This window comes from Triticum dicoccoides, chromosome 4B (genome assembly GCF_002162155.2).
Source record: "Triticum dicoccoides isolate Atlit2015 ecotype Zavitan chromosome 4B, WEW_v2.0, whole genome shotgun sequence".
NCBI classification, from domain to species: Eukaryota; Viridiplantae; Streptophyta; class Magnoliopsida; order Poales; family Poaceae; genus Triticum; species Triticum dicoccoides.
Window position 1 is genome coordinate 537318148 of NC_041387.1, and position 71383 is coordinate 537389530.

The following is a 71383-nucleotide window of genomic DNA, read 5'->3' on the forward strand; positions in this document are numbered from 1 at the left end:
AGTATGACAGAAAAAAAAATTTGTTCGGCTCAAAATGTCATGGATGTGTCTTTTTTTTGTAGTGAATAGTTCCGTTAAGGGTTCCTTCCCCTGGGTAAGCATGCATTAATGTGCATGTCCGGACTGTGTTTGAAAAACCACAGCGCACATAACATCTGGGGGTTCATAAAATGACAAGTAAAAGACATCTTTAGTCTGTTTACCGAATATTCCCTTAAGAACGCTAGCTTTCGGCTTCACCCAGTCTGAGGTACACATTCGGATGACCCGGCAGTAACAATCACAGAGGTGCTCCCTTTATGCCCTAGCCGAACTAATGGGAATGTAGGGCATAAGCACAGGAGCCAGGCAACCCAGCTCGACCAAAACTTGAGTCATATCGATGCATATAATGGCGAAGAAAAGGTACATACGTGGAAAAGACACATATGCGGTGAGCTTGATGCTCGAAAAATAATAAGAACTAAACAATGCCCCGCGCGTTGTTGCGGGGTGCTGGTATGGCAAAGAGCTTAAAAGGGAGGATGTCAATGGGGAGATAAAGGAGTAAGAATGTGTTGCTGCGGATTTATTGTCCTGCAGCAAGAGTAGGTATGTAAATGAGTGTTGCATTGAAACATGCGGTGTGACAAATTATAACTTATTAAAACGTATGGGATTTGTTTAATAGAGGAGGTATGCAAAAGAGTGGGCAATATTCAGAAGAAACACCGATTGACAAACTCTCCATATCCTATTTGTGGATGTGTTGACCCAATACATACATTGTTCATTTGCATGGAAGAAAGGCGCTTCGCAAAGAAATGATTGTTTGTAACTAGTTAGAAATTAGTTCGGCAAAGTCTTCCAGCACCCTATTTTGCCTACTAAATTCCTTCATAAGCAAGCATAGTGGTATAATGCATAACTTTAGTTTGCCTACTTAGTTAAAACAGATGATCACTCCTATAGAAAACTTAAGAAAGACAGACCAATATTCGGTAGCACGACATTTGGATTTCCATCGGGGACCATTCAAATAGGAAGATCTCTTATGCTCGTGTCACAAAAGAGTACATCTTCTTACTGTTGATAACCAATTATGTTGCCTTCAAGGCGAACTACTAAAGAAACAATATACATAAAATATTAACATTCGATTGTCCCCAAGAAGATTGATGAGCATATAACATTGTTATCTCATCTAATCACAAATATGATAGCAGACCAATGTTTTGAACGCCTTCAAATGAAACGGTAAATGAGGGTAGACAGAAAAAGATAACATGTCAAAAATTTAACCAGTTAATTCAACTTCGTCTGTAGATATGAGCAATCAAGCATGTGATGTTTTGTTCAATGCAACTCTGTAGCTCACACATGTAGCCATACAAATGTATTGACCGGTTTTCATTTTGGCAAACACTTGATATGTAGAGAAATTAGCAACGGTAGTGCTCCTGAAAAGGCAAAGGATAAAATCATGGATTTCTATCAGTACCAATATTTATTTATTGAACAATGAACGGACCAAAGCTGAAGAAAGCAATTTGTCTGAAGTCAATGCCAGTAGCAAGAAATTGTTTAAGACAACCGCAAAAAAAAATTGTTTAAGAGAATGAATGGCAAGAAATTTTGACCACTAGAGTGCAAATGAGACATACAAAAATGATCCATCTCCATCCATTATTTAATTATAATGGGTTCCATAATACTGTACTTACCAAGGCCACAACGTGAGGACATAATCTGCATGCGTACCACCGCGAATAACAAAGGGTTTGATTAACTGAGACATGGTAGAAGGAACTGAACGGCGACGGCGGGGACTGTGTATGTAGAATTACTAAGCAAGACAGCTATTTTATGACTAATGCAAATTCAGATGTACAACATCGTACTGCCCAGGAGGAAAATAGAGACCGACAATGCAGGTAATGGTTAAGAAACACCCAAGCAATTTCTTATAGCAAAAATCGGATCAGTCCCGATAGAAACAATCTGATTTTCAAGCATTGAAGTCAGACATACACTCTGCACTGTTAAGGTGGAGTTGTGAAAACTAACATCAAATGTAATATCTTAGAAAAAACGACGGCTAATCCGATTCACCTGCTTCTGTAATCTCTATATATGAAGTACTGCATGGCGGAAGATAGGAAGCAGAGACGCATAAGAATCCCTGTCTTGACGCTCTGGGAGCAAACTGGTCCGCAGAGGGGAGGCGACATCCTCATCAAGGGTTGTAGATGTTCCCGCTAACACATATGGCATCAATGGGCGATGAGTGACCACAACGAAGACATCAAATTCGTCCTATTAATGATAATTTTTCGAGGGTGCAACCCGGCTGACACTCGGCCAGGGGCGCTGTGTGGAGAACATGAAGTACTCAGCTCCAACGCTGGCGGAGGAGACCTAAAATACGTCCCTCCTCCTGTATGTCCTGAGATTTAAGGAGATGTAGAGAAGATGCGTTAGTTACCCCTGCATGAGGAGGGATAAGGAAATCGATCGGTTTCTTTGGAAGGAAGTAGTGGAAATTTAAGGAGATGCAGAGGTGAATGTAGAGAGGGGCTGTCGTGTAGAAGACCAACGGGAGAAGCAAATCCGTCAGTGGGGATGTGGTTGTTTCCCCTGTATGACGTGTGGAGAAGACCAACCATTAGCGTTTCCCCTGTCATTCCCCGTCGTACACTTTGTACGCTAGTCACCTTGTAGTTGGTCCCTCCTGTAAGCTCGTGAATGCTGATGTGGCTTAGTTGATGATGTGGATAGGATGCATGTTAAGAGAAATAGGATAGTGAGGATGAGCTATTTAGGTATTATAGATAAGCTTCTGTACAAGAAGCCCTCAGGTATAATTGACATACATATTAAGAATTGTATGCATTTGTAGGTGTACGGTTGAGCCGTACAAGAGCTTTACACCTTAGTAAATAAAAGTGAGAAGAGAGGAAAAGTAAATAAAGGAAAAAGGAGACGAACGAAGAGTCTGGCGCTAGGCATAGAATCTTTGTGAGTCTGGTCGCGTACCATGGGTTTGGCTCCAGGCGGTTGTCTGATGCGTCACGCAGGCGGTACGCTCCTCCGGTGAGAACTTCGTTGATGATGAAGGGACCCTCCCACTTGAACTTGAGTTTGTCCGAATTCTTCTCCGGGAAGCGTAGAACGAGTTCGCCAATGTTATAAGTCTTGGCCCGTACTTCCCTGCTTTGATATCTACGAGCCTGTTGTTGATAAAATGCGGAACGGGCTTTAGCGATGTCGCGCTCCTCCTCCAAGGCATCTAAGTTGTCCTGCCGATCCAGCTCGGCCTCTCTCTCTTCATACATGCGCACTCGAGGTGAGTCATGAATAATGTCGCAGGGTAACACAGCCTCTGCGCCGTACACCATGAAGAAGGGTGTATATCCGGTGGAACGATTGGGCATGGTCTGCAGCCCCTAGAGTACGGAGTCAAGCTCCTCCACCTAGCGTTTGTCTGATTCTTTCAAAGACCGCACTAATCTGGGTTTGATGCCGCTCATAATAAGACCATTAGCTCGTTCGGCTTGACCGTTGGTTTGTGGGTGGTGTACGGAGGCATAATCAAGCTTAATGCCCAAATTAGCACACCGGGCTTTCACCTCATCGGCTATGAAATTGGAGCCGTTGTCAGTGATAATGTTGTGCGGGACACCATAACGGTGCAGAACACCGGATATAAAATCTATCGCTGGCCCGGCTTCGGCCGTTTTGACTGGTTTGGCCTCTATCCACTTAGTGAATTTATCCACCATGACCAACAGATATTTTTTCTTATGGCTCCCTCCTTTAAGGGGTCCACCCATATCCAGTCCCTAGACCACAAAAGGCCAAGTAATGGGGATTATTTGTAGAGCGGTGGGTGGCATGTGGCTTTGATTAGTGAAAAGCTGGCATCCGACGCAATGTTGGACAAGGTCCTGTGTGTCTGCTCGGGCCATTGGCCAGTAAAAACCTGTACGGAAGGCCTTGCTTACAAGAGCCTGGGCTGCGGCGTGGTGACCGCCGAGACCAGCATGAATTTCAGCCAAGAGCTGCCGCCCTTCTTCCTTGGAGATGCATCTTTGAAGTACTCCGGTAGCGCTTTTCTTATAGAGTTCTCCCTCTTGGACCTTGTAGGTTTTAGAGCACTGCACAATGCAGCGTGCCTCGTTCTGATCCTCGGGAAGCTCTCGCCTATTAAGGTAGGCTAAGAAGGGTACGGTCCATGGGGCGATGACTGCCATGATGAGATGGGCCGATGGTGTAATTTCGGTGGCTGAGCCCCCGATGATACAGTGTGTTCGGAATCTGGGGTTGTATTCGGATCCGGATTGGTGTTACCGCTCTCCCCTTGCCACACCACGGATGGCTTAAAAAGCCTTTCCAGAAAGATGTTAGGTGGGACGGGGTCGCGCTTAGCGCTGCTGCGGGCAAGGACATCCGATGCTTGGTTACTTTCTCGAGCCACATGGTGAAACTCGAGCCCCTCGAACCGAGCCGACATTTTGAGAACGACGTTACGATAAGCCTCCATCTTTGGATCTCTGCATCAAAATCTCCATTTATTTGAGATATTGCAAGATTTGAGTCCTCGCGCACTTCCAGGCATTGTATGCCCATGGAGACGGCCATCCGAAGACCATGCAATAAGGCTTCGTATTCGGCTGCATTGTTGGAGTCCGTGAACAATATTTGTAGGACGTACTGAACAGTATCTCCGGTAGGGGATGTTAGGACAACGCCTGCCCCTAGGCCTGCCAGCATTTTAGAGCCGTCGAAGTGCATGATCCAGCTAGAGTATGTGTCGTACTCTTTAGGGAGTTCGGCTTCTGTCCATTCGGTGACAAAGTCAGCCAATACTTGAGATTTAATGGCCCTGCGCAGTTTGTATGATATGTCGAATGGAAGGAGCTCAATGGCCCACTTGGCAATCCGGCCCGTAGCGTCGCGGTTGTTTATTATGTCATTGAGGGGTACTTCAGAGGCCACCGTAATCGGACACTCTTGAAAGTAGTGTCGTAGCTTCCGGGATGCCATAAAAACCGCATATGCTATTTTTGGTAATGAGGGTACCGGGATTTGCATGGTGTGAGGACGGTGGATACGTAGTACACCGGCTTCTAGAGCGGAAATTTGTGTCTGTCCGCCTCTTGTTCAACGACGAGCACCGCGCTCATGACTTGGTGTGTGGTCGATATGTATAATAACATGGGTTCGCCGATGTTTGGTGTGGCCAGGATTGGGTTGCTTGCTAGAAGAGCCTTTATTTCTTCCAATCTGGTTGTTGCCGCGTCCATCCACTCGAAGTGTTCTGTGCGCCGGAGAAGGCGATACAATGACAATGCCTTTTCTCCTAGTCTGGAGATAAAGCGGCTTAAAGCTGCCACACATCCGGATAATTTTTGAACCTGTTTAAGGTCTGTTGGGGTGGCCAACGGTGACAAAGCTCGTATTTTAGCAGGGTTTGCCTCAATTCCTCTATTGGAAACGATGAACCCCAAGAGTTTTCCAGCGGGAACGTCGAAAACACACTTTTACGGATTGAGCTTGATGTCATATGTTCAGAGGTTGTCGAATGTGAGATGCAGATCGTCTATTAAGGATTCGACGTGCCTAGTTTTGATGACTACATCATCCACGTACGCTTCAACTGTCTTGCCGATTTGTTTCTCCAGGCATGTTTGAATCATGCGTTCATAGGTGGCACCGGCGTTTTTGAGCCCGAAAGGCATGGTGTTGAAGTAGAAAGGCCCGTATGGGGTTATGAAGGCTGTTGCGGCCTGGTCAGACTCCTTCATCTTGATTTGATGGTATCCGGAGTATGCGTCAAGGAAACATAGTGAGTCGTGTTGATGATCTGATCTATGCGAGGGAGGGGAAAGGGATCCTTAGGGCAAGCCTTGTTGAAGTCCTTGAAATCGACACATAGGCGCCAGGATTTGTTCTTCTTTGGTACCATCACCAGGTTTGCTAGCCAGTCTGGGTGTTTTATTCTCTAATGAATCCGGCTTTGAGTAACTTGGCTAGCTCTTCTCCCATGGCTTGTCGTTTGGGTTCGGAAAAGCGTCGTAATGTTTGCTTGACCAGTTTATATCCCTTCAGTATGTTTAGGCTATGTTCAGCTAGTCTGCGTGGGTTTCCTGGCATATCAGAAGGGTGCTAGGCAAATATGTCCCAGTTTTCGTGTAAGAACACCCGCAGTGCGGCATCGACCGTGGGGTCCAGCTATGCCCCGATGGATGCTGTCTTCGTGGAGTCCATTAGGTGGACCTGGAATTTGACTATTTAGTCTGCTGGTTTAAAGGAGGTGGATTTGGATCGCTCGTCGAGTATCACGTCGTCCCTATCACTGTGGAGCGCAATGCGGTTAATTCTTCGGCCGCGAGGGCTTCAGACAATGCCTCAAGGGCTAGGGCGGCTGACGGTGTCCTGGACTAGGGGGTACTCACCACGTCGTCCCCCGATTAGTTAGATTGGGCCGAGGACCCCCATGGCCATATACTCATGGGCTAGTTCGGACAGTTGCCGCATACAAGGAAGATTCCACAAGACTTGGTGATCAAGACAAGGATTCCTCCCCCACCGGCGTATTCGGCTAGGACTTTTGTTACCCTAGGCCTATGGTACATTATATAAACCGAGGCCAGGCTAGTTGATAGATTATGACATTACTCATCATACCTTCAGGGTTTAGACCACAACATACGATCTCGTGGTAGATCAACTCTTGTAACACCCATATCATCAATACCAATCAAGTAGGAAGTAGGGTTTTACCTCCGTCGAGAGGGCCCGAACCTGGGTAAACATTGTGTCCCTTGCCTCCTGTTACCATTGATCCTAAGACGCACTGCTTCGGACCCCCTACCCGAGATCTGCCGGTTTTGACACCGACATCGGTGCTTTCATTGAGAGTTCCGCTGTGTGATCGGCGAAAGGATCAATGGCTCGACTGCAGGTCAACTGCGACGTCGGCTTCTTCGTCACCAGCTCGACTGGTCACCTTGGCTTGACCGAGGACTGCACCCTACATCCGATCGTCATGTTCGGATGGGGGCCTTCATCAACACCAACTCTGATCTTTATCAAGATCATGGAGGAGTCATCCATGGAGCTCGGGGGCTCAACGTCAACATTGCCCTCAGGCGACCATGCTGTTTTTCTGGACAACAAATCCGCCGCCACCACCTCCTCGAGTGTCGCCTAAATGATTCCTTCGGTGGAATTATGCGGAATTAAGTCTACAACAACCGTACAAAAATTTCGTCGAGTTCCGATGGAGGAATCTCCGTCAATCTCCGATATACCAGAGCCCTGTTGAATCTGGACGAGAATCCGGACGAGTTTAGAGCGTGGTGTCCAGCATCCAGCTCGGATGTCCTTTGGAAGATCCAACCATTGATTTGCTGTGGAATTCCCATATCTACCACCTGCCAAAAATTCAGCTTGATCCGACCGTCCAAACTCCGGGAAACTTCCAATTAGGGCATCACTTTTTGGATCTGTTTTCTGCGCGAGAACGACTCTGACCCGAATTCATCTTCTTTATGAACGGGATCTCGGACATCCTTTTTGAAGGAAGTTTTCGTATGGGGTGTTGTGTTTTATTCTCAAACACATCCCAGTAGTATTAAAAGTATTCTTGCGATTCGAACTTCACCGTCGCGCCGGTGTCAAACCAGCCCGACAACATCACTCCACGGCGACCGACCTGCGTTAGACACGTCGTCGCTTTGTTGAGCCGAGCTCAATTTCTTCGGATCATCATCTCGGCCAGCCGAACAATAGTTCGGCATCGCGAAGGATAAATCGTCACCAACATCGCCACTCCACGGATTACACGGAGCGGGCACACCGGCATCGTCGCACGGTCACTTCATCAAGCCAGCATTGATCACGTCACAAGCTACGACCTGCATCGGCATGGCCGAACTGTTGCTTTATCGAGCCGATGTCCATCACGCCGAACTACTTCAACACCTCGGCTGACACATCTCCTCACCGACCTGCTCCGTCTCCTCGCCTGGATTGGGGGCTTCGTCATTCCTTCATCAACTTACCTCGGAGACTCTGGCGTCACCGGCCAACCAGCTTCATCACATTAGCTAGACCACGGGCTTTGCCTCGGCGAGCCAGCCTTTGCCAGCATCGTCATGCCTTCGCTTCATCACCCATCAGGCAATGGGTGTGCGGATCGAGTCCCAATTTTGGGAGTAACCTTTCTTCGAACCGCTACAACAAATAAACCAGGTGCTTTTAGTCCCAGCAATTTTTGCTTGTTCGGGTTTATTTTTCCCAAGGAATTATTACTCTGCTTTGTTCCATCATCTATACACAGGCCTATCAAATGGTGGCTGCATTAATGACGGTTGCGAGGTGGTTCGGTCAATTTCCGTGCATAGTTCGGCGAACGCCGTATCCGGAACTCGGACCGACCTGTGAATTCGGGCTTTGTCATGCCTCCATTGCGTCACGCCAACGCCCTGCATCGACGCTGACCTCGATGCTCAGGCCATATCTCTTTCATTATTTACTTCACTTGTATTAAACAAGTAGAAGAATTTTTTACATTATTATCTTTATTTGTCATTTCTTTTGGTTTGCACTATTTTATCTGTGCAGCCAATCGACTCAGACTGAGCCGTGTTGTCGCCTTGGCACGCTGGCCTGCCCATTACCGCGGCTGGACTGGGGGCTTCATCTTCTCGGAGTGCCGGACTCTCTGCTCGGCCACCTTGGGACCAGCTTGGGGGCTGGAACCCTGTCCCACATCAAGCTCGGACCGCGTCATCAATGCTGAACATATCAACCAGCTAAGTTTCTTTCATGCTCAAAAACTTTCAGTTTTAAATTTTGTTCGGTTTGGACAAGCACTTTACCTTTTTGGCAAAAAGTTGCTTGTGAAAAACTTCCCTGTCCAAACTTTGTTTGTGACACACAAATTCAAATACCCCGTTTAATTGGGGGCTCCCTTGATGGAGCTTTTCCTCTTGCATATGATTATACTTGTACGGCTTCGTTCCTTGTTCGTGTATTACGCCATAATATGCACCATGTTGACTTAAGCGACTTGCAAGCTGGGTTGCCTGGCTCCTGTGCTTACCCCTACGTTCCCGATTGTTCGGCTAGGGACTAAAGGGAGCACCTCTGCGATTATCACGATCAGTTCATCCGAGCTGGACCTCAGATTGGGTGAAGCCGAAAGCTAGCTCTCTTATTGTTATTCAATTATGGTCGGCACACAACGGAACTCATGAGTATAAAAAATCTATTGCACAAGTCTCGTATTAACAATGAGCACCGAAGAAAGGTATTGGTGGGGGTACTATTTTCGTCAAAGATGCTTCTTACACTTTGTCAGTAATATAGCATAAGTTCCCTGAGCGCGCTTTGTCTGTTACAGCCTTATGACCTGATTGCCTGGTTATCGGAAACACCGTCGATATTCTCGACAGGTGGAGTACATAACACTTTTTGGTCCTTGGCCGAAGAGGGAGAAGCCGACGGTCGGTTAAGACGCGTTTAAAGTTCGGGTGAACATAGATATGATATAAGTACTTCGGTACATACAGTCATTCTTTTACCCAAGTCACTTGGGGGCTCTTAAATTTATATGAGCTGTTTTATAATAAGTGTTCTTCTTCCTAGTCGTTGCAAAGTTTTTTTCCTATCACTCCTTTTCTCGACGCAAGTGTGTGGTCAATAGCCCGATTTCCCTCTCATCCACCTTTGGGATAGGAGGTTGAAGCTGTAGGCTGACCCGCTTGAAGTCTTGAGATAGGATGTGTCATGTTAAAGCACGACAGAAGCACATTTTTTTCTCTAAGACCAATTTTCGGATTGGCACCAAACACTTGATCTTGTTTGGACGTCAAGCTTTTACTGACGTTTCTTGGTTTTCCAAGTTTATGGCACTTTTAAACTATTTGTGTGTTTTCCGCATAAGTCTCGCAGTGCAATGCCGGACACCTTTAGAGATTCGGCAAAGATTCTCGGATATTGCTATATATGCATGGGTTTCAAATTGTGTCTTCGGTCGATAGTTAGGTTGCCCGGCTCCTGTGCTTGCCTCCTACATTCCGCTTTGTTCGGTTAGGTGTGCAAAAGGAGAACCACTGCGATTGTGCTTCCAGCTCGCATGGTTAAGCACCTCGGTGGAGAAAGCCGAAAACTGACTGTCATAATAAAGCATAAACCGGTCAGCGATCCGATGACTATATTAAATGACGGGCCATTCATAACATTGGCCGAAGTGTTTACGGCTTGACATAGGCTGTCGTCGAACACTAAGCGGGGGGCTACTTGCTGGCCTCCCAACTTTAAGCTCCTATGACTAAGTGAAAGTCATAAAGCCCGCATATCTGATTACCTCGTTTCCGCCAACACAACCGCCTTCGGGCACCGAGACATCGGCTAAGGGTTGTTTTGTTATTTAGGAAACACCCTGCGTAGCATCTACAAGGGGGTAGAAGCCGACAATGGGCCACTTTCAGATTAAAAACGGTCGCAACGGAAGTGAAAATTTGGGTTCATCTAGACCACAGAGTTTGTAAGCTTTTCCTGAACTAAATCCTCGGTATTTTCCTCCCACATTGATTGGAGCCGAGGTTTCATGATCATGCTTAGCATGACAACCCAAAGAAAGGAACCGATAGCGGGACTATTTTCTTTGGACGATGTTTCTTATGTTAAACAATAATATGACATGTCTCTCTGCGTAGCTTTGTTTATAGAACCGTATGGCCGGATTGCCTTCTATGCCGCAAATCTTTGCCCTCATAAAGGCTTTATAAAGTGGGACAAACACTCCCCGGCTACTGGCCGAGGAGGTTGAAGCCGATGGCCGGTCAACAAAGTTTTGTACAATGCGGATCCGAGCATTAATGACATAAAGTACTTGGATACATAGAGTCATTACACATACCTTGTGATTTTACTATGGATATCGATCCTTAATTCGGCCTCCCGTTCCTGCATTAAGGCTCGGGGGCTACTAGGCTTCGGGCTTATTATTTACAAATATTAAAAGGGCATATCGATCCCCTAATCTGGTGTTGCCACCCGACCAGTGTCTCGGGGGCTACTGCATTGGCAATCCAATGCAGAAAATTAAAAGTGCAATATAGTTTTCGAGGAGATTATTATCCTCAGGTTGGTCGGTCACACCCAACCTGAGTTTCGAGGACTTTGCACACCGTGTTTCTATTCCTATGTATGTTGTCGAGCTAGGAGTTGATCCTCAGGCTGATTTTGCGCATCGACCTGAGTCTCAGGGGCTACTAGGATCAGCGGTTTCATCTTTTCCTTCAGGTGCATCCTGGACATAGTCCAGCATTGGAGCTCGGATACAGTCCGGCGTTGGTGCTCGACTACAATAGACACCCCGGAAGCAGTCCGACATAAAGCTCGGACGCTAGTGGCTGGCTCCGTAGAGGGCATTTTCGGTATGAAGCTCGGCTAAACTCCTTCAACTTTTTGAACCAAGATGATCTATGACATCTCGGATATAGTCCGGCGTTGGAGCTCAGACACAATCCGGCGTTAGAGCTTGGATAAATTCCGACGTTGGAGCTCGGAAGCAGTCCGATATTGGTGCTTGGCTGCAAAAGATACCTCGAATGCAATCTGGTGTTGGAGCTCGGATGCAAGAGGACACTACCGCTCAGAATAACTTCAAACATGAGGTGTGGCATAATAATAACAAGGCATTGATAAAAGCCGGAAACTTAAAGGGGCTCCTCGGATACCCGACATCTAAACTTTGCGGATTTACTTCGCGATCCTCAAGATCGAAGATGAGAAGATTTGTTGCACCAGTTTTCAAGACCGACGACCGAAGATGAAGAACAGTTCGGAAGAATCGAGGAGCGTCCCCAACTTGAAGACTGGTTCAGGGGGCTACTGACGGTGTCCTTGTTGGAAATATGCCCTAGAGGCAATAATAAATTGATTATTATTATATTTCCTTGTTCATGATAATCGTTTATTATCCATGCTAGAATTGTATTGATAGGAAACTCAGATACATGTGTGGATACATAGACAACACCATGTCCCTAGTAAGCCTCTAGTTGACTAGCTCGTTAATCAATAGATGGTTACGGTTTCCTGACCATGGACATTGGATGTCGTTGATAACGGGATCACATCATTAGGAGAATGATGTGACGGACAAGACCCAATCCTAAGCCTAGCACAAGATCATGTAGTTCGTATGCTAAAGCTTTTCTAATGTCAAGTATCATTTCCTTAGACCATGAGATTGTGCAACTCCCGGATACCGTAGGAGTGCTTTGGGTGTGCCAAACGTCACAACGTAACTGGGTGGCTATAAAGGTACACTACGGGTATCTCTGAAAGTGTCTATTGGGTTGGCACGAATCGAGATTGGGATTTTGTCACTCCGTGTAAACGGAGAGGTATCTCTGGGCCCACTCGGTAGGACATCATCATAATGTGCACAATGTGACCAAGGGGTTGATCACGTGATGATGTGTTACGGAACGAGTAAAGAGACTTGCCGGTAAGGAGATTGAACAAGGTATCGGTATACCGACGATCGAATCTCGGGCAAGTACCATACCGCTAGACAAAGGGAATTGTATACGGGATCGATTGAGTCCTTGACATCGTGGTTCATCCGATGAGATCATCGTGGAACATGTGGGAGCCAACATGGGTATCCAGATCCCGCTGTTGGTTATTGACCGGAGAACATCTCGGTCATGTCTGCATGTCTCCCGAACCCGTAGGGTCTACACACTTAAGGTTCGATGACGCTAGGGTTATAAAGGAAGCTTGTATGTGGTTACCAAATGTTGTTCGGAGTCCCGGATGAGATCCTGGACGTCACGAGGAGTTCCGGAATGGTCCGGAGGTAAAGATTTATATATAGGAAGTCCTGTTTCGGCCATCGGGACAAGTTTCGGGGTCATCGGTATTGTACCGGGACCACCGGAAGGGTCCCGGGGGCCCACCGGGTGGGGCCACCTGCCCCGGGGGGGGCACATGGGCTATAGGGGGTGCGCCTTGGCCTACATGGGCCAAGGGCACCAGCCCCTAGAGGCCCATGCGCCAAGATATAGGAAAAAGGGGAGAGTCCTAAAGGGGGAAGGCACCTCCGAGGTGCCTTGGGGAGGATGGACTCCTCCCCCCCTCTTAGCCGCACCCCTTCCTTGGAGGAAGGGGCAAGGCTGCGCCTCCCCCCTCTCCCCTGCCCCTATATATAGTGGAGGGGAGGGAGGGCATCCATACCTGAGCCCTTGGCGCCTCCCTCCCTCCCGTGACACCTCCTCCTCTCCCGTAGGTGCTTGGCGAAGCCCTGCAGGATTGCCACGCTCCTCCATCACCACCACGCCATTGTGCTGCTGCTGGATGGAGTCTTCCTCAACCTCTCCCTCTCTCCTTGCTGGATCAAGGCGTGGGAGACATCGTCGAGCTGTACGTGTGTTGAACGCGGAGGTGCTGTCCGTTCGGCACTAGATCATCGGTGATTTGAATCACGACGAGTACGACTCCATCAACCCCGTTCACTTGAACGCTTCCGCTTAGCGATCTACAAGGGTATGTAGATGCACTCTCCTTCTACTCGTAGCTGGTTTCTCCATAGATAGATCTTGGTGATGCGTATTTTGAATTTCTACTACGTTCCCCAACAGTGGCATCATGAGCTAGGTCTATTGCGTAGATTCTTTGCACGAGTAGAACACAAAGTAGTTGTGGGCGTCGATATTGTTCAATATGCTTGCCGTTACTAGTCTTATCTTGATTCGGCGGCATCGTGGGATGAAGCGGCCCGGACCAACCTTACACGTACGCTTACGTGAGACCGGTTCCACCGACAAACATGCACTAGTTGCATAAGGTGGCTGGCGGGTGTCTGTCTCTCCCACTTTAGTCGGATCGGATTCGATGAAAAGGGTCCTTATGAAGGGTAAATAGCAATTGGCATATCACGTTGTGGTTCATGCGTAGGTAAGAAACGTTCTTGCTAGAAACCCATAGCAGCCACGTAAAACATGCAAACAACAATTAGAGGACGTCTAACTTGTTTTTGCAGGGTATGATATATGTGATGTGATATGGCCAAAAAGGATGTGATGAATGATATATGTGATGTATGAGATTGATCATGTTCTTGTAATAGGAATCACGACTTGCATGTCGATGAGTATGACAACCGGCAGGAGCCATAGGAGTTGTCTTTATTTATTTGTGACCTGCGTGTCAACTTAAACGTCATGTAATTACTTTACTTTATTGCTAACCGTTAGCCATAGTAGTAGAAGTAATAGTTGGCGAGGCAACTTCATGAAGACACGATGATGGAGATCATGATGATGGAGATCATGGTGTCATGCCGGTGACGATGATGATCATGGAGCCCCGAAGATGGAGATCAAAAGGAGCAAAGTGATGATGGCCATATCATGTCACTATTTGATTGCATGTGATGTTTATCATGTTTATACATCTTATTTGCTTAGAACGACGGTAGTAAATAAGATGATCCCTTACAACAATTTCAAGAAGTGTTCTCCCCTAACTGTGCACCGTTGCGATAGTTCGCTGTTTCAAAACATCACGTGATGATCAGGTGTTTTATTCAGACGTTCAAATACAACGGGTGTTGACGAGCCTAGCATGTACAGACATGGCCTCGGAACACACGCGAAACACTTAGGGTTAACTTGACGAGCCTAGCATGTACAGACATGGCCTCGGAACACGGAGACCGAAAGGTCGAACATGAGTCGTATAGAAGATACGATCAACATGAAGATGTTCACCAATGATGACTAGTCCGTCTCACGTGATGATCGGACACGGCCTAGTTTGACTCGGATCATGTAATCACTTAGATGACTAGAGGGATGTCTATCTGAGTGGGAGTTCATAAGATGAACTTAATTATCCTGAACATAGTCAAAAGGTTTTTGCAAATTATGTCGTAGCTCACGCTATAGTTCTACTGTTTAGATATGTTCCTAGAGAAAAATTAGTTGAAAGTTGATAGTAGCAATTATGCGGACTAGGTCCGTAAACTGAGGATTGTCCTCATTGCTTCATAGAAGGCTTATGTCCTTAATGCACCGCTCAGTGTGCTGAACCCCAAACGTCGTTTGTGGATGTTGCGAACATCGGACATACACGTTTTGATAACTACGTGATAGTTCAGTTAAACGGTTTAGAGTTGAGGCACTAAAGACGTTTTCGAAACATCGCGGAACATATGAGATGTTTCGAGGGCTAAAATTGGGATTTCAGGCTCGTGCTCACGTCAAGAGGTATAAGACCTCCGACGATTTTCTTAACCTGCAAACTAAGGAGAAAAGCTCAATTGTTGAGCTTGTGCTCAGATTGTCTGAGTACAACAATCATTTGAATCGAGTGGGAGTTGATCTTCCAGATAAGACAGTGATGGTTCTCCAAAGTCATTGCCACCAAGCTGTTAGAGCTTCGTGATGAACTATAACATATCAGGGATAGATATGATGATCCTTGAGGTATTCGCGATGTTTGAGACCGCGAAAGTAGAAATCAAGAAGGAGCATCAATTGTTGATGGTTGGTGAAACCACTAGTTTCAAGAAGGGCAAGGGCATGAAGGGATACTTCATGAAACGGCAAATCAGCTGCTGCTCTAGTGAAGAAACCCAAGGTAAAACCCAAACCCGAGACTAAGTGCTTCTGTAATAAGGGGAACAACCACTAGAGCAGAATTACCCTAGATACTTGGTAGATAAGAAGGCTGGCAAGGTCGATAGAAGTATATTGGATATACATTGTGTTAATGTGTACTTTGCTAGTACTCCTAGTAGCACCAGGGTATTAGATACCGGTTCGGTTGCTAAGTGTTAGTAACTCGAAACAAAAGGCTACGGAATAAACGGAGACTAGCTAAAGGTGAGCTGACGATATGTGTTGGAAGTTTTTCCAAGCTTGATATGATCAAGCATCGCACGCTCCCTCTACCAAAGAGATTGGTGTTAAACCTAAATAATTGATATTTGGTGTTTGCGTTGAGCATAGACATGATTGGATTACGTCTATCGCAATACGGTTATTCATTTAAGGAGAATAATGGTTACTCTGTTTATTTGAATAATACCTTCAATGGTCTTACACCTAAAATGAATGGTTTATTAAATCTCGATCGTAGTGATACACATGTTCATGCCAAAAGATAGTAATGATAGTACCACCTACTTGTGGCACTGCCACGTAAGTCATATCGGTATAAAACGCATGAAGAAGCTCCATATTGATGGATCTTTGGGCTCACTCGTTTTTGAAAAGTTTGAGACATGCGAACCATGTCTATTGGTGTATATGCATGAAGAAACTCCATGCAAATGGACCGTTTTGACTCACTTGATTTTGAATCACTTGGGACATGCAAATCATACCACATGGGCAAGATGACTGAAAAGCCTCATTTTCAGTAAGATGGAACAAGATAACAACTTGTTGGAAGTAACACATTTTGATGTGTGCAGTCCAATGAGTGCTGAGGCATGCAGTGAATATCGTTATGTTATTACTTCACAGATGATTCGAGTAGATGTTGAGAATATTTACTTGATGAAACACAAGTCTGAATTATTGAATGGTTCAAGTAATTTCAGAGTGAAGTAGAAGATCATTGTGACAAGAGGATAAAATGTCTATGATATGATCATAGAGATGAATATCTGAGTTACGAGTTTTGGCACACAATTAAGACATTGTGGAAATTGTTTCGCAACTAATACAGCCTGGAACACCATAGTGTGATGGTGTGTCCGAACATCATAACTGCACCCTATTGGATATGATGCATACCATGATGTCTCTTATCGAGTTACCACTATCGTTCATGGGTTAGGCATTAGAGACAACCACATTCACTTTAAATAGGGCACCACATAATTTCGTTGAGACGACACCGTATGAACTATGGTTTGGAGAAACCTAAGTTGCCGTTTCTTGAAAGTTTGGGGCTGCGACGCTTATGTGAAAAGGTTTCAGGTTGATAAGCTCGAACCCAAAGCAGATAAAATGCATCTTCATAGGACACCCAAAAACAGTTGGGTATACCTCCTAATTCAGATCCGAAAGCAATAGGGATTGTTTCTTGAATCGGGTCCTTTCTCGAGGAAAAGTTTCTCTCGAAAGAATTGAGTGGGAGGATGGTGGAGACTTGATGAGGTTATTGAACCGTCACTTCAACAAGTGTGTAGCAGGGCACAGGAAGTTGTTCCTGTGGCACCTACACCAATTGAAGTGGAAGCTTATGATAGTGATCATGAAGTTTCGGATCAAGTCACTACCGAACCTCGTACAGTGACAAGGATACGTACTACTTCAGAGTGGTACAGTAATCCTATCTTGAAGGTCATGTTGCTAGACAACAATGAACCTACGAGCTATGGAGAAGCGATGATGGGCCCAAATTCCGACAAATGGTTAGAAGCCATAAAACCCGAGAGAGGATCCATGTATGAAAACAAAGTGTAGACTTTGGAAGAACTACTTGATGGTCGTAAGGCTGTTAGGTACATATGGATTTTGAAAGGAAGACAGACAATGATGGTAAGTGTCACCATTGAGAAAGCTCGACTTGTCGTTAAGATGTTTTTTCGACAAGTTTAAGGAGTTGACTACGATGAGACTTTCTCACTCGTAGCGATGCTAAGAGTCTGTTGGAATTATATTAGCAATTACTGCATTATTTATGAAATCTTGCAGATAGGATGTCAAAACATTGTTTCCTCGACGATTCTTGAGGAAAGGTTGTATGTGATACAACCGGAAGGTTTTGTCTATCCTGAAATATGCTAATAAGTATGCAAAGCTCCAGCAATCCTTCTGAGGACTGGAGTGAGCATCTCGGAGTTGGAATGTATGCTTTGATGATGATCAAAGATTTTGGGTGTATACAAAGTTTATGAGAAACTTGTATTTCCAAAGAAGTGAGTGGGAGCACTATAGAATTTCTGATGAGTATATGTTGTTGACATATTAATGATCAGAAATGACGTAGAATTTCTGGAAAGCATATAGGGTTATTTGGAAAGTGTTTTCAATGGAAAACCTGGATTAAGCTACTTGAACATTGAGCATCAAGATCTATAAGGATAGATCAAAACACTTAATAGTACTTTCAAATGAGCACATGCCTTGACGTGATCTTGAAGGTGTTCAAGATGGATCAGTCAAAGAAGGAGTTCTTGCCTGAGTTGTAAGGTATGAAGTTAAGACTTAAAGCTCGACCATGGCAGAATAGAGAGAAAGGAACGAAGGTCGTCCCCTATGCTTAAGACATAGGCTCTACGGTATGCTATGCTGTGTACCGCACCTGAAGTGTGCTTTACCATGAGTCAGTCAAGGGGTACAAGAGTGATCCAAGAATGGATCACAGGACAGCGGTCAAAGTTATCCTTAGTAACTAGTGGACTAAGGAATTTTCTCAATTATGGAGGTGGTAAAAGAGTTCGTCGTAAAGGGTTACGTCGATGCAAGCTTAACACCTATCCGGATAGCTCTGAGTAGAGATACCGGATACGTATAATGGAGCAACAATTTAGAATAGCTCCAAGTAGAACAGTTATTTGGAATAGCTCCAAATAGAACGTGGTAGCTGCATCTAGGAGATGACATAGAGATTTGTAAAGCACACACGGATCTGAAAGGTTCAGACCTGTTGACTATAACCTCTCTCACAAGCAACATGATCAAACCTAAAACTCTTGGGTATTAGTCACATGGCGATGTGACCTGTGAGTGTTAATCACATATCGATGTGAACTAGATTATTGACTCTAGTGCAAGTGGGAGACTGTTGGAAATATGCCCTAGAGACAATAATAAATTGATTATTATTATATTTCCTTGTTCATGATAATCGTTTATTATCCATGCTAGAATTGTATTGATAGGAAACTCAGATACATGTGTGGATACATAGACAACACCATGTCCCTAGTAAGCCTCTAGTTGACTAGCTCGTTAATCAATAGATGGTTACGGTTTCCTGACCATGGACATTGGATGTCGTTGATAACGGGATCACATCATTAGGAGAATGATGTGATGGACAAGACCCAATCCTAAGCCTAGCACAAGATCATGTAGTTCGTATGCTAAAGCTTTTCTAATGTCAAGTATCATTTCCTTAGACCATGAGATTGTGCAACTCCCGGATACCGTAGGAGTGCTTTGGGTGTGCCAAACGTCACAACGTAACTGGGTGGCTATAAAGGTACACTGCGGGTATCTCTGAAAGTGTCTGTTGGGTTGGCACGAATCGAGATTGGGATTTTGTCACTCCGTGTAAACGGAGAGGTATCTCTGGGCCCACTCGGTAGGACATCATCATAATGTGCACAATGTGACCAAGGGGTTGATCACGTGATGATGTGTTACGGAACGAGTAAAGAGACTTGCCGGTAACGAGATTGAACAAGGTATCGGTATACCGACGATCGAATCTCGAGCAAGTACCATACCGCTAGACAAAGGGAATTGTATACGGGATCGATTGAGTCCTTGACATCGTGGTTCATCCAATGAGATCATCGTGGAACATGTGGGAGCCAACATGGGTATCCAGATCCCGCTGTTGGTTATTGACCGGAGAACATCTCGGTCATGTCTGCATGTCTCCCGAACCCGTAGGGTCTACACACTTAAGGTTCGATGACGCTAGGGTTATAAAGGAAGCTTGTATGTGGTTACCGAATGTTGTTCGGAGTCCCGGATGAGATCCCGGACGTCACGAGGAGTTCCGGAATGGTCCGGAGGTAAAGATTTATATATAGGAAGTCCTGTTTCGGCCATCGGGACAAGTTTCGGGGTCATCGGTATTGTACCGGGACCATCGGAAGGGTCCCGGGGGCCCACCGGGTGGGGCCACCTGCCCCGGGGGGCCACATGGGCTATAGGGGGTGCGCCTTGGCCTACATGGGCCAAGGGCACCAGCCCCTAGAGGCCCATGCGCCAAGATATAGGAAAAAGGGGAGAGTCCTAAAGGGGGAAGGCACCTCCGAGGTGCCTTGGGGAGGATGGACTCCTCCCCCCCTCTTAGCCGCACCCCTTCCTTGGAGGAAGGGGCAAGGCTGCGCCTCCCCCCTCTCCCCTGCCCCTATATATAGTGGAGGGGAGGGAGGGCATCCATACCTGAGCCCTTGGCGCCTCCCTCCCTCCCGTGACACCTCCTCCTCTCCCGTAGGTGCTTGGCGAAGCCCTGCAGGATTGCCATGCTCCTCCATCACCACCACGCCGTTGTGCTGCTGCTGGATGGAGTCTTCCTCAACCTCTCCCTCTCTCCTTGCTGGATCAAGGCGTGGGAGACATCATCGAGCTGTACGTGTGTTGAACGCGGAGGTGCTGTCCGTTCAGCACTAGATCATCGGTGATTTGAATCACGACGAGTACGACTCCATCAACCCCGTTCACTTGAATGCTTCCGCTTAGCGATCTACAAGGGTATGTAGATGCACTCTCCTTCTACTCGTAGCTGGTTTCTCCATAGATAGATCTTGGTGATGCGTAGGAAAATTTTGAATTTCTGCTACGTTCCCCAACAGTCCTGGACTAGGGGGTACTCACCACGTCGTCCCCCGATCAGTTAGATTGGGCCGAGGACCCCCATGGCCGTATACTCATGGGCTAGTTCGGACAGTTGCCGCATACAAGGAAGATTCCATAAGACTTGGTGATCAAGACAAGGATTCCTCCCCCACCGGCGTATTCGGCTAGGACTTTTGTTACCCTAGGCCTATGGTACATTATATAAACCAAGGCCAGGCTAGTCGATAGATTATGACATTACTCATCATACCTCCAGGGTTTAGACCACAACATACGATCTCGTGGTAGATCAACTCTTGTAACACCCATATCATCAATATCAATCAAGCAAGAAGTAGGGTTTTACCTCCGTCGAGAGGGCCCGAACCTGGGTAAACATTGTGTCCCTTGCCTCCTGTTACCATTGATCCTAAGATGCACTGCTTGGGACCCCCTACCCGAGATCTGTCGGTTTTGACACCGACAGCGGCAGTTTTGTTTTCGGCGCGGAGTGTTATGTTCGGATCGCTGGTGAGTGTGATGATTCCATTGGGCCCGAGTATCTTGAGCTTCATGTACCCGTAATGGGGTATAGCTTGGAAGCTTGCAAATGCATCTCGCCCTAAAAGGGCGTGATATCCACTGTTAAAAGGGGCCACCTAAAAGGTTATCTCTTCGGACCGATAGTTCTCCGGCGTGCCGAATACCACATCCAGTGTGACTTTTCCCGCACACCGTGCCTCCCGACTGGGAATAATTCCTCGGAAGGTCGTGCTGCTTTGCTCAATGCGGCTCCTATCTATTTCCATTTTGTTGAGAGTTTCCTCATAAATGAGGTTTAGTCTGTCACCGCCGTCCATGAGAACTTTGGTAAGCCGAAAACCGTCCACAATTGGACCGAGGACCAGTGCGGCAGGTGCCCGGACTGTTTTGAATTTTGGTTCGTCACTGGCATTGAAATTTATGGCCGTGTCGTTCCAGGGGTTTATTGCTGCAACTTGGCAGACTTCGTCGAGGCCGCGGAGCGCCCTTTTGCGCCTATTGTTTGAGGCGAAAGTCTCGAAGATTGTCAAGACTGTATGGTTGTTGTCTTCCGTGGGATGTTGCTCTGCGATATTTTTGATGAGGAGATCCTCGCCGCTCTTGGCCACCTGCCGGAGTATCCAACATGCTCTAAGGATGTGGATTGGTATGGTATCCGGTGTTGTGTGTATCTTGCATGGCCTATCGAGCCATCCCTCTAGGATGGTTCCGCGCCCCGTAATGGGCTTTGATTTTTTGGTTACTGGATCAGGCGACCAATGAGGGTGCACCCTTTTTGTCTGGACGAGGGGTTTAGTGGAAACCGGTGGCTCCCATGAGGCTGCCTGAGTTATCCAGGCGCTCTCCATTGCGCAGTACTTCTGTACTATGGTTGCCAGGTCAGCGAAGTGTGGTACGTGATGGCGATTGATTGCATTGAGGATTCCCTCGTCCATGCAGTTTTTGCAGAATAATGAGATTGCGTCTTCATCACGGCAGTCTTCGATCTTGTTCTTGATAAGGAGGAATCTAGCCCAAAAGTGATGGATCGTTTCTCGGGACTGATGTTTGATGTGGGTAAGATCGCCTATATCTGGGTGGGTGGGTGGATTTAAGTCCGAACCTTGACCCAATTTGGGTTCTAGGGCTTGAGAAACTTTCGAGCTTAATAGTTCGGGCTCCGGGATATCAACCAATTTCTCAGGCCCACAGTCTGATTCTAAGTTCGGAGTACGAGGCAGGTCTTCTCGCGAGTGAGTATCCGGCTCTGTGAGCTCAGAGATCCGAACATAGTTCGTCCTCAACATAGGGGAAGAGTCTTCACACTGCTCCTCCAATACCACTATCTAATGGGTGATCGATGGAGATTCAATTTCTATCTGATCGGGTTTAAGCCCAATCCGATCATAGTCCGTAGTGACTCCCAAGGCGGCGATGCGATCTAGGAGTTCGTTTAAAGATGACAAGTCCGTCAGATCCATCTGTTCGGAGTATTCTGAGCTGACGCAGAGGCGATTTTTGATGACACGAGAAGTCATCATCGGCCCGATGGCCGAGCGAGCGACCATGGTAAAGCCGCCCAACCGGAGGGTTTGGCTTGAGGCCAGGGCTCCCCCGGAGGTGATGTTGTCCTTGATAACAAGGTGAGCCATCAAGCCTATCTTCGACGCCACAGCGGAACTCTCAATGAAAGCACCAATGTCGGTGTCAAAACCAGCGGATCTCCGGTAGGGGGTCCTGAACTGTGCGTCTAAGGCTAATGGTAACAGGAGGCGGGGGACATGATGTTTACCCAGGTTCGGGCCCTCTCTATGGAGGTAATACCCTACTTCTTGCTTGATTTATCTTGATGAATATGAGTATTACAAGAGTTGATCTACCACGAGATCGTAATGGCTAAACCCTAGAAGTCTAGCCTATGAGGATATGATTGTCGTCCTACGGACTAAACCCTCCAGTTTATATAGACACCGAAGGGGGGCTAGGGTTACACAAAGTCGGTTACAGAGAAAGGAATATTCACATCCGCATCGCCAAAGCTTTCCTTCCACGCAAAGGAGAGTCCCATCCGGACATGGAACAAAGTCTTCTATCTTGTGTCTTCATAGTCCAACAGTCCGGCCACAGTACATAGTCCGGCTGTCTGAGGACCCCCTAATCCAGGACTCCCTCAACAACCCCCTCTTTCCTTCCCCTAACCCTCTCCTTCCCTCCTCCCTCCACTTGGAATAGGAAAGGGGGGGGGGGCGAATCCTACTAGGTTTGGATTCCTAGTAGGACTCCCCCTCCTTGGTGCGCCTCCCCCTTGGCCGGCCTCCCCCAAGGCACAACAGACAATCTCTTAGTCGTGTGCGGTGCCCCCCTCCACAGTTTAACACCTCAGTCATACCGTCATAGTGCTTAGGCGAAGCCCTGCGCCGGTAACATCATCAACACCGTCACCACGCCGTCGTGCTGACGGAACTATCCCTTGGGGCACCCCAAGAGCTCGAGGGATATCATCGTGCTGAACGTGTGCTGAATACGGAGGTGCCGTACGTTCGGTACTTGGATCGTGAAGACGTTCGACTACATCAACTGCGTTACTAAACGCTTCCACTTTCGGTTTACGAGGGTACATGGACACACTCTCCCGTCTCGTTGCTATGCATCTCCTAGATAGATCTTGCGTGATCGTAGGAATTTTTTTGAATTACTACGTTCCCTAACAGTACCGACGCAGTTTCAAGCGACATCACGCCCCCCCCCCCCACACACACACACACATTTAGGTTATGGCAAAGATAATAAAGGGTCGGCCCGTGGACGCAACGAATGGTCGGTTCTCCGTTATTCCTTGACAATTGCAAAGGTAAAGATGAGAGGAATGTTTTTCGATTCAAGATGAGAGGATATTATTGTCACCTCTTTACCTCCATATCCGTACCTTTACAACGATGGTAATACATTCCATGGCGAAAATGTTGAGTGGGGGCCTTACACAACATTCATGAAGGTTATTACTTCAAACATTTAGACGAGGATTTCATATCCTACCGTTGTTAACACCTGAACATACTAGGGTTCCTCCATATGCCCGAGAACTAGGAATTACTCATACATAGAAACAACTAGCATCGAATGGATAACTGTGGTGATCATGAACAATATATCAAAGTAATACACACAATAATCCACCAGGGTTCAATATTACAAAAAGATGAACATGGGGATGGTGGTGTCGATGGTTGATGTGAGAGTCTCCTTGAATGAAGTGACGGTGTAGCGGAGCCCTTCTTGTCGATTTCCCTTCTGAATCCCTTCTGGAGGCTAGGGTTCTTCGATATGATGGAATTTCTGGCATCACGGTATCTTCTCCTCTCGATGAAGACACAGGGGTAATGTAGTTGACCAGGTGGAGCTACGGCTACTGGTACAAGCGTTCATGCTCGTACGAGACATTGTCTTCTTCTCTAGATCCTCATGTGCGCCGAGTTTTCTTCCTGTTTTAATGATGGCCTCATATGGTAGGTTCCTATCACATAAATTGACGTAATTTTTACCTCATATTCTTGGGCTTTCCTCCTTATGCCTCAAAAATCCTCATGGTTGAGATCCTGGTGAAAATAGACAAAAAGACGTGTGTGGTCGCGGTAAAATTCTGGCAAAACCTTTGATTATGACACAAAACACAAGATAAAATAGTGGTAAGAAACTGGACTCATTAGTTGTCCCTCCCACCATGAGAGCATCACGATCGCCGCTCCCGCTCGATCTCGAGGCATCACATGTCGTCGCTCACAACAACGTTGCCCCCTGTTTGCAACGACAAGGGGCCGAGGTGGTCGCCATTGCAGCACCCAACGACACCCCTTGTCGAATCGACGTGTCTAACGGTAGGCCTTGTAGCACCTCCCAAGCCCATAATTGTTCTTCCAGGACGTAGAACGCTATCCAGGTTCTTGTTCTTGAATCGTGGGGTTGGTAATTCTTCTTCTAAACCAAGTTGGCACTAGAATTTCCCTCTCCTTCTCTTCCACATCAAGAGCGCCACTAAGATTGATGACAATAAATTCTGTTTGTCTCTTGTGCTTCAGAGAGGGAGAAAAATTCCTCCATGAAGGAGAAAGCTTGGCAATGACGCCTCTGGTAATGAACTTGTCCGGCGACATACAATTGGAATGCTCAAGTTACTTAGTGAGTGACTGAATTTCATGAGCCTGCTCAATCACGGAGCGGTCATCCATCATCTTGTTGGTTAGGAGAACGAGAAGACGAGTCATGTTGGTCAAGTTGTCGAAGATTGATGAAGGTGGCATTGGTGACAAACTGAGGACAAAAAGGCGGAGGCCGTAGGCGAGGGGGCAATAGTGCACAGGGACAAGAAGAAGATAACAGTACTTGTGTAGACATGAAGAACAACAAGCTGAAAAATAAGATTGAAGAGAGCTTATATACATGGATTACAGTTTACTATATGTACTCTTTCTTGAACCTTGACGTAGCACTCCGCAAATTCATTGGCCGCGGTAAAGGAAACAGTAAACTGTTGCTTAGTCATCACTCAGAGAAGGAGTCCTATCCTAACTAACAACAGTCCTATTCGGAGGTGAAACCCCGTTTACAAAGGATGTAGATAAACCAATTCTTTTTCCAAATATAACATTATCAAAAAACAAAAGAAAAACAAGGCACCAACCCAACCCCACCCGGCCACGGGATGCCTGATGATTGGTGGACGCCAATAATACCCTGCTCTTTCCCCTCTCTTCTTCCTCCTCCGGCCTCCCTGTCGCTCCGCCCCATCCATCCGCGCCTCCAAATAAAGTAAGCTCGGCCACCCGCACCACCGAATCCTCCTCCGCCTCGCAATCCGCCCTCGCCCTCCCGCCACCGCCTCCGCTCCCCGCGACCATCCATCCCCTTCCTCCTCGCGGAGGAGAGGGAGCACGCCGCGCGCGGCCGCCATGGGGTTCTGGGAGGCCTTCCTCAACTGGCTCCGCAGGTATGGTTCTACAAGCATGCGCCCTGGGCGGGCGGGTTCAGATTATCGAGTTTGACGCGCTGTGCATTGCGGGACGGGCGCGGGGGTCCGCGTGCGGGAGATCTGGGAATTCCGGGTCGGTCTAGGATTAGCATGCCTTGGCTGCTCGCTGGATCGGATGCTTGCTGGGGCAGGTTGAACGATATTCGTGCTACCGTATATTTCGTAGGAAGTTGTTTTTGACGGTTGGCACTTGACAGAAAGCTTTGACCTGTATGAAGGTGATGCTGGTTAGCAGCAGCATGGTGTTATTTGTTTTTCTCCATCTGATAGTGCCGGTAATCATAAGGAAAGTTGGTCCTTATGGTTATTTTACGTGAGCCTAGTTCAGATTATGGAGTCTTGTGGCTTCGAGGCGCTTTGTGGTATCTTTGTATGGCAGAACTTCTCGCCATCGACTACACATGGCGATCGCATTATTGATTGAACACGTCGATCGAACTATTTAATTGTGTATGCCTGCCTATCGATAGGAGAGATGAAGGGACACGAAATTCATTCTTATCATTTCTGTGATGGGGTCAATTTATCCCCTGCTAACATCGCCTAGGGCGAGAAGTCATACGACATTTTCTCATGATAGCTATGGTCAATATTTTTTGTTATCCTGCTTTCTTATGGACTCTTATCTTGTCAAGAGAGAAAAAAAGGCCATTTCCAATATGCATTAATTAATGAACTTCCCTGTTCTGCTCAATGAACTCTTAAGAAATCTGGTTCCACCTGTAAGTGACACGTAGTAAATTCTACTCGTTATGTCGTTATGTTGACTAAGATAGGGCTACCACACATACCACGTAATGTTCATCCTCGTCATAAACTTCCTTAAATGTTTAGTTTGTGATAATTTGTCAATGCATACCATTAAATTTTCCATAGTAGAATTAGCCCAAGGTTAGTAATGCTTCTCTTGGAATCTAATCATTGGAATGAAAATGAGTTGCCAGTGGGCTGTATGCTATGATTTGTTTCATTTCTACCTACCTGCCAGGTAGGCTTTGCTTCTTACACATATATAAACTAGGGGCTTGGGTTAAAGGATCTCTTGCACATGCCATCATTAAGTGGTGGAGCACAGTTTTGACTTGTGTGCCAAGAAAATAAATGCACAGACGTAATTAGTTACTCATATTTTCTTCATTGGAGCTTGATTCAAGTATTTACCCTTTTTTTTGTGCGTCTACAGCCTCTTTTTCAAGCAAGAAATGGAGCTTTCATTGATTGGGCTCCAAAATGCTGGGAAAACTTCGCTTGTGAATGTTATTGCTGTAAGTTTCATGCTTTCTTGTCACTATTCATTTCCTGGAGTTGTGCTGATTTACCATCGACGGCCTATTCTGCAGACAGGAGGTTTTAGCGAAGATATGATTCCCACAGTAGGATTCAATATGAGAAAGGTAACCAAAGGAAATGTCACAATAAAATTGTGGGATCTTGGAGGCCAGCCAAGATTCCGGAGCATGTGGGAGAGATACTGCCGTGCTGTTTCTGCAATTGTGTATGTTTCTGTACTGTCTATTTTTATGAATTTTCATAAAGAAAAGCACTGCTCTTTTACTCACCTGACAAGATTCTTTGCTGTTGGTTGTTGCACATGTCTTTATCTTTTTCACATTTTGTTCGTTTTGTTGTATGCTTAATTATATGCATTGGTTAACACCTATATTGTCCAGATACAGTGATAAGGGTACAGATAGCACAATATGTCAATTTTTCAAAAACACAGATATGGGGATATGTTTGTATATATATAAAATAATAATAACAATAATATATAGGAAATAATTATTATATGAATATATATGTCAGTTTAGGAATACTAATAATATGATAGGAAGATGGAAAATGCACCATAAATATGATCCTAGTTTTCTCCAGCCACTGCAACTTTAATTTGAAGCTGCCGAAGAGTAGGATCAGTCACATTTGGGCACAATCTGATCCCCTTCTCGGATATCTTGAGCAAATGTGCTTGAACTCTGTTGTAGCTTCCTCTGTATTCTTGTGTACAATGCTTACAGTACATCTGAATCGGACATTCCCTCCACCCCATGCATCTGCCTCCATAATGCCTACATGATTCCACAAAGGCCTGTTGCTTAGATCATTTGCCAGCACATCCTAAAATAGTGCGAGGCACATGCAACAGTAGACAATGAGAAAATAATTTTTACAAGCAAGGGCACATAGGATAAAATCTCATACTCACCATGGCTAAGAAAATGTCGTTCAGATTTGGTGAGGTGCAGTGCCGGAGTAGTGGCTGCTAGTCTTCCCTTCTCAAGTGCGGTGCCATAGGGGGAGGGAGCAGTGGATGCTGTCCTCTTCCTTCCTCGTACAGGTGTTGCTCAGGTCAGGGGGAGGGAGCAGGGGTGGAGGCGCTAAGATGCGGGAAGGGATCATGGCGGCTGCGCTCAGACGCAGTCGCCGGATGGTGGTGCTCTAATCCGGGCAGGGAGGTTGCTGTGGTGGCGCTCAGATCTAGGAATGGGAATGACGGAGCAATGCTGGCTGGGTCTCTCCTTCTCTGGTGTGGTGGGCTGGTGGCTGGGTATCTCCTTCTCCTGTGCGGTGAGCGGCGGTGCCCTAACAAGGGGAGGGAGCGTCGGTGGCTCGAAGCCCAGGCCGGGAGGGATGAAACGAGAAAAGGGGAGACCGGGAGAGGGGATCGCAGGTATGGATGGACACATGGATTAGGGTTTTCCCGGTTTTTTCGTGTCCGACAAGTATTCTGGGGTATCCCACCAATGTCCGATTTAGTTTAATTTTTGGATTTGGAAAAGAAAAATCCGGGGATACGTATGTGATACGTTTCGGCGGGTGTCCAGACAAATTCTCGTATCCGGGCGTATCTAACCCCTGATACGCCAGTTTCCTGCCGGATCCGGGTAACGTACGTCAATACAGATAAATGCACTGCTGAATTAGTATATTAAATTTATCTACTAATATATTTGGTGAATTGAACTGGTAGACATCCTAGAACTTGAATAATTTTATATTGTCACTGTATTGGCATTCACTCCCAATAAAGTGTATCCTGATTAGTTTGGTACCTTGGGGCACAGATGTTATGGTATCAGTGTAAATTCGTTTTTCCTCAATTATCTAGTCTAAGCACTTACTATAAGAATCTTGTACTCTACTTTCGTTGTCATAATTCTCTTTATGGCAAGGATAAGTGTGAGTTTGACTTGTGACTGTGATTACTAATTGGTCCTTTCACTTAGACTGGATCTAGGATTCCTTGTTTGTTTTTCCTGATTATTCTATTCGCCTAGTATATCTATTCGCCAGGTCTACTATTCTGATTCATTCCCACTTGACGTATGTATATATATATTATTATAGCCAGCTGCATAACAACTGGATCGGGTTTAGGGTTTTTTATGTACGCTTGATCAGTATTTTCTGTTGGAGGCTTTAACAAACTATAAGAAAAAAAAATCTGTATTGCTGATGATTTTTTAAACAATTGCATCTGCAGGTATGTTGTTGATGCTGCAGATCGGGAGAACATGGCTATTGCCAAAAGTGAGCTCCATGACCTTCTGAGCAAGCCATCTTTGACCGGTATCCCATTACTAGTCATTGGCAACAAAATCGACAAGCCTGAAGCTTTCCCTAAGCAAAGTTTCACAGAATTGATGTAAGTACACACAGAAGCTACTATGAACAGATCCAAATTACTCATCAATCGATACCCTATTTGACGAACCATATGCTGCGTTTCAGGGGTCTGAAGGCAATGACTGATCGAGAAGTGGCCTGCTTCATGATATCATGCAAGAACTCGACCAACATTGATTCTGTCATTGACTGGCTGGTGAAGCACTCAAAGAAGAAGAACTGATCCAGATTTGTTGCCTTTGAAGTGCTGCAGATTCTCTCTCTGTTTTTTGCATGGTACTTAGCATTGGGGCTGTAAATTATGTGAGAGGTCTTAATCAGAAAGGTTATGTGTTCATAATTGATAATTGTGTAACCTGTTTTAGCAATCTGTTGGTTGACTGCATCTGGCATTTGGACGCGTGTGCTCTGTTAGGCTGCTACAAAAAGCCTACAACTTACAGAAGTCTTTAGATGCTGCATACTTGCTTGGTGAATTTGGATCTCTGCATGGTTTTGTGCATTTGTCGGTCAATCTGATGAAATGTTGAATTCTGCGGGCGATTGAACGATAGGCACTTATTGCACCTAACATGGGTTGGGTTCCTTAAATTTCTCTAAATTCAAGATAAATACATTTAAGTGTCAGAAAAATTTGAAACATCATACAGGCAGTATATAAATTTGGAGTCCTTGCATGCTTGCAGTTTTTTTTGAAAGAAACATTTTGTGCTGTGAAAACCCAATTTTTTGTGCTCGCTTTTCTCAGCACTATAAACATGTATTAACATATTTAAAGAAAACATGTTGTAACACTTTTTTTTTGCCACAAAACATGTTTTTAATACGTGACACAGTGCTGACATTTTCCCATCATTCAAATGTGCTTCCTTTTTATATATTATTATATATAGTTTCTTTTCGCTGCTATGGGGATTTGATTTTTAATTAACATTCAAATCTAAATATGGGCATCTTTGATTGCAATTTTTTTTGTTTTGTTGATAGCTTACCAAGCTGACCACTTGGCCAAATCTGGGCATCTGTCAAAACTATATGAATCACACGTCTTCCAAATTCGAAGGAAAATCACCTCAAAAGAAATCGAAGGAAAAGGAAATTTCTTTTTGAACTAATGAAAAGGAAAAGGAAAGTTGTCGCCTCGGGTCATCCCGAGTTCTGAATCGGAAGCCCAGACGGGCGAGTCCTCTCCTCGGTTCCCCACAATCGTTCCTAGAGCCAAACATGGCGGCGTCGCTCTCCAAAACCCTCGGCCTCCGGCTGCGAGGCAGCGGCGGCCACCGCCTCCTCCCCTCCCGGCCCTCCACTTCCCACGCGCCCCAGCCACCACCTCCGCCCGCCGCCGCCCCGCTGCCCCCAGGTCTTCGCCCTTACCGCCTCGCGAAATGTCTCGCAGAGCATATTCGAAGTCAAGCCGCCGCCGCCGCCGCCGCCGCCACATTCTAACCAGATTTGTTTCCTCGCGCAGGAGCAGGGAAGGAGGCGGGCGCGTGGTCGAAGCTCTTCCTCTTCGCCCCCGGCGCCATCACCTTCGGCCTCGGCACATGGCAGCTCTTCCGGCGGCAGGAGAAGGTCACATCCCCACTCACGCACCCCCTCCTTAGGCTGGCCGTATGGTTCACGATTAACCCTGGAAATCCTCACTCTGTGCTGTTTCCTGCGCCATCTCAGCTAGAGATGCTGGAGTACAGGACGCGGAGGCTGGAGATGGAGCCCGTGGCGTGGAACGAGACCGTCTCCTCTGCTGTCTCGAGTGATCCGGCTGTGCTGGAGTTCCGGAAGATCGTGTGTGAGGGCGATTTCGACACGGAGAAGTCGGTCTTCCTCGGGCCTCGCTCCCGGAGCATCTCCGGTGTGACTGAAAATGGGTATTATGTGATCACTCCGTTGATACCTCGGCCGACTGAGCCTGGCAGGTAAATTATTTTTTGAAGCAGCATTGTCCTGTTGCAAATGAAACTCTAGTTTCTTCACAGTTCACATTGTCCATTTCCTTTGAGCTGACGTCTTAATTCAGTTCTACACTTCCACTTGGACAAAAAGCCATTTCCAGTTTTACCATAGTCAGGTTTAGAATCTGATTACCATTACGCCTATCATATCCTTTCACAATACAAGGTATCAAACTCATCAAGGAATAAAAACACAACCTGAACTCTAGTTGTCAGTAGTTTTCATGCTTCTTTGTTCTAAATTGACTTCTTTTTGTACCCTTGCACATGTTATCTTTGGGAAAAGATAAAATCAGCAGAGAAAGCATGAACTAAATAGTGAAATTAACCGCTATGTACATATTGGGTTCTGCATATTTGGAGTTTTTTGTGCCTAGAAGTGAAGCATTAGATCTTTGTCTTGTAACTCCTCTTAGCTGTTCTCCTGAACAAGTTTTTGTCACTTAATTAGTAATCCATGAGGAAAGGACCTCTAGTTTCAAAAGGAAAGTAAAAAAGTACTCCCTCCGTCCGGAATTACTTGTCGCGGAAATGGATGAAAATGGATGTATCTATAACTAAAATACATCTAGGTACATCCATTTCTCCGACAAGTATTTCCGGACGGAGGGAGTAAAAGACTAGAAAACGAAAGCAATTCTGTATGGAAATTCCTATACTTCCACATATTGTGGACAACCCATTTACTAATTATTAATAAGAAAGCTATATACAAGTCTATTAAAGGACCAACCGTAGTTGTTAAACTGTACTTCAAGATACTAAAGGAGCCTTCACTTGGGCGTTCGCTTCTGCCAAATATATCTACCTATATCCATGCTAGGTTCAGTGCCTGCAGAGTTTTGAGCGATCAAGCTGCAATCTCATTACCTGAGACTGGTTAGGCTTTGTCTCCCGCAAATCACGATCACAACAAATAAGAATTAATTGATGTTATGCTGAATGTGTTGACCATAGAAATAAACCCTAATGTCTCACCACTTCCCCTTTTATCTAAAACTTTTTGTTTCTAAGAAATGTTTTGTCAGTTTGCAGTCACCCATCCTTGTGAACAGAGGGTGGATTCCTCGTGCTTGGCGTGATAAAAGCATGCAGGATCAGCAGGACCTTGGTGAAACTTTAGATGTGAAAGAGGCTGATAAAAAGACAAATGAAAAAGGTACTTGGTGGAAATTTTGGTCTAAGAAGCCTGAATCTTCTCCAGAGGTGATTTACAGCCCCAACCAAATGTATGCATATCAATAGTTTGCTCATCTGATCAGGCTATCATGTGTTTTTTTACATATTGTTGATATTTTCTGAGTTCGATGGTTCTTGAACTCTCTAAATGATAACACTGTTGCAGTCCATTAAAGGATAACTTCTATGTATAATTGTTAACTTAACCTGCTTTTAATCTCACAAATGCAGTTATTGATGGTTGCTAGAATATTTAGTATGTAAGTGAGCTGGTTGGGTCTTATGTCAGTTTTGAGTCAATACATGCTGCCACACTTGTACACATATAAAAACCACCATGGTATTCTGGTAGGAACCGGATCCCTACCAGGGCGTGGTCTCAGGTTGTAGGGATGGAAGGAGGGATGGCGTGGAGGAAGGCGTGGTCGCCGGCGCTGGGGTGCCGTCGTTGTGTGCGCGAGAGAGAGAGAGAGCAGGGGCGGCGGCTAGGGTTAGGTCTCCCGGCTCCCTAAGGAAGCCGAGCAAATATGATTGCTTCTTGCTTAATCCCAAAATGGATCCTTACACGAGTTTATATAATCCTCCTAATAAGATAATTGGGCTAAGCCCCTAATAACGATAAGATAAACTGGGCCACAACTAACTGGGCTAAGCTCCTAATATGCCGGTCATAACATCTCTCCCCGCCTGCACAAACAGTTCGTCCTCGAGCTGGAAGGCGGGGAAGATCAACGGTTGCCAAACACCTCCGCGTCAACTGGGGCGGGCTGGTCGCCGAGCCCGGCGGCGGCGGGGTCCTCCTCAATGTAGTCTGCAGCCTCCAGGTAGAAGAGTCGTGGGCAGACGTGGTCCGGTACGTAGGGCTCGTCGCAGTTGAAGCACAACCCTTGGCGGCGACGCTCGAGTTGCTCGGACGGGGTGAGCCTGCGGAACGGGCGTGCCGCAGCCGCGACGAGGGGCGCCGCGGAAGTCTGGACAGGCCGACCCTGCGCGGGAACTTCCGGCTAGGGTGGCGGCCCAGCGGCCCGGGGCGGTGGCGCCTGCTGGATGGCCACCGCGCGATGCTCGAACGCGCGGGCGTAGTACATGGCCGTTTGGAGGTTCTGTGGCCCGCGCATCTCCACGTCCACGCAGATGTGGTCCGGTAGGCCGCCGACGAAGAGCTCAGCCCGCTGACGAGCCGAAACGCCGGGGGTGTGGCACGCCAGTGCCTGGAAGCGGTCGGCGAAGTCTTGCACCGAGGTGAGGAACGGAAGACGGCTCCCGCGTATAGGCGGACCGAAGCGCAAGAGGCACAATTCGCGGAAGCGCTCCCATGGTAGCATGCCGCCTTCGTCCTGTTCGAGGGCGTAGTACCACGTCTGCGCGGCTCCTCGGAGATGATACGAGGCGATCCAGGTGCGGTCGAACACGAGCGTGCGCTGTCCCCTGAAAAATTGGTCGCATTGGTTGAGCCAATTCAAGGGGTCGACGGTGCCGTCGTAGGTCGCGAACTCCAACTTGGAGAATCTCGGCGGCGTCTGGACGTGGGCAACGGGCGGGTGCGCCTCGTCGGCACGGAGCAGCGAGGATGACAGGGCCGAGAAGGCGGGCATTAGGGTGCCGCCCTGGAACAGGGGCTCGTCGACGCTGGCGAAGGGCTTGGCGTAGCCCGAGGACCCGCCAAACTGCATGGCCGGGTGCGTCGCCGGCGGGGGCAGCACGTGCGGCCCGACCGAGGCCGTCGTGTAGACCGGCTCAAGGGACCCAGCGAGCCAGGCCGGTAACGAAGACGACAGGGGAAATCGGACCTGGTGGATGGGCACCCCCGGGCCCGTCGTCGGGATGCCCAGGGCCGCGGTCGACGGTGGTGGTGGCTGCAGTTGTTGCCCCGGCTGCATGGTGGAGGCGCCGGGGTTCGTCGCTGGTGGCGGCTGCCACGGCAGCTGCTGCATGGCGGCGGCGACGGGGGTCGCCGAGGATGGCGGCTGCCACGGTGGCTGCGGCGGCGGCGGGGCGGTGGCGAAGGGCACAGGCGGCTGCGGCCCATAGGATCTCGCGAGGAACGTGTAGGTGCTCGTGACCGCCTGGGTGAGATCCCGGATGGCAACCGTCATCTCCTCTGGGGTGAAGACGACGGGGACGGTCGCGGCGGAGGTGACCGGCACCGGCAAGAGCGGGGCGCTGGCCATCGGGGCGGTCGTCACGGTTGGCAGCAGGAGGGTCGGGTTGGGGGGCGGTGAGGACATGATCGCACCGAAGCTATCTGATACCAAATTGGTAGGAACCGGATCCCTACCAGGGCGTGGTCTCGGGTTGTAGGGATGGAAGGAGGGATGGCGTGGTCGCCGGCACTGGGGCGCGCGCGAGAGAGAGAGAGCAGGGGCGGCGGCTAGGGTTAGGTCTCCCGGCTCCCTAAGGAAGCCGAGCAAATATGATTGTTTCTTGCTTAATCCCAAAACGGATCCTTACACGAGTTTATATAATCCTCCTAATAAGATAATTGGGCTAAGCCCCTAATAACGATAAGATAAACTGGGCCACAACTAACTGGGCTAAGCCCCTAATATGCCGGTCATAACATATTCATTACTCCTTCCGATCCATAATAAGTGCCGCATTTTGAACTAAGGTTGAACTAACCTTAGTTCAAAACTGCGACACTTATTTTGGATCGGAGGGAGCATCTTATTTTATATATTTAGGAATTTCATTTATTTGTATCATCATTATCTTATACGATGTAACTATACCCTTTACTTGGCAGACACAAAATTGATGCATCTTACTTTGTACAGATTGAAAAACCTGTAAAGCCTCCTGTAAGAGTTATTGGAGTAATCCGAGGAAGTGAGAAGCCCAGCATATTTGTTCCACCTAATGAACCTAGTAATGGCCAGTGGTTTTACGTGGATGTCCCCATGATTGCACGTGCATGTGGCCTCCCTGAGAACACTGTCTATATAGAAGATATGAATGAAGACATCTCTGCAAGTAATCCTTATCCTCTTCCAAAAGATGCCAATGCTTTGATTCATCACTCGGTGATGCCAGATGACCATCTGAAATACACCTTTACATGGTAAGTGCCCCCAATTCATCAACCTTGTCTCCAGTTGGGTATACAGAATATATAATAGTATTTTCAAGAGTCATCTAATCAGGGATATTGTATTATACCATTTTGCGTCAGTTATATCTTTTGGGCTGCTGTCACTAGAACCTAGAAGTGTTGTGCTTCTCATAGAAAATTCGAGGGCAGTTTCTGGCTGTATCCGACATACGCAATTGCTTTGAGGTTTATTGTAGCTACAAATCAAATTGCTGTTATTATCTGATGACTTGAGTTTGAAAGTTCAGTACCATACCATGATAGTCGATGTCTGTCTAAGCACATATGCGCTGAACATGCAAAATCAGTTTTCTTTTCTTCTCTGACTTAATTGCTTATCCATACAGGGGGGAAAAGATTATTAGTAAGCTATGCGCCTCTAGTACAGTAATACTCGAATGATGAGTTGGTATCTTGCCTATTGCTTGGATGAATCTAACTTGTATCATGCATCTGGTAACCGTCTTTGGAGTTGTTGCACGTGGTACTTGCAGCCATAGCATAATGCTTGTGTGCCAACTTACAGAATTATGGGATGTTCTATCATGATCTAACATTTTGACTGAAGCACTAGGATCTAGGATAGGAAAAGAATGTGTTGGAGAAATCAGAGAATAGCATCCGGTGTTGCATTCTTGAAATCCCTTAGGTATCCCAGTCTATACCGGCAATATGTGATCAGCTCAGAAGTTCATTAGTGCACGGACGATTTTGCACATTCCCATTCATATTTCTTAATTATGCTGTTGATGGTGGCTGTCTTGCGACCACTTTTATCTTTTGTGATTACCAGGTACACTCTTTCTGCTGCTGTGACTTACATGGCCGCAAAGCGGATAAAGGCAAAGAAGGTGAGGCTATAGCAGGAGTGCAGGACCGAAGCCCAATAAAGCCTTTCCTCCAACGTGTAACTATTTATATGAAGCTTAAGTTCATGGTGCTTCAGAAGGAGCGTGCAAGCGTTACATCTGTAATCTCCGGCGAATGATTCATTAAACCATTGTTTTCGCATTTGATACCAGGCATCGCTCAGCTGACTGAGCTCGGAGAATTACAGAGCTACACAAGTTTTGTTAGCCTACCATCCAGGGAAAGGAAGAAGACATTGCTAACTATTCCAGTTCCTCGTAGAATGTTTTTTGAATTGTTTTATTGGCGACTGTTGGCAGAGACATTGATGCGCTGGGTTGGCCCATTTATAACTTTAAACGACAAGTCATTTTCCACCACCACCACCGCCACTTACCAAGACGGCTGCTCCGAGGTCAGCTGAGCAGCAAAGCGAACAGGGATTGTCCTGTCCCTATGGGGAATCAATCCCCTTCTGATGGCGCTCTCGCGTCAGAATTTCTGCAGTGCTTTGCCGAATCCATGTTCAAACGCAGCACAGCTCTTGAGAGCCTAATGGTCCTCTTACTCTACTCTTGGCCTCCAGTTTTGGTTATGATGCTGTTTTCTCTGCTTGTCCTCTGCATCTCTTGGCTGCTGGTGGTGTCACTTTTCCCTCTGCGTCTCCTCCGGCGATGTTCTTGTATCAGGCAGGTGTGAATAGGGCAAATGGTTTTTCTGGTACCCTACAGCCAGCCTACTGGTGTGGTAGTGGTACCATGTGTCTGGAGAAAGCAGGTCAACAATGCATGTGATGATGTGATGGTAGGGTGTAATTGTAGAAAAAATAATTAGAGTGGTACCTTGAGGAGGAGTTGATGTGATGGTGGCAGTAGCCTGGCCCTGGCTGCTACCCGTGCACGGTACGCCGTGCTGCAGCTGCTTAAATGGCCGTCTATATCCGCTCGTACAGCCGCGCTAATCTTACGAGAGGACGCCCAATCAATCGATCGCCCTTGAACCTGTAAGACAATAAGTTTTGGGGAACCAGCACAACCCTCTAGGGATGGCTTATTTCATTATATATAATGGTTATGTTACAATATGTACCACATACGTACATAGGTACAGAAGCTATACATAGTCTAACACCCTCCCTCAATCTTAGCCACTTTCTAAAGAACTGAGAAGGGTAAGATTGCGCCTACAAGCCTCAAACTGTGGCAGCGGTAAAGGCTTAGTGAAGATGTCTGTAAGTTGATCCTTAAATGAGATAAACTTGATCTGGAGTTGCTTCTGTGATACACGTTCCCGTACAAAGTGATAGTCAACTTCAATGTGTTTCATTCGGGCATGAAATACTGGATTTGCAGAAAGGTATGTAGCACCGATGTTATCACACCAAAGAATAGGAGGTTGTGGTTGAGACAAACCCAACTCCTGAAGCAAAGACTGCACCCAAATAATCTCTGCAGTAGCATTAGCCACAGCCTTGTACTCAGCTTCAGTACTGCTACGTGACACAGTAGCCTGTTTCCGAGCACTCCAGGCGATCAAATTAGAGCCAAATAATACTGCATAACCCCCCGTGGATCGCCTGTCATCTGGGCTACCAGCCCAATCTGCATCAGAGAAGGCCGAAAGGACCCGAGAGGAAGTCGGCCGAATATGCATACCAAATGTCAGGGTGAACTGAACATAACGAAGAATGCGTTTAACAGCAGCCCAATGAGTATCTCTGGGAGCCTGAAGATACTGACAAACCCTGTTAACAGCATAAGAGATATCTGGTCTCGTGATCGTCAAGTACTGAAGTCCACCAACAATGCTCCTGTACTCTGTGGCATCCGCAGGAGACAAAAGTTCACCATCAACAGCTGTTATCTTGTCGGTAGACGACATGGGTGTGGTGGTCGGTTTGCACTTCAGCATGCCAGCTCTCTGTAACAACTCCAAGGAGTACTTCTTCTGCGTAAGGACAAGACCAGTAGCACGAGAAGTGACCTCAACTCCAAGAAAGTAGTGAAGCTTCCCAAGATCTTTGACCGCAAAATCAGCACCAAGAGAGCAGACAAGAGCATCAGCAGCATACTGAGAAGAGCTGATAAGGATAATATCATCGACATATACCAAAAAATACATAGTGACTTCTGGCTTCTGTAGAAGAAATAACGAAGTGTCAGCAGTAGACGGCACAAACCCATGAGCACGAAGGGCAGAGGCAAGGCGGGCATGCCAGGCACGAGGAGCTTGCTTCAAACCATATAGTGCTTTGGAAAGACGACAGATATAGTCAGGACGATCAGGATCAGAGAAACCAGGCGGCTGTTTCATATAAACCTCTTCCTCCAAAAATCCATGTAGAAAAGCATTCTGCACATCAAGTTGACGAAGTGACCAACCACGAGAAACAGCAATGGAGAGAAGAAGCCGAATAGTGGTAGGCTTGACGACAGGACTGAAGGTGTCCTCATAGTCAAGACCATGACGCTGCCGAAAACCGCGAGCAACAAGTCGCGCTTTGTAACGCTCAATAGATCCATCCGAATGCTTCTTCACTTTGAATACCCATTTTGAGTCAATAACATTTACCCGTGGTGGTGGAGGAACGAGAGTCCATGTCTTGTTACGAAGAAGAGCATGAAACTCCTGCTCCATAGCCTCTCGCCAATGTGGAATGCGCAGGGCAGCCTGATATGAGCGAGGCTCAGAAGATGGATCCGGAACAGCAGCAGCCAAACAAGCAGCCAACCAAGCAACCGTACCATCCTTACGTTCCTTAGGTTTGAAAATGCCACTGCGACTGCGTGTATGTGGTCGGGACACAGGAACCACCGAGGTTGACGGAGCAGCCTGCAACGGGCTGGAGGACGGCGACGTTGACGAGTCAGCCGGTGACGAGGAGCCAGTCACGGTAGCCTCGGACTCGGTTGGCGAAGAAGGCCGACCCACCGGCGAAACCGGCAGAGCAGACGAAGCAGCTGGCGACTCCGGCATCACAGACCGGGCCGATGGCGAGCTCGGCATAGTGGGCCGTGGCGCGCCCGGTGTCGCGGGCCGATCCGCTGATGAAGGCGACGTGAGGACCCGAGCCGCGGGCGAAGACGGCGTGACGGGCCGAGCCGCAGGCGAAGACGGCGTGACGGGCCGAGCCGCGGGCGACTCGGCGGCCGCTGGCGAAACGGACCGAGCAGTGGAGATGCTCGGCGCGACGGGCTCGTCGGGTGACCATGCATGGGCATGCGAATCGATGCCATGCAACATAGGGCGATCGACGTGCCCACCAGAAGACGACGATGATGATGGTGAATCCTCCAACAGCTCTAAACGAGCTCCACGTCCGGTTCTTGCACCATGGTTAGGTAACAGCAAAGGAGAGTATGCAACATCATCAAATTGGTCAGAAGCAACAGAGGATGAATGCAGGGATGGTGGTTCGATAGTGGACACAGGAAGGTTGGCAAAGGGAAAAACATGCTCATCAAACACGACGTCCCGAGATATATAGACACGATTAGTGGGAACATGAAGACATTTGTAACCTTTATGAAGAGAGCTATAGCCAAGAAAAACACACTTCTTAGAACGAAACTCAAGCTTGCGCTTGTTATATGGACGAAGATGCGGCCAGCAAGCACACCCAAATACCTTGAGAAAGGTATAATCAGGTTGTTCATTAAGGAGAACCTCAATGGGAGTCTTCATGTTTAAAACACGAGTAGGAGTACGGTTGATGAGAAAGCATGCAGTGGTGAAAGCATCACTCCAAAACCGAAACGGAACAGATGCATGGGCCAAAAGAGTAAGACCAGCTTCAACAATATGACGATGCTTATGTTCGACTGAACCATTCTGCTGATGTGTATGTGGACATGCTAAACGATGAGCTATCCCAAGCGACTGAAAGAAAGAGTTGAGGTTGCGATACTCGCCCCCCCAGTCTGACTGGACATGAACAATTTTGTGCTTGAGAAGACGTTCAACATGTTTTTGAAACTGAACAAAAATATCAAACACATCAGATTTGCGTTTAATAAGGTAAAGCCAGGTAAAGCGACTATAAGCATCAACGAAACTGATATAGTAATTATGACCACTGACAGAAGTCTGAGCAGGACCCCATACATCTGAAAACACAAGTTCTAAAGGATGTTTCACCTCACGACTGGACTCCGAAAAAGGAAGTTGATGACTCTTCCCCTGCTGACAAGCATCACACACTGCTACATCTTTATGACTAGACAAACTAGGAAGCTCATGACGATGCAAAATATGACGGACAATAGGTGTGGCCGGGTGACCAAGACGAGCATGCCACTGTGACGGAGAGACCCGAACTCCACTGAAAACACGAGCGACACCAGGATGCTCCAGACGGTAGAGGCCCTGGCACAACCGCCCACTAAGAAGAATGTCCCTCGTGCCCCGATCCTTAATAAAAAGATCAAAAGGGTGAAATTCACAAAGCACATTATTATCACGTGTGAGTTTAGGAACTGAAAGAAGATTACGGGTCACAGATGGAACTCGAAGAACATTGCGAAGCTGAAGACTCCTATTGGCATGTCTAGTGAGAAGAGATGCTTGACCAATATGAGAGATGTGCATACCTGCTCCATTGGCGGTGTGGATCTTGTCGGAGCTATGATAGGGTTCACGAGTGTGAAGCTTCCCCATCTCGCTGGTTAGATGCTCTGTCGCCCCAGAGTCCATGTACCAGTGTGGATCGATGGAGTAGGACTGAGTGTGTCCCTGTTGCTTCTGCGGCGCGGGACGATCAGCCATGGCGACCTGACGGGCATTGTTGCGTGTATCTTTGCCGTCATTGCCAAGACCAAGGAAGCTTCGCTGGAAGCGCTTATGACACTTGGAGGCCCAGTGCCCATCGCGGCCACAAAGCTGACACACACGTGGACCGCCAGCCCCCGGTAAGGTCGCAGTAGGTGGGGGGGCCGAGGCGGGCGACGGTGGCAGCCCCAAGGGAGACCGGGGTGATGAAGAAGAGAGGCCACCCTTGGTGGCGGCGTTGGCCGAGAGGGAGCCAGTGCCCCTGGCGCGGCGAGTCTCGACCCGTTTCTCAGTGAGAAGGAGCCGAGAGAAAACCTCGTGTGCCAGCATGGGTGTCGAGTTGCCCCGCTTGTTGATGATCTCGACTAAGGCATCATACTCCTCATCAAGACCATTGACAATAAACGAGTTGAACTCGGAGTCGGTGAGGGGCTGTCCAATGGAGGCCAATGTGTCGGCGAGGCCCTTGACCTTGTTGTAGAACTCAGTGGCAGTGGAGTCAAGCTTCTGACACTCTCCAAGCTGACGACGGAGTGCAGAGACACGAGCCTGGGACTGCGCTGCAAAGGTGCGCTCAAGGATGGTCCAGGCCTCATGAGACGTCTTCGCGAAGACAACAAGGCCGGCAACTGCCGGCGAGAGCGACCCCTGGATGGAGGAGAGGTTCGCCTGGTCCTGCCCCGTCCAGACGCGATGGGCCGGATTGTAAACCGGACCGTGCACGCTGTCTACCAGCGCGGGTGGGCAGGGAAGCGATCCGTCGACGTAGCCTAGCAGATAGTGACTCCCCAAGAGCGGGAGAACCTGCGCACGCCAGAAGATGTAGTTGTCGGCGGAGAGCTTGATGGTGATGAGATGACCGAAGTGAAACGGCGGCGGCGAAGACAATCCCATCGAGGAGGCTGCCTGGGGTGCAAACACCATGGAGGCAGCCGGAGGCACCGAAGCCGATGCGGGAGGAGGCGGGACCGCAGCCAGGGCGGGCGCCGTAAAGCTCGCGGCCGGTGCGGACGCCGCAAGGCCCGCGGCCGGGGCGGACGCCGCCAACCCCGCCAGCGGGGCAGTGTGATCCGCTTGCGGCAGGAGCGGCGGGACGACGTCTGCGGAGTCCGCAGCGGACGGCGGCGCCGCGGTGTGGACCACGAGGTCACGCCCAAGCGAGGGCGCCGGCGGCGTGGAAAAGACGGAGCCGATGCTCCTTGTCCCGATCGGAGCCGGAACAGAGACGGCATCGAGCGGGAGGTTGAGCAGAGCCGCAAGAGAGGCCGGGAGAAAGCCCGCAACAGTGGAACCGGTGGTGGCGGCGCTCGACATGGCGGTGGCGCGATCGGTGGCGCGGCGGCGGCGGTGAAGGCGGCGGCGGCTGCGGCGGCGGTGCGGGTATTAGGGTTTAGAAGCGGAAGCGGTCGTAACCTAGCGTGATACCATGTAAGACAATAAGTTTTGGGGAACCAGCACAACCCTCTAGGGGTGGCTTATCTCATTATATATAATGGTTGTGTTACAATATGTACCATATACGTACATAGATACATAAGCTATACATAGTCTAACAGAACCACCAACCCGTAAACCACCAGTGCCCAGTTCTCGCCATTTATTATGTAATGTACCGCGGCGCCGAAGATCGCCCTAAATGACAAGGCAAGACACTGCTCCTAACAAGAAAGATTCTACTTCCTCACCAGGCAGCCAGCCAGCCAGCCAGCCAGGCCAAGAGATGAGGACACATGTTTCTCGGGCTTACATAGGATTCTTCCAACCACGATTCCCTCCTTGGTACACCAGCATACTTGCATGTGTTTTGCAATGCGGCATGCGTCCCATGTCGACCAGTAACTCTCAGAGAAGGGTGTTTTACATGATCCGCAGGGTGGCCATTATTATTACCACAGGCTAAAGAACACGCCGAGAGTCTCAGAGAAGGAACGTGACAAGATTGCAGCTGCAGTGGTGCGAGGGCCGATCGAGGCCAGTAGAAGCCGTCGTCATCATCTCCTCACTCGCTGTCACTTTCGCTGTCTGTCTATAGTAACACTCTGTACTAGCGGTAGCAGTAGTAGTACCGCTGGCTGGCTGGGTTGGGTTGGTTGTGGCGAGGCGAGTGGCAGCTAGCAGGGAGGGGAGGCAGATGTGGAAGGGGTCGAAAATGTCAAGGCCTAGCAATGTAGTCATCGGAGTTGGAGCCGCTGAATCATGGCAGCGATCACTGCCACGCTCAGCTTCGCCGGCTTCCTTTGTCAACAAAGCGCAGCACAGCAGGCACGCCACGCCTGCTCTGCTCTGCTCTTCCGGGTCCTTCCCTTCCTTTCCCATGGCAGCGCGGAAAGGAGGCCATTTAATACGTCCGTCCTATGATCCCATTCATTAACTACCTGAAGGTACTAGTAGTAGTACTGCTGTCGATCTTCATTTTGTGTCCAGCCTGGGCATTAAGAGCAACTCCAACGGAACGGGTGACCCAAACGGACACAGATTATATGCCCGTTTTTTGTCCGTTTAGATCGTCTGTCCGCCTAGCGGGGATATGAGGTGCACACTCTCAGCCCGTAGATGTACCCAACGCACGATGCCGAAAAATCCATCCTGTCCCGCTCGCAAGCACGTCCGTCTTCGCAGCAGAGCTCGAGCTCGCCTCCCCGTGCGCACTCGTTCTGCCCGCGCTGTCGTGTTCCTCCATAGCCGTCGCGAGGCTGCCGGTGTGGAGCTTTCTTCCCGTGCCATTGTGTTCCTCCGTCGTCGCCGCGTTCCTTCCGTGCCGCCGCGACCTGCACTGTCGGCACTACCGGCCGCCTACCCCGCTGTAGCCGCTGCCTCGTCCAAATGCGGCCTGCACTCCCTGCCGCCCGCCCCGGCGCAGCCGCTGCCTTCTCTAAATGCGGCGAGCGGCCGGTCGGCCGCCCTGCCGCAGCCGCTGCCTCCTCCAGACACGCCTGCACCGCCAGCCGCTGCCTCCTCCAGACACGCCTGCACCGCCAGCCGCCCGCCCCGCCGCAACCGCAGCCTTCCTCCCGCGTCGCAGCCGCAGCTTGCGCCGGCGTGCTAGTCACGGTAGTTGCAGCTGGGTCGCTGAAAGGTGGGACCAGACCGGACACGAGAGGACAGGAGCGGACCAGAGCGAGCGACGCGAGCGTTCGCTTTTGTCCGTCGTGGACCCATTTGTGCCTCAAATTTGGGCCCAGATTGAGTTGGGACGGACAGCATGCGGATTGCAGGCGGACGCTCTGTCCGTTTGGGTTGCCCCGTTGGGTCAATTTTTATGTCCGAATGACCAAACGCATAAAATGGGTCTCCCGTTGGGGTTGCTCTAATTAAATTAAGATGCTCGTTTGCTAATTTGAGGATGATTAGTTTGCTGGGCACGCTCATTTTGCTAATCTGATGATGATGATTAGTTTACCATTTCCATCGACGAGGCCGAGATAAATTCACACAGCTTTCGCCTAGATTTACCTCGGGCAGTCAGTCAGTTTGGACCTCGGGTATGACGCACCGGGCCGGGCGGGCTGACGTGTAGGGAAGGTACAGAGGACAAGGCACGGGGGTAAAATGGTAAAAAGGGCGGGCGGACCCCTCCCTTCTCCTGCCTTCCAACGACACAAGAGAAGCGAGAGCTCACCTCCCCTCTCCTCTGGGTGTGCAGCGCGGCGCGGCGCGCGCAGAGAGAGATCCTCCTCGCATCGCCATCATTCTCCAATCTACCTGCTCTGCTCCCCGCGGATTCCTCTGCGCTCTCGGCCGCCGCCGCCTCCTCTTCCGTGGGTCGCACCGCGCACGACGATCCTCCTCGCCGCAACGCGCGCGCGCTTCACGGTACGGGCTGCTTCCTCCCTCCTCCTTCCCAATTATTTTCCTCCGTGCCTTCGCTCCCCTGCTGCGCGCCACCTGCTTGACGGTGCGCCGCCTCCGTTCCGTGGGCGTCGTTGAGGTTGGTTACGGGCTTGCGGCTGTGTCTGTTGCGGTTCGTCAGTTTTGCGGGGTGGGGGAATGGAAGCAGGATCGGCGCCTTGTGTTGGTTTCTCGGGGTGGAATTCTCGGGTGAAGCTCTGCTCCGTTGCGTAGAATGTGAATCGGTTGGATGAATGTGAGAGTTGGTTGATTCAATCAAGGAGGGCGTATGGGGTTTCAGTTGGTAATTTGGCGTGCGTGTGTGTCTGCGTGTTTATACAGGTTTAATTTCACTCTGGGTTGCTGCCGCTTTGCTGGCAGAAACCACCGCGTTAGTTGTATTCTTATCGTAGCAGTGAGGTTCGAGAAATCAATTTTACCTACACTTCTCGTTCTCGGGAATGTGGGAGCGATTGCTGAATTTCTGCTTTCGTTTGCCGTCCCTTCCCGAAGCAGGAACATTATAAGGTGTACTTTGTGGATTATGAGAGCACCAGTTGTATGCAGTGCGTAATGGGTGGTGGCATTGTTCAGTTGCTGCTAGTAGAATTTCGGTGTCGCTGCGTTCTAGCTGAAAATGGTAGTGGCATTTGTAGGAGATTAGGTTCTAGACTAGTGGTCTTTCTGGGAGCTCACATTTGCAACTGTCTTCCTGAAATATTTGTGGGGCTTCCTGTTGGTTTACTCAATATTTGCCCTGTTGATTGCATGTTTGGTAGATCCAGTTCGGTAGAATTGTTCTATGTCTGTAACTCTGAACAGGCCTTACTGCTAGCTTCAGGAAGTTGCTAGCACTAAACCATGTAGTTGCTTATGTTTTCTGATTCGCCGTGTTTACCCAAGAAGAAAAGATTGTTCGGAGAATGATTTGATAGTTTGAGATGGAAAGGGAATGGCTAAGCCTTGCTTCATGTAGATTCCAAGATTTGGATTGTCTTTGTGTGTTGCTTTCATTTGTAGCTAACTCACTACATGTTGTGCTCATGTGTTACACTGGTATAATGTGAGAGTTCGTTGCTTCAGCCAAGGAGGGCATAAGGAGAATGTCATTGGGTTTCAGTTGGTACTTTCATGTGCGTGTGTGTTTATACAGGTTTAATTCCACTGTGAGCTGCTTCTTTCCTGGCACCACCATACAGCTCTTCTCAGGATTGTGGGAGGAACTGCTGAAATTATTTTTCGTTTGCTGCTTCTTCCTGAAGCAGGAACTTTACGAATCAGGGATACTTTATGGATTATGAGGGAACCAATGCATGTAATGCGTGATGGGTGGTGGCATTGCTCAGTTGCTGCCAGTAGGAATTCGGTGACGCTACGTCCTTGCTGACATTTGTAGGACACGAGGTTTTGGACTCGTGGTCTTCCTGGGAGCTCACATTTGCAGCTGTCTTCCTCAAGCATGCATATGCCTTCCTGTTGGCTCACTGAATATTTGCCCTGCTGATTACTTGTTTTGTATATCCAGTCCTGTATAATTGTTCTATGTCTGTAACTCTGAATGAGGCTTCAAGAAGTTGCTAACACTAATCCAGTCCTTGTTACCAATGTTGTCTGATTTGTAAACACCCGAGAAGTGAAACTTTTTCGTAGATGATTTGATAATTTTAGCTGGAAAGGGAATTCTTCCTAGCTTCACATATATTTCAAGATTTAGTTTGTCTTGATGTGTTACTGTCATTTGTAGCTAACTTGCTATATGCTTGCTCATGTGATTAGTTCCCCAACTAGTGCAACCTTATTACAATGTGTACTGAGCATCATTCATTTTTTCTTGCCAGGTTCTGTGATCTATACCATTGGCCTCAGGGAAGATCCTAAGAGAGAGGATAACTTACATTTTTTAATTCAGGTTAAGTAAAATTACCCACGGGGGGCAAATGGCTGCAATCATGTTATGCACGTGCAGCGGGGACCAATCGAAGTTTGAAGAGATGCCCCGATCACCGGAATCTCTCGCAACACGGGATTTCTCGGCAAGTGGTTCTTGTTCGAGACCAGGAAAACGAGAAGCAACGCCTGATGATAGCCAAGTGAATGAAGTGGAATCGGACTTAAGAGAGACTCTTTCGCTAAATTATGAGGTTTGCCTGAATCCTTCTCTCTTCAAGGAAGATGATTACATTGCTGATTTGCTCACTGTTGGATCTATCTGATTATGTAACAGGAGGCCCGGGCATTGCTGGGTAGACTGGAGTATCAGAGAGGAAACTTTGATGCGGCATTGCAAGTCCTTCAGGGCATTGATATAAGAAGCCTCAAACCACGAATGACCAGTGCTGTTACTGAAAGTGCCAAGCCTAAAGTTTCTCCACGTTCTTCAAGAAGGAAAACCTCACAAGTGAATGGAATGCTAGTGCATATGTCAATGCATTCTGTAAGTTTGCTTCTGGAAGCCATATTGCTTAAAGCGAGATCTTTGGAAAGACTTGGTAGAGTGACAGGTACTGACTGAAGTTCTTATCTATGTGATTTCTTGCATTGTACTTTAGCATCACCATCTGAAATTGCCGTAGTAGTTTTAGAAGCTTTGCCAAAATAAAAGTGTAATGTATGAGGGCTTTGTTTCCTAGTATTTCATAGGATTAAACAGAAACAGAAACCTATGTAATTGCATTGGATAAGGCCATATTATATTTCTTTGTCCATCATACAAGTTATATGCATATGCCTCAGTTAAAATCTCTGCAACATCCAATCTGAGTTTCTCTTTGATTTAATGTTGCCTTTACATGACAGATGCTGCAGAAGAATGCAGAACCATCATAGATATTGTAGAGTCTGCATGGCCGAATGGTGTTCCTGAAGGTACTTCCGAAGACTGTAAGTTGATAGACATGTTCCACTCGGCTCTCGAATATCTTCCTAACCTATGGATGAAAAGTGGTTGTTTTGAGGAGGCCATAACTGCATATCGGAGAGCTCTTGCAAGGCCCTGGAATTTGGATTCTCAAAGGTCCGCCAACTTACAAAAAGACTTAGCGGTGACTCTACTGTACTGTGGTATTGAAGTGAAGTCTCCTCAAGAGTTCAGTCAGCAACAGAACTTGGCAACCCCGGAGAACAACATCGAGGAAGCAATTTTGCTGCTGTTTGTACTTATCAGAAAGCTAGCCTTCCAAGAAATAAAGTGGGATCCTGATCTCGTGAACCATTTGATGTACGCACTGTCATTGTCTGGTCATTATGAAGTCTTGGCCAGGCATCTAGAGATGTTGTTACCCGGAACCTATGGCAGATCAGAAAGATGGTACGTTCTCGCGCTTTGCTACAGTGCAGCTGGCATGGATGATAGTGCCTTAAACATCATAAGGAATGGTTTCCGTGTGTTACAAAGGAAGGGGAAACCTCATATTCCATCTCTTCTTCTAGGAGCCAAACTATGTTGTAAGAACCCAAAGCATGCTTCTGAAGGAATAAAATTTGCAAATAAAGCCAGGGAGTCATTCAGAAGTCATGATATGCATTTCATCAGTGCTGTGAATCATTTCCTTGGTGTTTGTTATGGACCTTTTGCTAGGTCGTCCACTTCTCACACAGAAAAAATGAGATTGCAAGATGATGCACTGAGGCTGTTGCAGGATGCTGCGGCAACGTCGAAGTATAATCCTGAAATACTGTACAGCCTTGCTTGGGAAAATGCAATGCAGCGCAAACTGAATGCAGCCATTGAAAGTGCAGCGGAATGTCTCGAAATGGTGACAGGAAGTTCAGTGAGTACCTGGAAGCTGTTGATTCTAGTGTTATCTGCACAGCAGAATTTGGAAGAAGCTGAATCAGTAGCTGATATTGCACTAGATGAGGCTGAGCAAGAGGATCAAATGGGTATTTTGAGGCTAAAAGCACTAATTCAGTCCTCCCGTGGACAATTCAAGTCTGCTGTAGAATCTTTTAGGATTTTGCTTGCAATCATTCAAGCAAAGAAGGAAATCTGGAAATTGACCCCTTATGATAAGGTACGACCACTTACATTTCTTACCGAAACTCAAATGATGATAGCATGTGTCTACTTTCTTTAATATCCACTTGGCCTACACAGGTTAAATCCCTGCATAAGTTAGAGATGGAAGCATGGTTAGATTTGGCATCAATATACACAAAGCTTGAAGCATGGAATGACTCAAACATCTGCCTTGACAAAGCAAAATCCATCGATTTCTTATCTCCAAAGTGCTGGCATGTCAAAGGTAAATATTCTTACAACCTTGACTATGCTGTCGTTTGTGGCTAATTGTGCTCCACATGAGGCCTGGTTCTGATGCTTACCGTCATTCTAGTAAGTTACATGCCTAACATAAAAAAATTACTCTGAATTAGTTAGTAAGCATTGGAGTTGGTACTTACACCCATACCCGGCCTTTACCAAAACTGTGTGCTGGCTTTTAACCTCTAAACCTTACCACTCCGAATAATATCAGGACAAATTATTTTTGGCCAAAACAACCTCAAGCAAGTACATACTGTACAGGCTATAATAGAACAAGCTAGGAACACCAACTTTGTCAGCCCTCGGATGTACATGTTACATGACGATCACCAGATTCTTGATGATGGTTGAAGTATTAATCTAGCTATGTGCAGATATTAAGATTTCCAAAAGAACATTGTATTTATTTGCTATCATCTTCGAGTTCTGGCTCGGTCATACAATTGAGGTTGATATTACCTGCATGTGCTTAAGTAATGGTATTTGTTTTCACTTGACATCAAGAAATTGTCAGCAACAGCAAAGATGAGTGGACGTTAAGGAGATTTGATTTGTCCCTGAAACTCTGTTGGCTTAGTGCTATAATTCACTATCGATCAATTAAACGTTGTTTACATATTTGCGGGTAACGGACATAATGATATTGCATGTCAGGAGCAACTACAAAAAGTAACGGTGACCCCAGATATCTGAATGGGTAGCCAAAGGCATGTTTGTGTTAGATTTGCTATTGTCATTTTCATATTGTGGATCAATTGCTACACTTGCTGTTGTTCATTCTGCTCTATGATTTTCAGAAGCGCTAACATGTGTGCTTTTCCAGGCCTGATATTGGAGGCCCAGTCCTTGCACCAAGAAGCCCTCGAGGCATTCTCATTATCCCTCTCCATCAATCCAGACTATGTCCCTAGCATGGTTTCTATGGCAAGCATTCTAAGAACTCTTGGAGCGAAATCATCGTCAATCGCGAGAACTTTCCTTCGCAGCGCCACCCGCTTAGAGCCAACAAACCATCAAGCCTGGATGGGGCTCGGACTCGTCCTGAAATCTGAAGGATCGGTGCTTGAGGCCGCTGACTGCTTCCAGGCAGCTTACGAGCTCCTAGAGTTGTCACCTATTCAGGATTTCTCCGAGCAACTGCCCATCTTGCTGCAGTAGGAACTCGTCGCCTTGCCAGATATCAAAAAGGAAAAGAAAGTAAACATTGCCTTGCCAAATAGCACAGGTTTTGCTGTAGAAATCTCATTGCATCCTTGGCTCTCCAACCAGTAAATTATGTGAATGTAGTATACCCATTTCCTTAGATGGACATCCTTTACCAATTTTGTTTTGTGGATGAGCAGTTATGGTAAATTATGTGAGTGTAGGTATTTCTGTTAATGTTGCAACTCCCTGTGCTGCACATTCAGTTTTGTTCTATTGGAAGAACATAAATGAAAGAGATATGCTTGGTAGAGTGAGTTTCCATTGCTCGAAGAATCTGTTTCCATCTCACAGGGAAAAGGTTTCCACTACACTAATGTGAAAATCTCAGAAATCAATGAAATCCAGTCCTAGAACTAAAATACCAAACCATGGTCTCTTTCTAAACGAAAATAGCATTCCCGCCATTAGATGAAAATGCCGACTTTTTTACATGACTGCATCCATAAAGATCAGTGCAACCGCCCTCTATTGGCGCCGACCCTGATTTTTACTGTTAAAGCAGTAGTTGATGTAGTAGTACTTGGGATTTCAGATAGGAATATCTCCAGCTTTTCTTTGAGGAACATTACATTGGTTTTCTGCACTTAACCCGAAGTTTTAAAACAAAACCTGCTCTGTGAAGTGATGGAAGCAGTGGAGGTTTAGGCTTGGATCTGTTCAGTTCAGGAAATGGAAGGAAGACGATCATGATAGACTGGTGAGTGAAATTATCCAAGCAAAGGATATGCACCACACTGAATGGGCAGTGGACAAGTGAAGAGAATGTTTTGTGATGTCTCCCATCTTACCAGAGTTTACAATCAGTATCCCAGTGACGTTTACTCAATATTCAAAACTAGCCACATGAAGTACTTCACCTTCAAAGGAGTAGAGATTTCCACTCTTTAAGTCAGTACTGCCACTTCATTGAAACTTTGATAATGCCAACAATATTTTCTTCATTGCAGCTTACCAGTTTGATCTCTTCAAAATTACCTGCTGATGCAACAGCAGTTTTGGAACCCTTGTCACAATATAATACTCCCTCCGTCCCAAATTACTTGTGGCGGAGGTGGATCCATCCCAAATTACATGTCGCTACATGATTTTATCCATTTAATATGGAAAGCCGCATGAGACTCAATATGAACGCCAAATTGGCTGTTTCCCGTCACTTCTACAAGCAATTCAAGACGGAGTACTACCTTGGCTAGGAGAAGCTGTAGCCATTACATACAAGCTGCAAACATCGCGTATGCACGCGAACAAAAAGTTGGTACTGAGATACAACTAACAAAACAACACAGCATAAGTTCTATTCAAACATAAAAACACACCGGCAGGAATAAACTAAATATTTAGTTTCAACTCATAACCTCCATCCAGAAAAGTAACACGAACAAAATAAGATAGCTGAACGCTGGCTAGGAATGTCGACACAAGTACTCAAGAAATCAGCCATCAAAACTGACTACAAAGTTCACGACACCCAGGTGGCACATATATCATCTTCTAGATATGAAGCAGCAAAATAGCGACTTCTATTCTCTACTCAGCAGCAGCAACCTCCTCCGCACCAGGAATGACCTCGTCCCCATCAGCAGGCCTGTCAAGCTTCACACCAACATCCTCCTTGTAGTCACCGTGAACCTGGAACAGGCAACATGTGTCACATTAGAACTTCAGTAGACATGGAGAACAAACAATTAACAATATTATCTAATGCCCAGCTAACACTATATTCAGTAGACATGGTTGTGCCATGAGACAATTACCTCCATGAGCTTCCCCAGGTCGAACTTGGGGGCCTTCAGGATCTTCACCTTGCGGACGTACACGTTCTGGAGGGGGAAGATGCTTGAGGTGGCCTTCTCAATCTCCTTTCCGATCACCTCAGGGATGAACTTGTTCACAAGCTCCTTCAAGTCACAGCTTGCAGCTTGGTTGACCATGATCTCAACCATCTTGCGGCGGATCTACAAGCAAGAAACACAGATAGAGTTGTTAACAATCACCTCAATGATAACCAAAACATTATCCATACAAAGATACAAAAGGAGGAGGACTAATTTACCTGTCTGATCTGACTTGCTTGGGCATAGCAAGTGCGCTTCACCTGGTTCGGGCGTCTCTTGGTGAAGCCAATGGCGAACATGCGAAGCATGTAGTTGTCAGTTGTCTTCACATCCACATGAGCCTCAATGAGTGTCTGCCACTTCCTCACAAGGGACCTGAGCTTGTCAGTGGTGAAGTCCATGCCCTGGCAAGAGGAGGAACAGGTTAGCAAAGCAAAAACACAATATAACATCATGTTAAAGGCAATGCCAGAGAAATCATTACCCAGAAGTTGGTGAGGACATTCATCCCTTGCACATCCTCAGCACGGAGTCTGATCTTCCTGTAGGCCTGGTCCTCGTCGTTCTGAAGATCAGCTAGAGATACTTCAAACACCCTGTGCTTCAGACCCTCTGAGGCAATCTAAAACAAAAATGAAATGTGCAGTCAGCTAATACTGTTATAATCTCTACAAACGCAAGCATTAAACACGTTGCTAAATGAATGTAAAATCAAAAGGCCTAGGGATAACAAGAGCTACAACATAGACACACAGTTGGACAAAACACAAACGACTGACAGTACTTATGCTGAGCTACTGATTCTAATCAACAGACGCAGTGCTAGCTTTAAAACAAGTGGGCCATAACAACACATAAATTGTGCAAGAGTGAAACAAGATGCATGATATCGTTTCATATACAAATTACAGCACTGAGAACATATGTAAGACAAAATAGTAAATCTGAAGTAACATCAATTATCAGCAGGGTAATAATAGCGATTGCATTCTAGTCTATCATGTCCTTCAGCTCTTAACACAACAAGGCAACCTTGAGAAAAAGGTTGAATCCGTTTCATGCCAACAGGACTAAATAGATCACAATCGCATATATGAGACCAGGCAGACTACTAAACAGCTAATCCCTGGGACAGAAGACATCAATGGAAGTGACAAACACCGCAAGGGCAGATGCAATGCCGGGGAGAGCATACCTTGGTACCCTGTGTCCTGGACACGAGGGTCTTGCCGACGTTGCGGCTGGTGAACAGCAGCGGCGCCTTGATGTCATACCACTGCTTCTTGGTGAACGGATCGACGCTGCAAAACCACGAGAAACCAGGCAAGAAACCGCATCAGCACATGACGAATGAGGAGAAGAAGAAACAGATCCCAGATCACGATGGTGCAGAGGATGAGCGGGGTGGGGGAGGCACTCACGCCTTCTTCTTGCTACCCTTCCTCCCCTTGGAGATGCGCTTGTTCTTGCCGACCGCCATGGTTGCCGCTGCGGGTGGAGTGGCGGCGCTGCGGCGTCTGGGGGCTTGAGCGTCGGGGCTTCTGGGGCGCGAGGGGTAGAAACCCTACACAGGCGAGAGGTATATATAGTGCGCTTCGAGGGTTTCCATTCCATCGTGCGGTCGCGAGGATGCCGGGTGGATGGACGGATGGGATGCGGGGAAGCCCATGTGGGCTCTTCGGAGAGATTGCGTTGAAGCTTCTAACTCCGCTCGGCCCAACAGTGTATGGCATGGGCTCAGCCCGTCTCTTCTTTTGGTTGCCTGCCACGCACGAGGGGAGCTTTTTTTTTTGGCCCTCAAAGAGTGCCCTTGATTTTATTTATTTGCAACCCAAACAGTGTACAGAGATCAACTTTTCAAAAGGAAAGGAGATAGAGTTTAAAGCTTGTTGAGCTTTACATCCAGAAGATTTGCTGCATAAGATTGAAGAACTAGAGACAGCTCTTTGCATAAAAGCTTTCTTAGCTAGGGAATGAGCAATGACATTCCCATTCCTGGGTATAGACCTGACTTCACATGATGAAAGAAAAGAAGTGTGATTAAGAAATTCAGCAAGCATAGGTCTTATCCTCCAATCTCGTGGACTCTCTAAAAGGTTTCTTGCTTTAGCCACCTGGACAAGATTCCTGCAATCAGATAAGAAAATAGCAGTATTCCATCCTAGAGCTTTAACCACCTCAGCCGACAGTGATAATCCAATAGCTTCAGCCTGCAAAACAGAGCAAACATTTTTTGCAGCAGCTTGAACAAATACAGTATGGTTGTTACTAACATTTCTAAGAAAAACTCCAAGACCAGCTTCTTTTTTTGCAATTTCCGGATTGTACGCAGCATCACTGTACGCCAAAAGACCTGCATTTTGGAACTGTATATTTTGAACGTGAAAAGGAAAAATATTATTGTTTGCAGGGTTGATGTGAGCCGCCGCCTTCTCCTCCATTAGCTCCGCATTTAGCATAGCGTTTGTAGCATATATAACCTGCATAATACTCCATTTTTTCTTATTAAAAAGAAGATCATTCCTCGCTTTCCAAATATTCCAAAGCAACGTGAAACTGGTATCCAGATCTAAGTCAGCATGATGAGAAGATAAAATCCTTTGAATCACATCAGAAGGATATAAGTTATGATTGAACTCATCAGACTTAAGACCAAATAGGAACCAAATAGCTCTAGTGAAATTGCAAGTAAAGAAAAAATGCAAGTCTGTCTCCGTCTCGCCGCACCTGCAACATTCCTTTTTAATGTGAGTAGAATACCTGGATCCCCTAAGCCCTGAAGCTAAAGCTCTTCTTAGAATTCTCCATGCAAAGGTTTTGACGCACAAGGGGAGCTTGGGCTGGACAAAAATAAATACTTGTCTAAAAAAATACAGTTTTACTAAAGCACATATGAGAATTAGGTTTTTAGCTAAAATGAGAATTAAGTATTGCACATCTAAGTTCATCGCCACGCAATTAGTTGTTGCTAGATTCGTGCAAAAGGTTTGCCTCTGCTGTCGGGCTCGTGTTTGTATCCTGGCGGGCCATGTTTGCATTTTGTGTTCATCTCGCATGGGCATTTTTGTGTTTTGTGGGTTATATGGGTTGCATGTGTTGCTCACCTTGTTGTTGTGGGTTTTTCTTTTTGCAACGAAGTGTGGCATGACGAATGAACTGAAAAGTCAGACCTTTTATAGGAGGCGTACCTGCGACCTCTCATGTAACGATTTTGGGCTAGAAGCTTCCAACTTGTATTTTGTTTTTTCTCCTTTTCTTTTTTGGGGGTTTTACAAATTTTTGTTCTTTTTTTATTTGGCGTTTCTTGTTTCTTTTTCCCATTGATTAGTTTTCAAAATCATGTTTTTTGTTTTGTTTTCTAAATTTTATTTTCTTTGCATTTTTTTGTTTTTTGGATTTGTTAATTCTCATCTATATGATTTTTAGCTATGTCATATCAAAGTTGTCCACCACGCCATCAGGCATGTAAGATTTGTGCAAAATTGTCTTGCTCGCGTGCACGGTGCCTCATGTCACACTAGCATTTGCGTTTCAGGCCATTTTTCTGTGTCGTGTCGGTGGCCATTTTTTCATTGTCTTGCGTGTATGCGCCAGTGTGGGTATATGTGCATTGTTTTTTATAGGGCGTGACTTTGTTTTTCTAATTGCGCACATTGTAGAACTGGAAATTAGTCATATTTTCATTGAATCTTTTTCAATTTTAATTTTAGAATTTTAGCCATTTGTTTTTTCTTGGTTTTGGATGTTGAGTTGTCTTCGACTATCTATTTTCAGTATTTCAATTTTGTCTCACTTTTAGTTTTCAGTTTTGATTAGTACAAAGTAGTCATTATTAGACCTTTGACATGCAACTCCCCTTATCCAGTTGCATGTACACCTTCAACACCCTCTTGCTTGTCCCAGATGCATGTTTACCTTTGACACAAAATTCAACCGGCTTAGTTGTATGTTCATTCTCGACACGTAACTAGCCTCGATCCAGATGCATGTCCACTCTCAAAACGCAACTTGCCCCGACCTAGTTGCATGCCCACCTTTGACCCAAAACTCAACTGATCCGGTTGCATGTTCATCTAACACGCAACTCGTCGTGACCTAGTTACTCGTCCATCCTTGACCCGAAACTCAACCGACTCGGTTGCTTGTTCACCATCAACACACAACTCACCCCGACCAAGTTGCATGTCCACCCTTCACTCGAAACTCAACCGAACCAGTTTTCACAGAAAATCCTATACCCGAGTGCTACTTGATCAAAGTGAATTGTATTTGAGTTACATGTCCACCCGTGACCCAAAACTCAACCAATATAGTTGCATGTCCACCTTCGAGATGCAACTCGCATCAACCCAATTGCATGTCCACCTCGACACGCAACTCGCCCTAACCTAGTTGTATGTCCACCCTTGACCCAAAACTCAACTGACCCAGTTGTATGTCCACCCTTGACACACAACTCACCCAAGTTCAGCTGCATGTCCATCCATAACCTGAAATTCACTGACCCAGTTGCATGTTCACCCTCGACACGTAACTCGCCCTGGCCCAGATGCATGTCCACCCCTGACCCGAAACTCAACCGACCCAATTGCATGTCCCCTCCTTAACCGAAACTCAACTGGCCTAGTTGCATCTCCACCCTCGACACGCAACTCGCCCCCACCAAGTTGCATGTCCAAGCCTGACCTGAAACTCAAACGACCTAGTTGCATGTCCACTCTCGATACGCAACTCGCCTCGACTCAGTTGCATGTTGAAAGATCGTGGATGTCGCCTAGAGGGGGGGTGAATAGGCGTTTTAAAATAATTACGGTAGAGGCTTGAACAAATGTGGAATAAACCTAGCGGTTAATTTGTCAAGCACAAAACCTACAACAACTAGGCTCACCTATGTGCACCAACAACTTATGCTAAGCAAGATAAGCAACTATGTGATAGCAAGATATATGGCAAAGAACAATATGGCTATCACAAAGTAAAGTGCATAAGTAAAGGGCTCGGGTAAGAGATAACCGAGGCACGCGGAGACGACGATGTATCCCGAAGTTCACACCCTTGCGGCTTCTAATCTCCGTTTGGAGCGGTGTGGAGGCACAATGCTTCCCAAGAAGCCACTAGGGCCACCGTAATCTCCTCACGCCCTCGCACAATGCAAGATGTTGCGATTCCACTAAGGGGCCCTTGAGGGCGGTCACCGAACCCGTACAAATGGCGACCCTTGGGCGCGGTCACCGAACCCGTACACTTTGGCAACCCTTGGGGGCGGTCACCGGTACCCGTCAAATTGCTCGGGGCGATCTCCACAACCTAATTGGAGACCCCAACGCTTGCCCGGAGCTTTACACCACAATGATTGAGCTCCAAACACCACCAACCGTCTAGGGCGCCCAAGCACCCAAGAGGAATAAGCTCAAGGGCACCAAGCACCCAAGAGTAATAAGCTTCTCAACTTGTAACTTCCACGTGTCGCGTGGAGAACTCAAACGGATGCACCAAATGAAATGGCAAGGGCACACGGAGTGCCCAAGTCCTTCTCTCCCAAATCCCACCAAAGCAACTAATGCTAGGGAGGAAAATGAGAGGAAGAACGAAAGAAGAACACGAAGAACTCCAAGATCTAGATCCAAGGGGTTCCCCTCACTTAGAGGAGAAAGTGATTGGTGGAAACGTGGATCTAGATCTCCTCTCTCTTTTTCCTCAAAAACTAGCAAGAATCCATGGAGGGATTGAGAGTTAGCAAGCTCGGAGAAGGTCAACAATGGGGAAAGAACACGAGCTCAAGAGATTAGGTCTCAAAGGGGAAGAAGACCCTCTTTTATAGGTGGGGAGAAATCCAACCGTTATCCCCTCACTCAGCCCGCACGACGCGGTACTACCGCACGGAGCTGCGGTACCGTCGCGGTTGGCTGCGGTACTACCGCTGCAGGTTACGGTACTCCCGCATGTGCAGTACTGGCCAGATGAAGACCTGTTGCACAGGGCAACGAGCGGTAGAACCGCCGGAGCGGTACTACCGCGCGCCCCTACGGTACTACCGTAAGGCAGGCAACACTAGGCGCAGAGAAAGCGGAAGTAAAAAATTACTTCCGTACCCACTTCCTGTTGGGTTTCGTAGTAATTTCAAAAAATTTCCTACGCGCACACAGGATCATGTGATGCATAGCAACGAGAGGAGAGTGTTGTCTACGTACCCAACACAGACCGACTGCGGAAGCGATGACACGATGTAGAGGAAGTAGTCGTACGTCTTCACGATCCAACCGATCAAGCACCGAAACTACGGCACCTCCGAGTTCGAGCACACGTTCAGCTCGATGACGATCCCCGGACTCCGATCCAGCAAAGTGTCGGGGAAGAGTTTCGTCAGCACGACGGCGTGGTGACGATCTTGATGAACTACAACAGCAGGGCTTCGCCTAAACTCCGCTACAGTATTATCGAGGAATATGGTGGCAGGGGGCACCGCACACGGCTAAGGAATTGATCACGTGGATCAACTTGTGTCAACTTGTGTGTTTAGAGGTGCCCCTGCCTCCGTATATAAAGGAGCCAAGGGGGGGAGGAGGCGCCGGCCAGGAGGAGGTGGCGCAGGAGGAGTCCTACTCCTACCGGGAGTAGGACTCCCCCCCCCCCCCAATCCTATTCCAACTAGGATTCCCAAGGGGGAAAGAGGGAGAGGGGTGGCCGGCCACCTCTCCTAGTCCTAATAGGACTAGGGGAAGGGGGGAGGCGCGCAGCCCCCTTGGGCTGCCCCTTTCTCCTTTCCACTAAGGCCCATGATGGCCCATATGGCTCCCGGGGGGTTCCGGTAACCTCCCGGTAACCCGGTAAAATCCCGATTTCACCCGGAACACTTCCGATGTCCAAACATAGACTTCCAATATATCAATCTTTATGTCTCGACCATTTCGAGACTCCTCGTCATGTCCGTGATCACATCCGGGACTCCGAACAACCTTCGGTACATCAAAATGCATAAACTCATAATATAACTGTCATCGTAACCTTAAGCGTGCGGACCCTACGGGTTCGAGAACAATGTAGACATGACCGAGACACGTCTCTGGTCAATAAACAATAGCGGGACCTGGATGCCCATATTGGCTCCTACATATTCTACGAAGATCTTTATCGGTCAGACCGCATAACAACATACGTTGTTCCCTTTGTCATCGGTATGTTACTTGCCCGAGATTCGATCGTCGGTATCCAATACCTAGTTCAATCTCGTTACCGGCAAGTCTCTTTACTCGTTCCGTAATACATCATCTCACAACTAACATATTAGTTGTAATGCTTGCAAGGCTTATGTGATGTGTATTACCGAGAGGGCCCAGAGATACCTCTCCGACAATCGGAGTGACAAATCCTAATCTCGAAATACGCCAACCCAACATCGACCATTGGAGCCACCTGTAGTACTCCTTTATAATCACCCAGTTACGTTGTGACGTTTGGTAGTACCCAAAGTGTTCCTCCGGTAAACGGGAGTTGCATAATCTCATAGTCATAGGAACATGTATAAGTCATGAAGAAAGCAATAGCAACATACTAAACGATCGGGTGCTAAGCTAATGGAATGGGTCATGTCAATCAGATCATTCTACTAATGATGTGACCTCGTTAATCAAATAACAACTTATTTGTTCATGGTTAGGAAACATAACCATCTTTGATTAACGAGCTAGTCAAGTAGAGGCATACTAGTGACACTCTGTTTGTCTATGTATTCACACATGTATTATGTTTCCGGTAAATACAATTCTAGCATGAATAATAAACATTTATCATGATTATAAGGAAATAAATAATAACTTTATTATTGCCTCTAGGGCATATTTCCTTCAGTCTCCCACTTGCACTAGAGTCAATAATCTAGATTACACTGTAATGAATCTAACACCCATGGAGCTTTGGTGCTGATCATGTTTTGCTCGTGGAAGAGGCTTAGTCAACGGGTTTGCAACATTCAGATCCATATGTATCTTGCAAATCTCTATGTCTCCCACCTGGACTAGATCCCGGATGGAGTTGAAGCGTCTCTTGATGTGTTTGGTCCTTTTGTGAAATCTGGATTCCTTTGCCAAGGCAATTGCACCAGTATTGTCACAAAAGATTTTCATTGGACCCGATGCACTAGGTATGACACCTAGATCGGATATGAACTCCTTCATCCAGACTCCTTCATTTGCTGCTTCCGAAGCAGCTATGTATTCCGCTTCACATGTAGATCCCGCTACGACGCTTTGTTTAGAACTGCACCAACTGACAGCTCCACCGTTTAATGTAAACACGTATCCGGTTTGCGATTTAGAATCGTCCGGATCAGTGTCAAAGCTTGCATCGATGTAACCTTTTACGATGAGCTCTTTGTCACTTCCATATACGAGAAACATATCCTTAGTCCTTTTCAGGTATTTCAGGATGTTCTTGACCGCTGTCCAGTGATCCATTCCTGGATTACTTTGGTACCTCCCTGCTAAACTTATAGCAAGGCACACATCAGGTCTGGTACACAGCATTGCATACATGATAGAGCCTATGGCTGATGCATAGGGAACATCTTTCATATTCTCTCTATCTTCTGCAGTGGTCGGGCATTGAGTCTTACTCAATTTCACACCTTATAACACAGGCAAGAACCCTTTCTTCGCTTGATCCATTTTGAACTTCTTCAAAATTTTGTCAAGGTATGTGCTTTGTGAAAGTCCAATTAAGCGTCTTGATCTATCTCTATAGATCTTAATGCCTAATATGTAAGCAGCTTCACCGAGGTCTTTCATTGAAAAACTTTTATTCAAGTATCCCTTTATGCTATCCAGAAATTCTATATCATTTCCAATCAGTAATATGTCATCCACATATAATATCAGAAATGCTACAGAGCTCCCACTCACTTTCTTGTAAATACAGGCTTCTCCGAAAGTCTGTATAAAACCAAATGCTTTGATCACACTATCAAAACATTTATTCCAACTCCGAGAGGCTTGCACCAGTCCATAAATGGATCGCTGGAGCTTGCACACTTTGTTAGCTCCCTTTGGATCGATAAAACCTTCTGGTTGCATCATATACAACTCTTCTTCCAGAAATCCATTCAGGAATGCAGTTTTGACATCCATTTGCCAAATTTCATAATCATAAAATGCGGCAATTGCTAACATGATTCGGACGGACTTAAGCATCGCTACGGGTGAGAAGGTCTCATCGTAGTCAATTCCTTGAACTTGCCGAAAACCTTTTGCGACAAGTCGAGCTTTGTAGACAGTAACATTACCATCAGCGTCAGTCTTCTTCTTAAAAATCCATTTATTCTCAATTGCTTGCCGATCATCGGGCAAGTCAACCAAAGTCCATACTTTGTTCTCATACATGGATCCCATCTCAGATTTCATGGCTTCAAGCCACTTTACGGAATCTGGGCTCACCATCGCTTCTTCATAGTTCGTAGGTTCATCATGATCTAGTAGCATGACCTACAGAACAGGATTACCGTACCACTCTGGTGCGGATCTTACTCTGGTTGATCTACGCGGTTCAGTAGTATCTTGATCTGAAGTTTCATGATCATTATCATTGGCTTCCTCACTAACTGGTGTAGGTGTCACCGAAACAGTTTTCTGTGATGAATTACTTTCCAGTAAGGGAGCAGGTACAGTTACCTCGTCAAGTTCTACTTTCCTCCCACTCACTTCTTTCGAGAGAAACTCCTTCTCTAGAAATGATCCATTCTTAGCAACGAATGTTTTGCCTTCGAATCTGTGATAGAAGGTGTACCCAACATTTTCCTTTGGGTATCCTATGAAGACACATTTCTCCGATTTGGGTTCGAGCTTATCAGGTTGAAGCTTTTTCACATAAGCATCGCAGCCCCAAACTTTAAGAAACGACAACTTTGGTTTCTTGCCAAACCACAGTTCATAAGGCGTCGTCTCAACGGATTTTGATGGTGCCCTATTTAACGTGAATGCGGCCGTCTCTAAAGCATATCCCCAAAATGATAGCGGTAAATCAGTAAGAGACATCATAGATCGCACCATATCTAGTAAAGTACGATTACGACGTTCGGACACACCATTACGCTGTGGTGTTCCGGGTGGCGTGAGTTGCGAAACTATTCCACAGTTTTTCAAATGTACACCAAACTCGTAACTCAAATATTCTCCTCCACGATCAGATCGTAGAAACTTTATTTTCTTGTTACGATGATTTTCAACTTCACTCTGAAATTCTTTGAACTTTTCAAATGTTTCAGACTTATGTTTCATTAAGTAAATATACCCATATCTGCTTAAATCATCTGTGAAGGTGAGAAAATAACGATATCCGCCACGAGCCTCAATATTCATCGGGCCACATACATCGGTATGTATGATTTCCAACAAATCTGTTGCTCTCTCCATAGTACCGGAGAACGGTGTTTTAGTCATCTTGCCCAAGAGGCACGGTTCGCAAGTACCAAGTGATTCATAATCAAGTGGTTCCAAAAGTCCATCGGTATGGAGTTTCTTCATGCGCTTTATACCGATATGACCTAAACGACAGTGCCACAAATAAGTTGCACTTTCATTATCAACTCTGCATCTTTTGGCTTCAACATTATGAATATGTGTATTACTACTACCGAGATTCAATAAAAATAGACCACTCTTCAAGGGTGCATGACCATAAAAGATATTACTCATATAAATAGAAAAACCATTATTCTCTGATTTAAATGAATAACCGTCTCGCATTAAACAAGATCCAGATATAATGTTCATGCTCAACGCTGGCACCAAATAACAATTACTTAGGTCTAATATTAATCCCGAAGGTAGATGTAGAGGTAGCGTGCCGACTGCGATCACATCGACTTTGGAACCGTTTCCCACGCGCATCGTCACCTCGTCCTTTGCCAGTGCCCGCTTATTCTGTAGTCCCTGTTTCGAGTTGCAAATATTAGCAACAGAACCAGTATCAAATACCCAGGTGCTACTGCGAGCTCTAGTAAGGTACACATCAATAACATGTATATCACATATACCTTTGTTCACCTTGCCATCCTTTTTATCCTCCAAATACTTGGGGCAGTCCCGCTTCCAGTGACCAGTCTGCTTGCAGTAGAAGCACTCAGTTTCAGGCTTAGGTCCAGACTTAGGTTTCTTCTCTTGAGCAGCAACTTGCTTGCCGTTCTTCTTGAAGTTCCCCTTTTTCTTCCCTTTGCCCTTTTTCTTGAAACTAGTGGTCTTGTTAACCATCAACACTTGATGCTCCTTCTTGATTTCTACCTCTGCAGCTTTCAGCATTGCGAAGAGCTCGGGAATAGTCTTGTTCATCCCTTGCATATTATAGTTCATTACGAAGCTCTTGTAGCTTGGTGGCAGTGATTGGAGAATTCTGTCGATGACGCAATCATCCGGAAGATTAACTCCCAATTGAATCAAGTGATTATTATACCCAGACATTTTGAGTATATGCTCACTGACAGAACTGTTCTCCTCCATCTTGCAGCTATAGAACTTATTGGAGACTTCATATCTCTCAATCCGGGCATTTGCTTGAAATATTAACTTCAACTCCTGGAACATCTCATATGCTCCATGACGTTCAAAACATCGTTGAAGTCCCGATTCTAAGCCGTAAAGCATGGCAGACTGAACTATCGAGTAGTCATCAGCTTTGCTCTGCCAGACGTTCATAACATCTGGTGTTGCTCCAGCAGCAGGCCTGGCACCCAGCGGTGCTTCCAGGACGTAATTCTTCTGTGCAGCAATGAGGATAATCCTCAAGTTACGGACCCAGTCCGTGTAATTGCTACCATCATCTTTCAACTTTGCTTTCTCAAGGAACGCATTAAAATTCAACGGAACAACAGCACGAGCCATCTATCTACAATCAACATAAATAAGCAAGATACTATCAGGTACTAAGTTCATGATAAATTTAAGTTCAATTAATCATATTACTTAAGAACTCCCACTTAGATAGACATCCCTCTAATCCTCTAAGTGATCACGTGATCCAAATCAACTAAACCATGTCCGATCATCACGTGAGATGGAGTAGTTTCATTGGTGAACATCATTATGTTGATCATATCTACTATATGATTCACGCTCGACCTTTCGGTCTCCGTGTTCCGAGGCCATATCTGCATATGCTAGGCTCGTCAAGTTTAACCTGAGTATTCTGCGTGCGCAACTGTTTTGCACCCGTTGTATTTGAACGTAGAGCCTATCACACCCGATCATCACGTGGTGTCTCAGCACGAAGAACTTTCGCAACGGTGCATACTCAGGGAGAACACTTCTTGATAATTTAGTGAGAGATCATCTTATAATGCTACCGTCAATCAAAGCAAGATAAGATGCATAAAAGGATAAACATCACATGCAATCAATATAAGTGATATGATATGGCCATCATCATCTTGTGCTTGTGATCTCCATCTCCGAAGCACCGTCATGATCACCATCGTCACCGGCGCGACACCTTGATCTCCATCGTAGCATCGTTGTCGTCTCGCCAATCTTATGCTTCCACGACTATCACTACCGTTTAGTAATAAAGTTAAGCATTACATCGCGATTGCATTGCATACAATAAAGCGACAACCATATGGCTCCTGCCAGTTGCCGATAACTTGGTTACAAAACATGATCATCTCATACAATAAAATTCAGCATCATGCCTTGACCATATCACATCACAACATGCCCTGCAAAAACAAGTTAGACGTCCTCTACTTTGTTGTTGCAATTTTTTACGTGGCTGCTACGGGCTTAAGTAAGAACCAATCTCACCTACGCATCAAAACCACAACGATAGTTTGTCAAATAGACTCCGTTTTAACCTTCGCAAGGACCGGGCGTAGCCATACTTGGTTCAACTAAAGTTGGAGAGACAGTCGCCCGCAAGCCATCTCTGTGCAAAGCACGTCGAGGGAACCGGTCTCGCGTAAGGTTGGTCTGGGTCGTCTCGTCCAACAATACCGCCGAACCAAAATATGACATGCTGGTAGGCAGTATGACTTGTATCGTCCACAACTCACTTGTGTTCTACTCGTGCATATAACATCAACATCAATAACCTGGCTCGGATGCCACTGTTGGGTTTCGTAGTAATTTCAAAAATTTTCCTACGCGCACACAGGATCATGTGATGCATAGCAACGAGAGGAGAGTGTTGTCTACGTACCCAACGCAGACCGACTGCGGAAGCGATGACACGATGTAGAGGAAGTAGTCGTACGTCTTCACGATCCAACTGATCAAGCACCGAAACTACGGCACCTCCGAGTTCGAGCACACGTTCAGCTCGATGACGATCCCCGGACTCTGATCCAGCAAAGTGTCGGGGAAGAGTTTCGTCAGCACGACGGCGTGGTGACGATCTTGATGAACTACAGCAGCAGGGCTTCGCCTAAACTCCGCTACAGTATTATCGAGGAATATGGTGGCAGGGGGCACCGCACACGGCTAAGGAATTGATCACGTGGATCAACTTGTGTCAACTTGTGTGTTTAGAGGTGCCCCTGCCTCCGTATATAAAGGAGCCAAGGGGGGGAGGAGGCGCCGGCCAGGAGGAGGTGGCGCAGGAGGAGTCCTACTCCTACCGGGAGTAGGACTCCCCCCCCCAATCCTATTCCAACTAGGATTCCCAAGGGGGAAAGAGGGAGAGGGGTGGCCGGCGCAGCCCCCTTGGGCTGCCCCTTTCTCCTTTCCACTAAGGCCCATGATGGCCCATATGGCTCCCGGGGGGTTCCGGTAACCTCCCGGTAACCCGGTAAAATCCCGATTTCACCCGGAACACTTCCGATGTCCAAACATAGACTTCCAATATATCAATCTTTACGTCTCGACCATTTCGAGACTCCTCGTCATGTCCGTGATCACATCCAGGACTCCGAACAACCTTCGGTACATCAAAATGCATAAACTCATAATATAACTGTCATCGTAACCTTAAGCGTGCGGACCCTACGGGTTTGAGAACAATGTAGACATGACCGAGACACGTCTCCGGTCAATAACCAATAGCGGGACCTGGATGCCCATATTGGCTCCTACATATTCTACGAAGATCTTTATCGGTCAGACCGCATAACAACATACGTTGTTCCCTTTGTCATCGGTATGTTACTTGCCCGAGATTCGATCGTCGGTATCCAATACCTAGTTCAATCTCGTTACCGGCAAGTCTCTTTACTCGTTCCGTAATACATCATCTCACAACTAACATATTAGTTGTAATGCTTGCAAGGCTTATGTGATGTGTATTACCGAGAGGGCCCAAAGATACCTCTCCGACAATCGGAGTGACAAATCCTAATCTCGAAATACGCCAACCCAACATCGACCATTGGAGACACCTGTAGTACTCCTTTATAATCACCCAGTTACGTTGTGACGTTTGGTAGTACCCAAAGTGTTCCTCCGGTAAACGGGAGTTGCATAATCTCATAGTCATAGGAACATGTATAAGTCATGAAGAAAGCAATAGCAACATACTAAACGATCGGGTGCTAAGCTAATGGAATGGGTCATGTCAATCAGATCATTCTACTAATGATGTGACCTCGTTAATCAAATAACAACTTATTTGTTCATGGTTAGGAAACATAACCATCTTTGATTAACGAGCTAGTCAAGTAGAGGCATACTAGTGACACTCTGTTTGTCTATGTATTCACACATGTATTATGTTTCCGGTAAATACAATTCTAGCATGAATAATAAACATTTATCATGATTATAAGGAAATAAATAATAACTTTATTATTGCCTCTAGGGCATATTTCCTTCACTTCCGCTGAGGGAGGACCTGCGCAAAACTCCGGCACGGTACTACCACACACGAAGAGCGGTACTACCGCATAGGGCGCGGATGTAAAAAATTACATCAGCCCCTACTTCCGCTCATGCTGCTAAGCCTGGCCAGAGCCCACGGTACTACCGCGCCCGCGGCGCGGTACTACCGCGTAGGGCGCGGATGTAAAAAATTACATCCGCCCCTACAACCGCTCGAGCAGTTGTGCCTGGCCTGAGGCCACGGTACTACCGCTCCCACAGAGCGGTACTACCGTGAGCACCTGCAGTACTACCGCAAGGTCCTGCGGTACTACCACTCCGGAGAGTAGTACTACCGCATGCCCCAGATCAGCAACACTAGGAGCCCTTCATTTTGCAGAGACGACAACAGAGGGAAACAATAAAACCAGAACTGCCATAACTTCTGCAAATGGGCTCCGAATTGAGCAAACTCAAGCTTGTTGGATACAAGACAATGAGTAGCATCAAAACAGAGTCTAGTTATAGTAAGAAGAGGCAGGGGAGGTAAGCCTAACAAGAGAGGAGAGAAACCTCCAACAGAGAAGAACCGGCAGAACCTCCAACATCGAAAACATCATAGAAGATGCATGTGAACTCCGTTTTCGATGAACTCGAGCTTGTCATGAAAATGACCAAAAGCTCCAAATCTCACAGGGAGAAGAACCAAACAAGAACCAATAAAGATGATGCAAGGATGCAATGGTTTGAGCTCTCTACGAATGATACGATCAAGCAACTCATCGAGAGTCCCCCCTTCATAGTACGACAATCGATCCTAAAACCCGGTCTCCCAACTACCACCATGAGACCGGTAACATAGAAAACCTAACAAGGGCAAACCTCTGCCTTGCACAAAGTCCACTTGAGCTAGATGATGACGATCTACTCCTCCTCAAGATGGACCACCTTTCTTGATTGCGTTGGCTCGATGAAGACTAGTTGATTGCTCCCCCATACTCCACTATGGGTGAGCCACTCTTTCGCTCATCTTCACAAGTCCATTGTCACCACAATGGACGGCAAGCTTCAAGCACTTGATCTCTTCGTGATGCATCACTTGAACTTGCACACCGCAACCTAACTCCACAAAGAACTCTCACGAAGACCATGGGTTAGCACACAAAGCGTAATGGACAATGCTTACCATACCATGGGATCACTTGATCCCTCGGTACATCTTGTGCGCTTTGTGTGTTGAATCTTTCCAACTCTCTTCATTTGGATGATGTCTTGAAGGTGGAGATGAATCATCACACAATCTTATTCTTCAAGACATGCTTGCAATAAGCTCAACACTCACATGACCGGTCTTTGGATAATTCCTTAATAGCACCGTGGTCATCACAAACTCTCCTTGAAACCAACAAATGGACTCCAAGAAAAGCCGGACAAACCCTTCAAATATAGCTCAAGGCAACCATTAGTCCATAGAGATTGTCATCAATTGCCAAAACCAAACATGGGGGCACCGCATGTTCTTTCACATGTCCACTCTCAACACGCAACTCACCCCGACGCAGTTGCATGTTCACACTTGACATGCAACTCCTCCCAACCCAATTGCACATGCAATTCCAGCATGCAACTCATGTGTGACGCCCCGACTTAATCGTGCACTAATCATACATGCAAATGCGCAAGATCAAGATCAGAGACTTACAGGAAGATATCACAACACAACTCTATATACAAATTAAAGTCATGCAAGCTTTATATTACAAGCTAGGGGCCTCGATGGCTCGGATACATAAGCTCGAATGCAAACGGGTTAGCAGAAGCAACAATATTTGAGTAGAGACATAAGTAAACAAGTCTGCCTTAAGAAGGCTAGCAAAAACAACAACAACAACAACAACAACACAAATCGAAAAGGCAAGGCCTCCTGCTTGGGAGCCTCCTATCTACTCCTGGTTGTCGGCGGTCTCCACGTAGTAGTAGGCTCCGTTGGGGTAGTAGTAGTCGTCGGTGGTGTCAGCTGGCTCCCGGATCGTCATCTGATCGCAGCAATCGGGTAGAAGGGAAAGGGGTAGCAAAGCAACCGTGAGTACTCATCCAAAGTACTCGCAAGACTTATATCAGATCTATACTAAGTATAAAACTGTATCAAAGGGATCTTTGGACTGAACTACAGAAATGCCAGAAGAGTAGGGAAGGACTAGCCTATCGAAGACTAGCATATTGTAGCGTCTTGCAGCATTAGAAGAGTGTGGATTAGCATATTATAAAGTAACAATTTAATGTAGTAAGGCTCAGAGATCCTTCCTCGACCCCCTGCGAGAAAGCAATCCCGGGGCCAACATATCCATTTCATGTCTCCAGTATCCAATTCTAGTTGTATACATCGAGATACAACTCCGAGCGTCCGTTACCGTGGACACGACTATTCGAATAGATTAACTTCCCTGCAGGGGTGCACAAACTTACCCAACACGCTTGATTAGCTCCGACCGAACACACTTTCCTGGGTCATGTCCGGCCTCGGCTGATCGACACATCGTAGTCCTACCTAGGCTCATCAGAGAGGTCAGCACGCCGGTCTACATCCTAAATGCGAAGGGGTCATGGGCCAATCGTCCTTTGCAATCATGCACGTTGTGAGGACGACCGGGATCAGTCCTGGCTACCTCTTTATACAAAGCAGGTGCTTACACGGACCACCCGAGCGCATGCCGCTCAACTGTGGCATCTAAAGAGCTTTCGGAAGAAATGTACGACGTAGAGTTCCCATACTTATTCTCTCGTGGTGGTCAGTGCGAAAAGGTTAGAGGCCTACTCGGATCACATATCCAAACCGTGAGTGTCTTGGGAGCGTGCGGAGACGATCAATGATCCACGATCTGTGGTCCCGTCGCCTCGTCTCGCGGACTTACGACAAGGGCCAAGAATGCCTAGTTGTGCCGTGTAATTATCTCGCGGATACCCTCCTGGTCAACCCTACTCCACATCACTCGCAGGTACCTTCACGGTCAACCCGACTTCACATTTCTCTCGCGGGTACCCCTTGGGGCCGACCCGACTTCAACATGGTTATGGGGTAAAGTCAAAGTAACCGTGTGTCCATAACATCAAGGGGGAATCCGAGGAATCACCCTCGATAGATTCCATTTGATGTAACTATCAAGGTGACTTGGAGGAATCACCCTCGAAGGATTCACACTTGAGGTGTTGCATGACAAAGTCGTCATCAGGAGTGGTGAAGAAGGAATCACCCTTCGTAATCCACGCCCGATTAGCTACACTACAGAGATATCATCAGGAGTGCTATACGAGGTATTACCCTTGACACTCGATAGTAGATCTACAGAGTCGTACAACTAAGAGGGTGTGAGATGATGTGTCGGGCTTTGGACATCGATCATGCTGATCGAGTCATCGGTGATGAAGCAGGGGCAACAGGGACAAGGTGAGCGGTCACTAATGGATCACTAACCAACCTATACTAAGCATATAGGATAAACAGGTAGGTAACAATAGCAGGTTACAAGATCAGGCTATGCATCAGAATAGGAGCAATCAAATACAATATAAATTTCTAATGCAAGCATGAGAGAGAAAAGAATGGGCGATATAGGAATGATCAAGGGGTTTTTGCTTGCCTGGAAGCTCTGCTGAAAGGGATTGAACGTCAGGGGCATAGTCGTACTCTGGAGTAGCGTCAGTCTCGGGGTCTATTGGAGATAAGAGGGGGAAGAAACAATAAATATAAAGCAATCAAATGCATCACGATGCATGGCATGCCAATATGAGTGCTAGGGGTGACCTAACGCAGTGATACACGTTACAAACTAAGCGGGAAAACATCTGGGAATGTTTTGCCGGCGTTTGGCAGTTTTTGGACAAATGAATTGCAGGGAAAGGATCCATGTTAATCATGTTAGAGGCAT

The 71383-nt window shown here is 46.9% G+C and overlaps 4 protein-coding genes across 4 annotated transcripts; 3 read left to right on the plus strand and 1 right to left on the minus strand.

Moving 5' to 3' along the window:
• Positions 1–25795: 25795 nt before the first annotated feature.
• Positions 25796–30234, plus strand: LOC119291332 (ADP-ribosylation factor-like protein 8a). The gene is made up of 5 exons (XM_037570080.1): positions 25796–26046; positions 27272–27353; positions 27429–27583; positions 29573–29734; positions 29821–30234. The coding sequence occupies exons 1-5, from the start codon at positions 26009–26011 to the stop codon at positions 29936–29938; spliced, it is 555 nt and encodes a 184-aa protein (XP_037425977.1). The 5' UTR covers positions 25796–26008; the 3' UTR covers positions 29939–30234.
• Positions 30235–30874: 640 nt separating this feature from the next.
• Positions 30875–37166, plus strand: LOC119291333 (surfeit locus protein 1-like). Its single transcript, XM_037570081.1, has 6 exons — positions 30875–31075; positions 31184–31287; positions 31387–31631; positions 32696–32873; positions 35624–35907; positions 36731–37166. Exons 1-6 carry the CDS (start codon positions 30940–30942, stop codon positions 36798–36800), a joined length of 1017 nt encoding a protein of 338 aa, XP_037425978.1. The 5' UTR covers positions 30875–30939; the 3' UTR covers positions 36801–37166.
• A 7978-nt stretch (positions 37167–45144) lies between these two features.
• LOC119291334 (protein NPGR1-like) lies at positions 45145–51101 on the plus strand. The gene is made up of 6 exons (XM_037570082.1): positions 45145–45366; positions 47220–47522; positions 47606–47882; positions 48178–49394; positions 49478–49625; positions 50469–51101. The coding sequence occupies exons 2-6, from the start codon at positions 47319–47321 to the stop codon at positions 50801–50803; spliced, it is 2181 nt and encodes a 726-aa protein (XP_037425979.1). The 5' UTR covers positions 45145–45366; positions 47220–47318; the 3' UTR covers positions 50804–51101.
• A 1020-nt stretch (positions 51102–52121) lies between these two features.
• LOC119291335 (40S ribosomal protein S3a) lies at positions 52122–54242 on the minus strand. The gene is made up of 6 exons (XM_037570083.1): positions 54108–54242; positions 53882–53987; positions 53171–53308; positions 52905–53090; positions 52606–52806; positions 52122–52480 (listed from the first exon to the last, which is right to left on the minus strand). The coding sequence occupies exons 1-6, from the start codon at positions 54164–54166 to the stop codon at positions 52379–52381; spliced, it is 792 nt and encodes a 263-aa protein (XP_037425980.1). The 5' UTR covers positions 54167–54242; the 3' UTR covers positions 52122–52378.
• Positions 54243–71383: the final 17141 nt, after the last annotated feature.

Excerpts from the sequence above, each read along its gene's own strand:
- LOC119291334 (XM_037570082.1), top strand. The coding sequence starts at position 47,319 with ATGGCTGCAATCATGTTATGCACGTGCAGCGGGGACCAATCGAAGTTT. Across the intron at positions 49,395-49,477 it reads AATTGACCCCTTATGATAAG|GTTAAATCCCTGCATAAGTT; the intron begins GTACGACCACTT and ends TGGCCTACACAG. Across the intron at positions 49,626-50,468 it reads AAAGTGCTGGCATGTCAAAG|GCCTGATATTGGAGGCCCAG; the intron begins GTAAATATTCTT and ends GTGCTTTTCCAG.
- LOC119291333 (XM_037570081.1), top strand. The coding sequence starts at position 30,940 with ATGGCGGCGTCGCTCTCCAAAACCCTCGGCCTCCGGCTGCGAGGCAGC. Across the intron at positions 31,076-31,183 it reads CGCCGCCCCGCTGCCCCCAG|GAGCAGGGAAGGAGGCGGGC; the intron begins GTCTTCGCCCTT and ends TTCCTCGCGCAG. Across the intron at positions 35,908-36,730 it reads CTGAAATACACCTTTACATG|GTACACTCTTTCTGCTGCTG; the intron begins GTAAGTGCCCCC and ends TGTGATTACCAG.
- LOC119291332 (XM_037570080.1), top strand. The coding sequence starts at position 26,009 with ATGGGGTTCTGGGAGGCCTTCCTCAACTGGCTCCGCAG. Across the intron at positions 26,047-27,271 it reads TTCCTCAACTGGCTCCGCAG|CCTCTTTTTCAAGCAAGAAA; the intron begins GTATGGTTCTAC and ends GTGCGTCTACAG. Across the intron at positions 29,735-29,820 it reads CAAAGTTTCACAGAATTGAT|GGGTCTGAAGGCAATGACTG; the intron begins GTAAGTACACAC and ends GCTGCGTTTCAG.
- LOC119291335 (XM_037570083.1), bottom strand. The coding sequence starts at position 54,166 with ATGGCGGTCGGCAAGAACAAGCGCATCTCCAAGGGGAGGAAGGGTAGC. Across the intron at positions 53,988-54,107 it reads AAGGGTAGCAAGAAGAAGGC|CGTCGATCCGTTCACCAAGA; the intron begins GTGAGTGCCTCC and ends GTGGTTTTGCAG. Across the intron at positions 52,807-52,904 it reads AAGCAAGTCAGATCAGACAG|ATCCGCCGCAAGATGGTTGA; the intron begins GTAAATTAGTCC and ends TCTTGCTTGTAG.